Raw genomic sequence first — 72089 nt, forward strand, 5'->3', positions numbered from 1 at the left:
TTCCCTAGGTGCCGTCGCCGGACTCCACTGTGAGCCGTAAATCCTCTTCCAGGCTCCACACAGATTCTCCAGAGGTCCTCAGCATACCCCAGCCAGACACATACTCTCTGTCACTTCCTGCTCTGCACTGGAACTCCTCCCCTTCCCAGGGAGTTTGTGATGCAGTAAGTCATTTCCTAATTGCAGCCTCATACCTGCATTTACAGTTCACTATGACCCTTCTGAGGGTCCTACTGGGACCCTAAATTAGCATTAATTAAACTTTATAAGGTAAATAAGCATTAGTTTTGTCCTAGTTAACTTCAATGCAAAATCGATTCTTGTACTTTGCTGCCATCTACTGACCAAAGAGCATATTGCAGTTTAACATTGCACATCAGTATTTATCCATGCCCCACACCCTTACACCTGCACACATGTGAACCTAGCCTTAATGACCAGGCCTCTTTTTGCTATTCAGCGCTGCACTATTTCAACTGATAATTGTGCGGTCATGCAATGCTGTACCTAAACAAAATTTACGTCCTTTTTTTCACACAAATAGAACTTTCAGTGGTATTTGATCACTTGTGCGCTTTTTATTTTTCGTGCTATAAACAAAAAAGTACAGAAAATTATGAATAAAAACAATATTTTTTTACTTTTGGCTATAAAAATATATAGTAAACTCAAAGTTAGTCATAAATTTAGGCCAAAATGTATTCTGCTACATGTTTTTGGTAAAAAAAAATCCCAATAAGTGTATATTGATTGCTTTGTGTGAAAGTTATAGTGTCTACAAACTATGGTATAGATACTGCAATTTACACAATTGTTTAATATACAGCGTTGCGCTAGTTGAACTGACAATTGTGCAGTCATGCAATGCTGTACATAAATTAAATTTATGTCCTTTTTTCACACAAATAGAGCTTTCTTTTGGTGGTATTTGATCACCTCTGGGGGGGTTTTTTTGCACTATAAACAAATTGTGAAAAAAAATATATTTTCTCATTTCTATTATCCAAAAAACTCAAATTTCGTTATAAATTTAGGCCAAAAAGTATTTTGCTACATGTCTTTGGTAAAAAAAAAATCCCAATAACTGCATATTAATCGGTTTGTGTGAAAGTTATAGCATCTACAAACTATGGTATAGATAATGGAATTTACACAGCTTTTGCTTTCTGACTGCCTATCACATTTCTTGAGGTGCTAAAATACCAGGACAGTACAAACAACCCCACATGACCCCTTTTCGGAAAGTAGACAACCTAAGCTATCTGTTCAGAGACAAGTTGAGTCCATAGAAGATTTATTTTTTTCCACAAGTTGATGGAAAATGACAAAAACATTTTTTTTAAAAACATAGTTGTCACATAAATTATATATTGCTCACACAAGACATGGGTATATGTGGAATTACACCCCAAAATACATTCTGCTACTTCTACCGAGTATGGGGATACCACATGTGTCAGACTTTTTGGGAGCCTAGCCACATACAGGAGCCTGAAATCCAATGACCACTTTGAAAGCCTGAAGGTGCGTAATGTCCTCATTTCACTTCCTCACTACCTATCACAGTTTTGAATGCCCTGAAATGCCAGGATAGCACCAAGCCACCCCCGACCCCCCAAATGGCCCCTTTTTAGAAAGTAGACACCCTAAGGAATTTAAAAAGTGGCATGGTGAGTTTTTTGCTGATCTCATTTTTTCTCACAAGGTTTTTAAATAAAGAAAAGAAGAAACATATTTTTGTTTTCTTTCTTCATTTTCCAAAAACCTGTGGCAGCAAATGAGATCTGCAAAGTACTCATCATGCTTCTTATCATATTTCAAAAACGGGTCATTTGGGGGGGGGTGCTATCCTGGCATTTCAGGGCATCCGAAACTGTCACAGACAATCAGGAAGTGTAATGAGGAAATAAAGGCCTTTAAAAACTTGAAGGTGCTTTTTGGATTTTGGGGTCCTGTACTTGGCTAGACTGACAAAACGTCTCTCACATGTGGTACCCCTATACATGGGAGAAGTAGCAGAATGTATTTTGGGGAGTAATTCCACATATACCCATGGCATGTGTGAGCAATAAATCATTTAAGTGACAATTTTGTGTACATTTTCCCAAAACTTGTGGTATAAAAATAAATTCATCTATTGACTCAACATGCCTCTCAGCAAATATGTTTTTGGGGGTGGGGGCATTTTATGCCCAGAATTAGAGGTTTATGCTACACATCACTTACTCTTCTAATCACCTGAAGACACTTTTCTTCTAACCACCTGAAGATATGCCTTTCCTGATACTTTTTGTTCACATGAATAAAATCTGTATTTTTTGCTAGGAAATTACTTTGAACCCCAAAACATTATATATTTTTTTAAAGCAGACACCCTAGTGAATAAACTGGTGGGTGCTGCAATATATTATGTAACATAGTACTTGCACAGCGATTTTTCAAAAGCAAATTTTTTGAAAAAATACCTTTTTTTTACTTTTCCAATCCAATCACTGTCTGAAAAAAACAATACCAGGATGATGCCCGCAGCTGCAGGCATCATCCTGGTATAACCACTCAAAGTCCAGTGATGTACCAGTACGTCGCTGGTCCTTGTTGGGTGTATATGCTATGTTCTTTTTTTTATGCAGCCTGTGGGCTGAATAAAAAAAAGAGACAAAATCTCTGCCAGAAAAAGTGAGTGGTATGCCCACCATTAGAATATACCTCCCTGCATCCACCCACTTCTAATGGTGGGCACACATGAAATGTGCCAACAAATTATATAAAATATATATGCTGAAGCATAGGGGCCATCCACCCGCTGGCCACCCCAGGCCCCCATGCTTCGGCATATATGCTCTTTTTTTAACTGCGGATGAAAAATCTCATCCAACAGAGCTACACACACCTACTTATGTATATTCTGAGAGCAAGACCCTGTTGCTGTCAGAATAAACAGTTCGGTGCTGCAGCTGTATGGTGTTCTTCGAAAGCAAACAATGGTTAACAGAAAAACAAAGTAACAATAGAACTCAACTAAATAAAACTCGATAAAAACTTTTAAACTTTTTTTGTAACAACCTCTGAGTTTCAGGTCTCTCAAAATGTGATGGACAGTTTCCTGACTATCTAACATCTTTTGAGAACATCTTTTGTGAAAATTATGAATATGTGCCCTGAACTGTGCCATGTTGTACCCTATACTAATACTCCACAAGTGTATGTAGCGACGGCAGCAGTCCTTGAGGCAGACCAGGTTGGCCAGCACAGGAGGGACAAAAAAAGCGGGTGTCGCGTTTTATTCCATGTTTGCTAAAGACACAACATCTTCTTTGGGGTGACCTTTGGGCTGGGGTAACAGAGAGGATATTCGGAAAATGCCTCTCATGCAGCCGGCTAACTGCATCTGGATTTGAGGGTTAGGCCACAGCATCTTCTGGATACAAAAGGGCCGTGATGATGTCTTATTGAAATTTTAGGAAGGATCCACTTCGTCCAGTTGCTTTGTAAATTACAAAAGCTTTATATATAGCCAATTGAAATAAAAAAATAGACACCTTTTTGTAGCAGTGTCAAGCTTCAGGGAAACCATGGTACGGATTATTCATTTAGTCATTGAAGTCCACTCCTCCCATGTTGAGGTTATAGTTGTGGACACAGATGGGTTTCTCAACAACGCCAGATACCATGTTAATTTGGACTGTCGCGTCTGCGTGAATGAAAGACAGGACGAAAACATCCTGTTTGTCCTTCTACTTCTGGTCTGGCAAGGTTTGAATTTGGGTTTGCGGCGTCATATTGTAGAGCGTATAAATTGCTTTGTCCCACAATCAAATTCTGTGAAAAACAGCTCCAAAAAATCAGGGGAGTATTTAAATTTGCTGTTTCCACCTGAATTCTGGGTTGGGCATTGAATGGGGGAAGTACAGGTGCTGCAGAATCTGTGGGTCCCCATTTAGGATCTGCAAGTACGTCCGGAAGGACACTATGGGCTCTATGGGCCTGTGTACAAATTCTTGGTGGCTGCGGGACACTACTTGTGCTTGCCACCGCACCAGCTTGTACTGTACTTATGGGACTTGCCACGTCACCAAGTGATACTGCAGTGCTGGTATGGGAAAAGCCCAAGATATACTAGGTCACTGGTGCTCGCCAGTTCATCAAAAGGTAGTGCGGCACTAGTACTGGCACTCTGCTGCATATGAGACAAGTCATGCGAGCCTAGCACTTAAGCTTCATGGGGTTGGGTATGCTTGATCTTAACATGGACCTCTTCTCCATCGTTCGAGCTACCTGTCAGGGTACCTGCTGTCTACAGGTTCATATTCTGAGGTGGATTTTGTCAGGGAATCTTCCCCTTCGCTCTTACCTGCAGGGGCGGACTGACAACTCATGGGGCTCCCGGGCAATAGGGGATCATGGGGCCCCTGTTTCCTTGCCCATACTCAAAAAAGCCTATGAAAAAGGTACCAGGGGCATCTCATGGGGCCCCGTACTGAGCCAGGGCCCTTGGGCAGTGCCCGAGTTTCCAAATGGTCAGTCCGCCCCTGCTTACCTGACATGCCCATATCCTGTAGGCCTCTTCACTAGTGTACCTTAGGTTGGACATTTTGGACTCTAAATTTATAGGTACCTAGTGTAACTCACAGGAAAAAGAGCACCTGGCTGTCAGGGACTGCTTGAACCACTACCAATAAAATTCACCTGCTAATGCTGGCGGAGATCAGGCCTGATTCTGTGAACACTGTGGTTCTGTGTGCATTGTATTACAGGTGAGAGTGATCAGACATTATACTGACACTGCATTTCTTATTAGGGGTGGGGGGGAGCGTTGGGGCTAAATGCTAGTGCTGGCAGTGAACGGGAATGATCCTGCTAACACTGCGTTTTTGGTGACACTAATACTAAGGGGCACTGGTTTTGTTCGTGATCAATATATTGATTAAATAGATACCCAACATGTCACTCTTTATAATTGTGTACATCCGTGGAACGGCACCATACTAGTAATGCTGGTGATCAGCGACCTATAGCGTGAGTGCGAAAATGTGTGGGCAATCTAACGCTAGCTGACCCTAGCTGGGAGGGAAGCTAACTGACCCGGAAGCTATCTGACGTCACTAGTGGCACTAATACAATGATCGATGAAAAATACTGTACTAATGGCACTGGCAGGGGGAAATCAAAGGGTTAAATGTGGCAATCAAGGGGTTAAAATGTCTCTATCTAACGTGTGGGGGTGCAGTGTGCTGCTTTTACTCACATGTGATGTATTTCTTCTCTCTCTTGAACAAAATGGTTCCAGGGAAAGAAGTTTTTTGCCTTCTCACTACCTTGTTTAAACTCATATCAAAGTCCCAGCACCTCTTGCATGCCTTTTTTTCATTGGACTTTAACCACTTCCCGTCTGGGCCAATTCTGACATTCCTCTCCTACACATAAAAAACATCTTTTTTTGCTGTAAAACTACTTAGACCACCCAAACATAAGAAAAAAATGGTGGGAATTACATATTTTGTCATACTATATTTGTGTAGCGGTTTTTCAAACACACACAACATAAAATAATACCCAATAATAATAAAAGATGATACTAAGCTGAGTAAATAGATACCCAACATGTCACGCTTTATAATTGTGTACATCCGTGGAACGGTACCAAACTATGGTACCTAAAAATCCCCATAGGTAACACTTTAAAAGCCTTTACAGGTTGCCAGTTTAGAGTTACAGAGGAGCTCTAGAGCTAGAATTATTGGTTTCACTCTGATGTTCACTGCGATACCTCACATGTATGGTGTGATCGACGTTTACATATGTGTGCAGGAACAAAACGAGCATTTGCATTTGCACATGAGCACAGGTGACGGGAGCACTTTACATTTTTTTTTTATTTGTATTATTTATTTTATTTTAAAAAAACATTTTTTTACACTGTCTCTTTAGTTCAACTTTATTGCTATCACAAGGAATGAAAAACACCCCTTGTGAAAGCATGGGCCGTGATAGGTCCTCTTTATATCTATTAGACTCCAGATCTCTCCTCTGTCCTGAAATGCAATTAATCAGACACAGATCAGTCTGATCTGCTGCTTCACTGGCTAGTAACAGCCATGTAATCAAAGATCTGAAATCCTTACCGGGCTCCCCGGTTGCTCAGTAAAGCCCGGTAAAGGCTGCAGGAAAGGGGGGGGACCCCCTTCTGCCTTCTGTAAAAGTAACCCAATGGCTCCATAGCTGCTGGGATTACTTTTACCTTGTAAAAAGTTGACGCTGAAAAAAATATCTTGGTCAACACTGCAGCTGCAGCGATTACTGAGATATCCCCCTTCCTATCCAGCGATGTACCAGTACATCGCTGGATGGCAAGCACATAGACATGTTTGGGTTCCCGTAGCTTGCCACCATTTCACAGGCATGAACACTTTTAAATCTTGACAAACTTAGTATCTATTTATGCAACATAACATTGTCTTTTACATTTTAACAAAAAAATAGGTATTACGGTACATTGTGTTTGTGTGCACTGCAATTAAATTAAGTGTATTTTTTCCTGAAAATTTGTATTTGATAAATGGCTGCACAAATGTTGTGGCTTTTGGGGACAAACATACGTTTTCTTTTTTAAAATTTTGACCAGTGTTAGTAAAAAAAAACCTATGCACATAAGCAGTACATCTTGTAACCTCCCAGAGGCCATCTTTACTGTGGACAATAGTATTGCGCATGAGCATTGCAATCAGAACACATGGTGGCCATTTTGGATAAGGGCAAGTGCCTGAATTCTGACCGCAGGATCAAATCAGCAAGGAGGCAGGGTGGAGATGGGCTGGGATATTGTAATGGCTCCCTGTTTAAACTCCCTGGGGGTTCAGGGAGATTACCAGTCAGCCGTAGTCTTTGAAGGGGGAAGAAGCCTTAACCTGCTCATTCTGTTTCCCATGCTAGTGTCGCCACAGGTGGGCCGCACAGGGGTCTATGTCATTATTTTTTTTTTTTCCATAATCGATGACACATATTCTGGTCTTTTCTTTATTAATCTCCTTTTCTGCTTTCTTTCATATGCAGTTTCCTGACACCTCACTCCGTCATTAGTCTTCTGCCATGGGATCAAGAACTCATTGTGCTAAGGAAAGGACCACTTGGCAGAAATTAAGAAGACTGTGCGGAAAAAGAGTTCTGATTTTTCATGAGTTTCTGTCTTTCAGTCTGCCCTGCTCTCTCTTTTACTCAAGAAAGTCCAAGAGATTGCCAGATCAGCTTTTCAGATTGATGGAGGACAGTGACTCATCCAGTCCAAGCAAGTCCTGCTTGAGAAACCACAAAACATCTTGTAAACACAAGTACTTATACCCTCTTGAGTGCTCACAGCAACCCATAGCGAAAAAGTGCTGAGCCTGCTGTGTGGACCCCATGCCAGACAAACGTGTCTGTGAGAATCGCCTACTGGGACCTCTCTAGGGGCAGGGACTTTGACAGCCAGCAGGTCTCTGCTCAGACAAGTAGTACAAAACTCACTGTCTGAATCCGCTAGCCATTTTTGCAGGGGGAGCGGGGATGCGGTGTTAAAGACACAACCCGGTTAGCAACAGCAAGGCAGCACAATCAATCCTCCCTAACTAGGGAGGTTTCAGGCACCTCTAAGTCATATGTGAAACCAGCACAAAGGGCTAATTGGGCCAAGTCATCTACTACCAGCCTGCGCCCAGCCTTGCTAGAATCGGAAGAAAGTCACTCATCAGGCTTCTAATTCAGCATGATCTTGCTATTTATTTAATCAGTGATAATGGCCAAGAAATCTAAAACTTAATTTCCTTTTCTTGAAGAACAACCAGCCTTTTTTCCTCTGGTGGGAGCAATTACAATTCTGTTCCAAAAGGAATGGCAGAAGGTGCACCAAAGATCATCTGCAATTAATCATTTACAAAAATGTTATTCCTTAGCAGAAGAGGATGCTGCCACTTTAGATAATCTTCCAGCACTGAATGCAACAGTAATGAGGTTAACCAGAAATGTCACCCCTCCATGGAAGATTCTGCCTCACTCAAGGATATTTTGGATACGCATAAAGACATGGATCTACATAAGTCCTATATGGCGGCAGGTGGTGCCTGTAAAATGGCAATCACATTGACCAAAATGGCAAGGTCCAGATAAGTCCTTATGACACAAGGCCTGCCCAGGTGGGGGCCAGGTTTGTACACTTCTGGGTAGCACAGTGTCAAGATCTGGGGCTAGGTTTGTGCACGTCTGGGAAGCAGTAAAGCGCGGCCACTTCTGGGTCACTTGGGGATCTTCCGGATCACTCTTTAACCCGCACCAGGGCAATACAGTCTGTACAAAAGTTAGCCGTGCTTTTTCAGTACATCAACATCTTAAGGCTCCAGGGGGAAATCATCCCGGTCCTCACTCACAAAAGTTTACAGGCTTTTACTCTCCTCTATTTTTAGTTCAGATTAAAAATGAAGACTTCTCTTTACTGGAAATGGCCCAGTGCATACCCCAGTTTCTTTGAGGGACAGGCCAATTTCAAGTTTGCCGTGGATAACCATACCTTATCTCTTGGTTTTAGATCCAGTTTTCCCCTCTTTTTCATATTCAAAAATATCTTGTAGATCACTTGCGCCTTAGTGATAGCTTTCTGTAGGAACTGGTTATTGGATTTCAGGAATTCTAGACAATCCTGTACAGCTGGTACCGAAGATTCTAGAGTAATGTCAGGCAGAAAGGAGGGATGAAATATATAATTCACCAACAGAAGAAGAGGCACCCAATTATCTTGTGGAAAAGACAAAAAACATCATAAGTATTGTTCCAGCATCTGATACGTTCTTTCAGTCTGACAATTCGTTTTAAGATGATATGCTGAGGACAGACAATGTTCAATGCCCAAATCTTCACACAAGGATCTCCAGAATGTGAAAGTAAACTGTACGCCATGGTCAGACATAATATTGCTGGGAATACCATTCAATCGTACCACCTCTTTGATAAGTGCAGTTGCAGTCTCAGCAGCAGATGGCCTTTTACAAAGTGGGCTATCATGGATAAATGATCCATGACCACAAAGATAGTGGTAAATCCCTCTAATGGGGGCAACTCCACAATAAAGTCCATGGAAATCATGCTCCATAATTCATTAGGAACATGAATTGGTTCTAATAAACCCCATATTTTGGCTGTAACAGACCCAACTGGGACAAGGGCTTTTGGATGGGATTGCAGGCTAGCCTCTTGCCTACCCGACCATGGCCCTGGCATCTGAGGAGGCTCTATTCTTTGGGAGGTGTGTGCCTTGGGGGGGGGGCCTTTGGAGTAGTTTACTGTGGATTCAAGTCCATGTCTCCCCGAAACACACATACTCTGAGAGCTGGAAGGCAAGGATACAGATTTGGGGTCTCTGTGCCGAAACCAGCATTGACTGTTTCAACACCCCCTTCCTACACTCAGAGATTCTAAGAAGATGTTCATATAAGCAGCTCAAAACAACCTGATCCTAAGGACTCTTGTTCTAATCTGTTTTTTAAGGTGTTATGTGTTTATGGTCTTTCTACTATTGTGTGCCTCCAAGGTGTGCCTTCCCATTGTTAATTGAGCTAATTGAGTCACCTATTGTTTCTGTCTGTCTGCTAGTCCTCCTGGAGATGTGATTAGTATTATGTCCACTTTACCTTGTTACCAAACAATTGTGGGGTGTTTATCCTAAGATATAATATTTGTTTTTACTGTTCACTTTGGGACTGTCCCTATTCCTAAAGTGTATGAAAAATAGTATTTCTGTTCAATAAAGTAGTTCCAGTTGCACCTGAGCTAGTGCCATCTAGTTCTCAGGTTCAATGCCCAGCTATAATACCTTGGTCCTGTGTCCAGCAGTGAGGAAGCAGTTCTCTGACAGAATCACCCAATCAGGGTGACAGGCATTTTGTTACATTGGCTCTGTCAGATTTGTTTAATAAACACAGTACAAAATTAACATAGTCTCTACAATCTTCCACCAAGTCCAGCCACCAGAATGAATGGATAATTAAGTCTGAAGTTTTGTGAGCCCCAAAGTGACTTAACAGCAGAGCCGGATCTAGCCTATCTGATCTGGGGGTGCAGTAAATAAAGTCAGGGGGCATAATGTCAGTATTGTGACAGGAATGCGTGGAACCAGTATTCCCTGTTCACTTGGCACACTTGTGTACCACGGAGTCATAACCCAAAAGTATTGTCTGACAGGTATTACAGAGATGGTGCAGGAGTGAAATGGGAATGCTGTCATTATTTTAGGGTGATTAAACAATCAAAGACAAAGACAATTCTGGCCCCCATGTCCAATATTAATAAATTGTGATTATGCATTATAGCCCTCCCTGCTCAGCTCTTTATTTATCATATGTAAGATGGGATGTTGGTGTCAGGACAGACATTTGTATCAAACATTTACCATAATTTTCCTTTTTTGAGGCCAACCCATGGCAGTATACAGACCTTCCTATACGATCCTGTTATTTTTATGGAGATTGGAGCAGGTCTCACTCTTTTTTTGTCAATAGATTTAAATTGGTCTTGTTGGTGGAGATATGGGCAGAGTTCTATCATATGTATGATACCATGGCATCAGAAAAGAAAAATGACAGTAAGTATTTGATACAGCTTTTTTTTTTTTGTTGTGGTTTTAATACCGCTTTACATGCACTTTATTAAGTGTTCTTGCATGGCAAGACCACTTACTGTTATCTCACATATATATTCTTATTATTATAGCCAAATGTACCACCCTAACTCCTCCCACAGTTTTTACACGACATAGACAGTAATATACCGAAACATGCGGATTGTTCCCGATTAGTGTGCTATTACTTTGTGGAACGTTTCGCCGAATGGTTCACGAAATATCACTGTTTTTGTGGTGAAATTTGTCCCATAGGAATGAATGTCGGAATGTTCAAAACTAGAGTGGGAGCTGACAAAACCTTTTCACAGTTACTCCAGCCACTCCAACCACACAACAGTTACTCAAGCCACTCCACCCACTCCAGTTGTAGACTACTGGTGGAGGCAAGCACACTTCACACAATTTCCCCAGAAATTGTAGCTTTTCTAGTTTTAGATGTCTTCTAGAAATGTTTTCCTATAAAGGTCTGTCATGTTTGATATTGCTCACCAATGCACTGCAAATTGAAACATTTTCACTACATGTCAGCATTTACTATCTGCAACTGCCACAGAAAAATATTGTATGTTGAACAATCAGAGCAAATGTTAGCAAACTGCTTTATATAAATATGCCTTGTATAACACAAAGTTACAAAAAACAGAGAGCTTTTTATACATAAAAGATATAGAATAACAAGTGTCCATTCAACCTTGCCCCATTGAGTTGCTCAATGTCAGATGAATTTAATCAGAAGGCTATTAGATGCCAAGTGTTCATTGATCGTTTTGGAGAAAGTCATTTTGAAAGATTTGTAAAGTGATTGTTTCTCTTTCCCTTTCTCTGGTTAACTCGTATCTTTATTCATGCTTTCCTGTCTCGCCCAGTGAATGGGCTGCTGGGAAATGAAAACAAACCAGAAAAACCAGTCAGATGGTATTTGCTTAGTCTCCTTACTCTTTAACCATTTACAGAAGCTATGGCCACTCCTCAAAACCCTGTAACTGCATCAGCTTTGGGAGCAGACTAAAGTATTTCCGGATATCTCAGTATGCGTGTAATCTAGGACTCCCTTCCACCATGGAGTCTGAACAGAATAACCACACAACTCAGGCAGAGTCTCTTATAGTAGAAAATCAGGTAAGTCTGTGTGTAGCCTTACATAGAGTGTGTTTTATTTGATTATTGTTTTTTTTGTCTGTGTTTACATTATGTAAAACCATATGAGCTGAAACTACAATCTATCAAATCTACTTAAACTGTACGGAACTCAAGTTGGTCAAACATAGGGAGACCTTTCATTACTTAAGGTCCATACATATGTTTGATAACACTCATCCAATCCCATAATTTATGGTTAGATCCAAGAATATTTGTAGGCCCCACCATGAGCCTTGTACTCCTCTCTTTATAAGCAAGTCTGATGAGAATTTGAATGTCTATTGGTCTTGTATGCATGGCTGGATGTCATCTCTAAGAGCTTTTGGCTAATGTCAGATCACTTCAATTGTGTGGTCAGAGTTGCTCGAGTGAATGCATAGTCATGTCCCAATTAGACAAATGGATATTTTTCCCATTTATGTGCACAAAACCACAGAGTTTACTACAAAATTACTTTTCCCCAGCATTCTTGGGAGTGTGTGAAATGCTAGAAGATACTGCATGCACCCTTGTGGTTTTGATTTTTTTGTTTATTGTAGTATGTATTCTGTTTGCATGCTTATCCAACAAAATTCTAATGCTTTGCCTTGCAACCAATGTAAATACAAATATTACAATTAAAGCAATTCCCATGAGCCTTATGTTAAGGATGCGAAAACCAGCTGTTTTTACAATGATTGCCATTCTTCGGGTCTCACAGATATCACTATGGAAAAACTAAAATTGTCCAGTATCCTGGAAGATACATGTAGCCATTGCTATTGACTTTTATTTCACTCTTTAATTTTTTAAAGGATGCTAACATTTGTTGCACTGCTTCTAACTTCCTTTCTACCTCTGTAGACCACTAGATCATTAGGGATTATGTGATGGTATGTGTGTATATATCCCAGTAGATCAGCAGTTTTTGAAATACTCAGACAAGCCTGTCTGGAACCAACAACCATGCCACGTTCAAATGGCAAAGTGCCATCTGCTGTCAGAACAGAGGATCGAATAAATTAAACTGCCCCCTAAACATACATGCACATTTAACCCTTGCATCCCCACTGCAAGAGAGGCTTTTTTGATTTATTGGAGTTAGCCCTCCATCCAATGCCACTCTCTTCTGCTCCCTGCCTGTCTTCTGCTCCTCACCACCCCCTTTCCCCAATCCAACATTGCTGTCTCCCACTCTTTACCCCTGATCTGATGCTGATATCCCCTATTCCTCATTTTCAGTCTCATGCTGCTGTCATCTACTCTTCTCCCCTGATCTGATCCTGCTTTCAGCACCCCCCTCCCTACCTATACCACGCTGTGCTCCCTAATTTCTCACCCCTGATCTAATGTGCTGTCCCCCACTCTTCTCCCCTAAAGACCTGGCCCTGTTGCCCCCCTCTCCTCATCCTCCCATCCCGCACTGCTCCCCCCTGCCTCTAACACCCCATTCTCCATTAGGTGTCTAGCTAGGGAGGGGAGGAAAAGTATAGCAAAGCCAATGTTGCTGCCATATTGAATGCTGAATCAAGGAAGAGGGTGAGTGTGATTGTTCCACATCACTTCTTTATCAGCACCTCCCACCTCCAAAAGCCTCAGTGCCTCCAACCCACCCATGGGTTACAATGCTTCTCTGCAATCCTTTTCCCAGCCACCTCATCCACAGCACCTCTCTTCCATCCACCAGAGGTCAAATGAGAAGTTCTGTGAGCAACATCACACTGAGGTGCTCACCCCCCCCCCCCCCCCCCCCATCTGACCTCGCTTCACACTTCTCCAAACCTCCTTCCTCACAGCACTGCTTTGCCACCCATCTCATTCCCCAAAACTCATCAATCCCACCCACACATTCACCCCAACTTCCCTCTGGACAAAGTACCTGTCTACTATCCCTTCCTCTTAGGTATATCACTTTCCTTTGCCTATCCCTCACAATTTCACAGTGCCTCCCTGCCAGAACCTTCTTCCTACCAGCCTCACCCCCTGGTCACAAACATTTCTGCCACCCACCTAACCCTCCAGGTAACAGCATGTCTAGACCCCCGCCCTCCTAAAAGCATGTCTAGACCCTCGTCCTCTTATAAGCATGTCTAGACCCCCACCCTCTTAAAACCAACTCACCTCCAAACACAGAATCCATCTTCCTCCCTGCCATCCATCTCACCCAATACAAATACGCAAAAAGAGCTCAACCTCTCCTTCAATATGGTCCATGGAGTGCTGGTTCAAACATTAGGGCTTGTGTACTCTTGCCAAGTCCAACAAACAAGCATAGGTGCTGGTGCCAGTTACAATCCTTAATAGTTTTTATTTTATAGCACTACCCCCTTAGGAGTTGCTGAAGTTTTGGATACCCCTATAGTCCTGCACAGCCAGGCAACATGCATTTTCACATCCACTTGCATCTAGGAGTCAGTAACCAGTCCTTGAGCTTTGTGTTTGTGATTTTATTAAAGGGATTGTAACTTGGATAGGATAAGGGGTGTACCGGATGCCCAATGGAACTGAGAAACCGAGGACAACTTCCTGTAACTTTAAACAGTACAATTGTTTACAAGTGGTTGCAAAACAGTCTCTTTTAGGGAGCTAGCCAGTGTCTCCTGTAGTACCACCCCAGACCCTAGTAACTCTTTATCCAGCTGTTCTGGGTGAATCCCTAGGCAGGGGATCCAATGTCTGCCACGTAAATGCTGAAACAGTCCTGGGAGGCAGGCTAATCCAGTTTCCCACTAGAGTGCCTCCTTCCCCTACCTGACCCAGGGGGTACAGGTCTACTCACTCAGTCTTTCTCCTGTGCTGCTGGTGGGTTGGGGGCTGCTACCAGACCGCTACCAGCTGGGCTGCTCCTTCCATGCCTCAAAGGTGGTCCTCCCTCAGGTGACATCCTGAGCTTTCCTCCTTCCAAGGTCCTCTGCCTGTAGGTGAGCATCTGTCCATCTGGGCCCCCTCACTGGCTCCTGCCTTCTAGCCTCACATCCTCCTCTTCCACCGGATCACTGCTGCTACTAAGCAGACTCTGTCACTCTTAAAGGCTGTCCTGGCCCTTTTCCAAGCTCTCTGTTGGGGATTGGCCAGGATCCACTAAGAGTTACAAAGTTACAAACAGTCCAGCGGGAAGGCACCCAGTTGGATACAGTCACAGTTCTGGGCAAACATGTAGATTGGAGCAGGTTCTGATGCACCAACAGCTTCTGTCTGCAAGGGCAGAATGTGGCCTGGCCAGTCTGAGCCCAATGGGGAGGATTCTGGTTTAGGCTGGCGGGTCCCTAGCCTGTCCCTACTTGTCCGGAACATTTCCCTTACTGTTGTTCACTCCCCCGACACACAGGTGAACTGTTCCTATACTATCCACTCACAAAAAGGGTGCCAAAGCCTTTGGGCAGGCACTTAAAAAAGGTTTTGCTGACCCAAGATGGCCACCAGGGTCACCTGGATGCAGTGTAGCCAATCAGAACCAAGGAAACCATAGAGAAACCCGATTTCTCTTGACTTCCTCTCCAGCTTTAGTACTGCTTCAGCCAAATGCCAGCTACAGTGGAGAACAGAGATTTCACCTGCCTACAAGTATACAGTATGATGCACCTCGAACAGTGCATTGGTAATGCTGTCATTCTATCACACACCAGCGGCTGCGTACTAACACAGACATTGATTAGAACCAGCCCTCTACACTACACTCTGTTCCACTATACAAACTTACCCATTCTGTTCCACTATACAAACTTACCCATTCTGTTCCACTATACAAACCTACCCATTCTGGAATGGGCACAAGAAATGTAAAAAGCCTCTCTTGTAGTGGGGCTGCAAGGGTTAAAAGCACATGTATGTTTAGAGATTAAACATCTGTATTCCATAGAGATAAACATGTGTGAACCATTCTGTATTCTACTGTGATAACTCACAGCCACAGAAGTAGACAGTGACTGACATGTCAAGTGCTATTCCTGGAATTGTTAGAACACCTGCAGCTCACCAATCCTGGATATCATTCAGCTGCTCTACAGAGGATTAAGTGATAAGCTGTTTATATATATATTTTTTGGCTGATACCTCTGCGATTCAAGCGTGAATCTTACAAAGCCATTTAAATTATTTCAATAGCAAAATAATATGACAAATGAAAACTTTTAAGAAGGAAATTCAGATAAAACCTGTTCAAAAGATCAGTAGACGGGTATAAGGTAGAACCATTTTCCTCTTTAGTATATTGTAGGCAGTTAATTGAAAGGGTTGTGCTTGAAAAGGTAATCCAGTGAAGCTCCAGTTTCTTCAGGGGGACAATCCCGCCCAGATTAAAGTTGCAAGCAGGAGCAGAATGACCATTCAGGCATTGCCCGAGGGCCTGGGGTCAGTAGGGGGCCCCCGTGAGAGGCTGACTGTCTGGTGACAGTGTGGGGAGTGGAGGAGAAGGCAGTCTCAGATCCTGGAAGTAGCTCACCTTTCACTTCACGCGGTGGCAGAGTGAGTCAGGGTCCCGGGCAGTGGTAGTGCCTTGTACACACGCTGCTGGTGATGGAGCTGGTGGGAAGATGAGTGGCGTATTATCCATAGGTGCAGGGTGTTCACTGTACATACCCTGCACTCATGGATGACGTGTCAAGGGTGATTGGTGTAGCGGAGGGACAGTTACAAGCACTAATCTCCCTGTATGGCTTTCAATGAAGCAGCTTAAAGCTGTGGGAGGGAGAGGAGGAGATGCATCTTCCAGCGGCTTCATTGAAAGCCATAGAGGGAGATTGGTGCTTATTACTATTATAATAATATAACACCGATTGCATCTGACGTCACATCCACCTAGGCGAATGTGACGTCAGACGCAACCAAAAGTGCCGCTGTGGCCATTTTGGAAATTGGTATAATCAAGCATTCCCAACACATGTAAGCACATTTTTACATTGTTAAATTTGATTTTAAGCAATATTGCACTATGGGAGTATGTTTATCTTGCATAATCACTGAGAATTTGTGAAGAAGTAAGGAGTTGATTGGGCACATTGATATTTGATTGCAAAAAGGCTATTCACAAGACATGCAGGGTAAGGTGCATGACTGAAGGGGAAAGGGATCGAGCAATTTGTTTTTGGCTTTGCACACAGGTGGTGGATGAAGGATGGATACACGTGTTGTGGATTTGATTCTCAGTGTAAGAGTGAAATTCACATTTTCACCCTTAGAGGGTAAGAGCATTTAGGGAAGAGTCTTACACATTCCTTGTTTATTGCACATTATATTACACACAGTTGCACATGCAATCTTTGTGTATAAGAAATACTACACTATATTAGTTTTTTCTTTTGGAGATTTGGATCAGCACACTGGAAGATCACAAAGAGAGAGAGATTGGATGGCATACAACACATTCTGGCTAAGGAGATCTTAATGGGAAGATAGGAAGATTGGCGTATGAAGTGGTTCGCTGGTGCTTGTTACTGTCCCTCTGCTGCACCGAAAATCCCTGACTGTGCATCTGATTTCCCTTCTGCTGCCCCCCCCCCCATGTGCTCCCCAGCCCCTCCCCATAGAAAGGAAAGGGAAAATAAGGGAATGGATGCTGAAAGGAAAGGGAATGGATGGAGAAAGGTAAGGGAATGGATGGAGAAAGGAAAGGGAATGGATGGAGAAAGGGAATGGATGGAGAAAGGAACGGGAATGGAAAAGGAAAGAAGAAAGGAAGGAAAGGAGGGTAGGGAGGAGAGAAGGAAAGGAGGGGAGGGAGGAAAGAAAGAAAAGAGAGGGAATGGAGGAAGGAAAGGGGAAAGGGAAAGAATGGAAGGACTCATGTGGATGTGGATGGTACCTGGCACATTCAGAAGCATTACAGGGCTGCCGGCTGATCTGGATACAATTTTCAGCCCACACATCCTCTTCTCGGAAGCAGCAGGACTGGAGTGTGGGTGAAGGGGAGGCAGAGCAGATCTCTCTCTTCTGCTCTGCCATTGTTGTGGAAGATGGGGGGGCTGGGCACTGTCAGAGAAGCCGAGGCATCAGAGACCTTTCTCCATCCATTTCCTTTCCTTTTCCTTCCCTTCCTTCCCTACTCCTGAATACACAGGTTCTGTTTATTCATCCAAATCTAATGATAGCCCAACATATGCTAGTGCTCCCTGTTCACTCCCTACTGATGCTGCCCACTGCCCCCACAAAATCGTGAAAAAAATTCAAAAATTACATAAATTGTAAAAAATTAAATAATAAAAATTAAAAAATGCTGACACCCACTCCATTGCTCTACTGATGCTATCCACTGGCCATCCAAAAGCATTTTGAAAAAATTATAAACATAATAAAACTTTAAATTGAAAACAAATAAAATAATAAAAATAAAGAACTACTAATACCATCCTGCACATACTACCCACCACCATACACCACGCACTCTTCTCCCTGTACATACTACACTCCACCATACACTCCGCACTCCTCTCTCTGTACATACTACCCACCGCCATACACTCCGCACTCCTCTCTCTGTACATACTACCCACTGTCATACACTCCACACTGTACATTCTCTATTTAACATTACCTCATTCAGCACTATGTAAGTCATCCCAGACACTATTTAACCACACCCCTTTTAAGCCATGCCCAATTTTTTAGCAACTTAAAACACACTCCACTCTCCTCCTCCTCCATTCACTTTATACCAATCTTTGGTTACCCATGGAAACAACTCGCTTCCTCAAAATTTTTATGCCGAGTTTAACCCTGCATAGGCATTTTACTTCTGTACCCCATATGTGCTTTACAGATCCTGTTCTTATATGTCAGAAACCATCATGCACCCCTTTTAGAGTAACTTGGCAGACCAACTATCTAGCTAAACACAACAATCCCTTGTAGGCATCTGCTTACAATCTCCCATAAAGCTGTAGAGCAGCTGCTCAAAATCTTCTGAAGTAGGCTCTGTGGAGTACAAACTTGCTAAAGGATTAATGGCAAGTGTGCATGCATGCATCTGTCCAACTCAGATTTTGAGAAGCTGCTTTGTGGACAGTATTTAGCTGGCTTAGGTACAGGTGAATATAAGAGTGGCAAGGGCAGGGATAGGGTAAACCTAAATATAAGTGTACGAGTTAAATGCCCCCTGCAGCTGCTTACTTAACCCCCCCCCCCCCCTCAAAGTAATTAACTCCAGCTCTGTTTATATCCTATCCAACAAACATGTCTAGCACTGCTACATTTGCACACTGGAGATTAAAGTGTTACTAAACCCACAATAGTAAAATCAGTCTGTGTTTTCAGTAAAGCATGCTTGTTATACTCACTGTGAAACCTAAGGGGTTAATCCTCTGAATTGTGTAAAAAGGGTGTGTAAAAAGGGTGTCTGATCCTTTCTTCTCTGTTCCTCCCCCTTTTCAAGCAACCACCACTTATCTCCAGACTGAATCATAGGCATGCACATGCTCAGTTTGGTGTATATATTGCTAGAGAGGTTTTTTTTTTTTCTTGGGAGAGTGCATGTGATCAGCACAGGGCCAGTAAGCACTGTCCAAACAGAGGTCAGGGGTTTTCCATCCTCTTAGAGCAGAAAGAAGAAACTCCTCCTACAAGCTTTAGCTAGTGCTGGGCTAGACACTGATAGAAGCCACAAGACTGCTCTAACTGCTGAGGAGAAAAAGTATTTAACAGTTTATATTTGCTAAAATAATTGCATTTCCATGTTATGTGTACTGTGGGAGACCAGATATAGTGGATGTAGGGTCCTGGGGTTAGTATCACTTTAAAGAAGGCTAAAACTGTTTTTTTCTTTGCCGCAGTGTGTTGCAACACAATACATTGCATTGCATTGCCACAGCAATGAATAGAACTGAATGAAATATCACTTTGTAACCCTTCAATAAAGTCTGACATTTTACTATAAAACTTTTATAAAAATTTTAAAAATACAGAAAAAGAAATAGATTTTGTTTTATTGGTTATATCTATATTTTTAGTCACGTGACTCATCAAGCAACGTTCAGGAAGAGAACAGCAAGCTATTGAAACAGTGTAGCAGCATTGAAAATGGAGCAGTGGGCCAGCAACCCAGCACAGCACAGGTAAGTGTCATTGCTCAGTTCCACAGTTGGAAAAGTAACTACATTTTTCTTGTATGAGTGCTCTACAATCTCATGCTAGGAGAAATACAATGATTTCCCTACATGGAACTTTGGCAATTTATGGCTTTTAACCATTCCAACACTGGACTGTTTCACCCTCTTCCTGCTCAGGCCATTTTTCAGATTTCAGCTCTATCACAGTTTGAATGACAGTTACTCAGTCGCGCAACACTGCACCCATGTGAAACTGTTATCATTTTTTGAGACAAATAGAGCTTACTTTTGGTGGTATTTTATCACCACTGTTTTTTTGCTATATAAAAGAAAAAAGACTAAACGTTTTTAAAAAAAAAATTTCTTAGTTTCTGTTATAAAATGTTACAAATAAATTAATCTTTCTATATAAATGTAGGTCAATATTTATTTTGCTACATTTCTTTGATTAAAAAAGGTGTATATTATTTAGACTAGTGTGTGCACATAAACTTTATTGGCATCCCAGTCTTAGTCCGTAGGGTTCAGTAGTGAGTTGGCCCATGCTTTTTCAGCTATAACAGCTTCAGCTCTTCTGGGAAGGCTGTCCACAAGGTTTAGGATTGTGTCTATGAGAATGTTTGACCATTCTTCCAGAAGCGTATTTGTGAGGTCAGACACTGATGTCGGACAAGAAAGCCTAGTTTGCAGTCTCCAGTCTAATTCATCCCAAAAGTTTTCTGTCGGGTTGAGGTCCAAACTCTGTGCAGCCCAGTCAAGTTCCTCCACTGCAAACTCACTCATCTATGGCTTTATGGACATTGCTTTGTGCACTAGTGTGCAGTTCTGTTAGAACAGGAAGGGGCCGTCCCCAAACTGTTCCCGCAAAGTTGGGAGCATGAAATTGTCCAAAATGTTTGGTATACTGATGCCTTAAGAGTTCCCTTCACTGGAACTAAGGGGCCAAGTCCAACCCCGAAAAACAACTCCGCACCATAATCCCATCTCCACAAAACTTTGCACTTGGCACAATGCAGTCAAGCAAATACTGTTCTCCTGGCAACCGCCAAACCCAGACACGTCCATCGGATTGCCAGACAGAGAAGCACAATTCGTCACTCCGGAGAACATGTTTTCACTGCTCTAGAGTCCAGTGGCGGCATGCTTTACACCACTGCATCCAACGCTGTGCAATGTACTTGGTGATGTAAGGCTTGGATGCAGCTGCTCTGCCATGGAAACCCATTCCATGAAGCTCTCTATGCACTGTTGTTGTGGTAATCTGAAGGCCACACAAAGTTTGGAGGTCTTTAGCTATTGACTCTTCAGACAGTTGGCAACTTCTGAACACTGTGTGCTTCAGCATGCACTGACCCTGCTCTGTCATTTTACGTATCACTTTGTGGCTGAGTTGCTGTTGTTCCCAGTTGCTTACACATTGTTCTAATACCACTAACAGTTGACTGTAGACTATTTAGTACCAAGGAAATTTCATAGATGCACTTATTGCACAGATGACAACCTATCACGGTATCCTACTTGAAATCACTGAGCTCCTGAAAGCGACCCATTCTTTCACAAAGAAGAAGCAGTCTGTATCCCTAGGTGCTTGATTTTATACACCTGTGGCCATTACGGTGATTGGAACACCTGAATCCAATGATTTGGAGGGTGACTCAATCCTTTTGGCAATATAGTGTGTGTGTGTAAATGTATGTATGTGTGTGTGTGTTCTGTTGTTATTTACACATTTAACCTGGACTGTAGCTGAAAACTGCAATGAAACTTCTTTTGTTGCTTCTGTATAATACTTCTGCAGTTTGGATGGGGTTAAACTGAATATTCATTAACACAGACGTGCAGCAGCCATCTTTAAGGAGACCACTTTGCAATGCTCATCTATAAAGTCCCTAAAGAGCAGGGGGCAGGATTGGGTCTGGACTGAATAATTGACTGATGCAACAGAGCAAGGAAATGGGTGAACTGGGCTGCTGGAAATAGGAGCTCTATTGTCATCAGCCTTGAGAATGCAGGGGAGAAGCCACTGTGGGGACCATGCGTTGCTGCAACCATTTTTTCTGTGCAAAGCAGCTAAGAGAGGTCATTACAAGGTTGCAGTGAAAGGGAAACAATGGTGTGTGGCCAAAGTTTGCTGGAGCTTTCTGATGCTGTGCCTGGGAGAAGAGTGCTGATTAGAGACTGCTGCTGCCATCATAATCTGTGCAATGCTCATGTGAAGGGACCTAGATACTGAGAGCCAGCACTGGGGATTGGTGTTTCACTTGCTAGTCTTGGAAAGTGGCTGTGACCATCAGCAGATCCCTAACCATCAGGAGAGGATCAATGGCTACTACTGCTAGGTGCTAGCTTGCGAGGGAGGACCCTTTTGTAAACCTGCATGGAAATGCCTGGAATTCAGAGTGCCTACTGACACTGGTTCTAAGAAATTGTTCTGCCCCAGTGGGGTTGCCTTTACTCCCCTTTTTTGGGAACAATCCAGTGCCCCTTTGGATTGCAAAGACTGTACAAGAGCGCACTTGTAAGGAAGGAAAAGTGGGACTGTCTCAACAGGATTGAAAGAGAGGATCATCAGCAACTTCTATCCCTATATGACTTGCACTTGACTTACGCTGAATTAGAGCATGTGTCCATAGACTCAGAAGAGGGTGTTCTGGATCTAGTAAGAGACAAACCTCATACAAATGAATCTGTTGTCTGCTTGGAACTGTTGTGCTTTTTTCAAGGGCTCCAACTTTGCCAGCCAACCTTTTTTTTTTTGGGAGGGGAACTGTTCTAGCAAGCTGGGACTGTCTTTATTTGCTGTTGCTAGGCAAATGCAATTCAGTTCTATTAATTACTTTTATTCAGAATACTGCAGGTGTTTAACCATATGTCTCAGAGTAATGTTATTCTCTTATTGCTTGCATAAGTGCAATTGCTATTCCTCTCTTTGTTTAGGCTATGCTTGACCTTAAATAATTTTTTTAAATATCTCAAGGTGTGTCAGTAAGTGCTGGGTAAGTGAGATGTGTCATCTTTAGTTGTTCAGAAAAATCAAACAATTCAGTGGCTCCTCTGGGGATAGCGCTACACACAAATGGTTGTTTTCATACCCAAACCACAACTAATCACAATTTTGATCTATGGGGTCAAGATGGTTTATTATACTACATTCCACTTGCCCTATATTTTCTATAGTAAACAAAAGTCGTCTTCACCAGATATGGAAAACAACTGGAAATTCAGTACTTGTGGCTATGCTTTTGTAGATATTCCTACCACTCTCACACTGTATTCTCAAGACTCCTTACCTACACATACTGTCTGACCTATTGCCTCCCGCACTTCCAAGCTGCATGTATGTAACAAATCATGCATGTACGGAAGTGACAGCAAACCGTCAGCACATAGGTCCACCCCAACTCATTTCGTGCAATAGCATGTCTTCAGAGGACACTACATTTGTGGCTTCATCTAGCAGGGGCAGACGGCAACCTGACCAGCAGAAGAGAAAGGGAAACTGCAACTCCAGAGGGAAGAGAAGCAACCATGGCTGCTACAACACAGGCCTTACTGTTAAAGAACCCAAGGTGACATCATCTGCTTCTACAAAGACCATTTGAGTTCATTTAGTCCACTCACCCAACAGCTAGCTGCCCATGTTTTTGAGGAAGTCACAACAGAAATATAGACACTTTGTATAGTGCTGGCAAGTAGGGTAAATATATTCTCCCAAATGGAGTGTCACCAATGGCAACCACCCTGACAGTTTCCCTAGAAAGGAAAAATCCACTACATTTGTGGCTTTATCTAGCAGGGGCAGACGGCAACCTGACCAGCAGAAGAGAAAGGGAAACTGCAACTCCAGAGGGAAGAGAAGCAACCATGGCTGCTACAACACAGGCCTCACTGTTAAAGAACCCAAGGTGACATCATCTGCTTCTACAAAGCAAAGAGAAAGTGAATATGTTTCTAAAAAAATGATTTGTCCTTTTGTTTAAAAAACAGACTGCAGCTTGCTCCAAATTGGGGGAAAAAAGAGCAAGCAACTACTTCTAGCAGCATGTCCACAGCAGTAACCAGCATTGAGATTGTCATCTTAGACTAATCCTAGCTTTGGTGAATTGCTTTTTTTCTATATAGCAGCCTGCATCCACACATGATCTGTGGTTAGTGCTCCAAGATGTTTGGAACAATCCACCTGCCGTCCTTCAAAAACTGTGTGCAAGTGGAATTGCAGATTTGATGCTGTTATGAAGGGAAAGGGTGGTAACTCCAAATATTGATTTGATTTAGGTTTCTCTTCTGTTCATTTTTAGTTTTTGTTTTATACTCCTATTTTTGTTAATTGATAAAAATAAACTATATTTCTGAGGGGATCTGAGAGGGATTTGGGACATGGATGGTTTAGTATATAAAAAACAAAAAGAGGGCGCACGGGCCTAGTGCATTAGCTTTAAAAATTAGATTTATTTATAAATAGTAAAATATTCACAAGACAAATAAAATCAAATGGAAAGCATGTCACAAAGGATGCAATGTGGTCCAAAAACCCCTGGAGGTGGTCTGGTGGAGGACTGTAGACCTCTGGATAGCTGGTGCTGACGCGTTTCGAGGTTGTACCTCTTCCTCAGAGCCAGTACAACCTCAAAACGTGTCAGCCACCAGCTATCCAGAGGTCTACAGTCCCCCACCAGACCACCTTCAGGGGTTTTTGGACCACATTGCATCCTTTGTGACATGCTTTCCATTTGATTTTATTTCTCTTGTGAGTATTTTACTATTTATAAATAAATCTAATTTTTAAAGGAAATGCACTAGGCCCTCTCTTTTTGTTTCTTATATACAGTTCTCTTTGGATTTCCCTGGTCTGTTGAGGGCAGCAAGGTTTGCATTCCTTTCTTACTCATGTGGGGTTATTGAGATTGTGAAGTCCACTGTCCAGCGCAGGATTACATGCATTTGGTTGCTTTATTCTTCTTTCCACATGGATGATTTTGCCTGGGACTTTAAGGCAATAGAGTTTGGTAAGCCTAGGTTCACAACTTTGTGGGTTCGCAGTAATTTGAATGGGCTGCCACGCGTGCATTTTCTGCAAAAATAGGCGCTTGCACCTTTCTCAAACGCGGCTGCAGGGAAATCACTGGTGGTTTTGTACTATGTGATTTCCCTGTGGTTCCTGCAAAACATTGGGGTTTATTTACTAAAGCTGGTTCACTCAGAATCTAATGCACCTGTGCATGATTGCCAATCAGCTTTTAACCTCAGCTTGTTCAACTAAGCTTTAGCAATAAAACCTGAAAGCTGATTGGTTTCTTTGCAGAAGTGCACAAGGTTTTGAGTGAATTAGCTTTAGTAAATAAACCCCACTGTGGGGTTGAGATGTGTAAAGGTGCCATTATGAATAAATGGCAGCCCCACATGTCTCTGCAGAGTAGCTTGTTTTGGCTGTGACCACAGTGTGAACCTAGCCTTAGAATATATTGGCTTGTGATTTAAAGCACTTGGTAAATGTGAGCACAGTCACTTATAAGTACCTTGTGGTTTGCTTTAGAACATATTACACTATATGGTTTTGTTTTTTTCTCCTTTTTTTTTTTTTAACTTCTGGAGGGAATGACCACAATGTGAAAGGAAGGAAACAGACACCTGGATTGCAATAAAAATAAAAATTTGACCCTCACGTGTACTAACGATCAAAAGATTTGGAATAATATAGAAAAACTCACTAAAGGAGGAATCTGACTAATGATATGGAAATGTTTTATTGAATTAATATCGACATGCTGGTTTACCTATACTTACTGTTTAAAATACTGGCCTGGGGTGGGAAGAAGGGTTCCAGGTGCTGGGGTAATTGTACAGTTTCACCTTAGTGTTACATATCAGTCTAATATTTATTCTACATGTATGGTGGCAGCTATCAAAATGGAGGTAGGAGATGCCACCCGTGGGTTTGAAGTTGTTTCTGGTAAAGATGGAGCTACTTTCATGGGTCAGCTCCAGATCTAGGAAGGCCAGAATCGTTGGGTCCACCACAGATGTGAAGGTTAGGCTAAATCCATTTTTGTTACAATGCTGCTGGAACGGGCTTAAAGTACTAGTATTCCAATCGCAGATGATGATTATGTCATCAGTAATAGAATATGTGTCTATTGTGAGGGTTATTGTACCAAAGCTGCACAGATATTGAAGCTGCTCTTCTGAACTACTTTCCAGCGTTCTTTGTACAGACCAGGGGTGGACTGACCGTTTGGGCACTCGGGCACTGCCCGAGGGCCCAGGGTCAGTAGGGGGCCCCAAGAAACGCCCCTGGTACCTTTTCATAGGCTTTTTTGGGTGTGGTTTGAGTGTAGATGAGAACACGGGCCCCATGATTTCCTATTGCCCGGGAGCCCCTTGAGTTGTCAGTCCACCCCTGGTACAGACTATACAGGCTCTTTTGGGACTTTCCTGTTTTTTTTTAACCCCTACATTCTGTATGCTTGATGATTTGTAGTACATCCTCTTTCTTTTAAAATGTACATCTATTTAGATATAATGTAATATTTGTATTTGATTACAGGTAGCTTATTGCGCTTTAGGGTTTAAACTAAGCTATATATAGTGACTAAACATGCCAGTTAAGTCACTAAATATTGCAGTGATGTAAACATCTCTTTTTATGATTTGACCACACATCTTAGACCACAACCATAAGGCCTCTTTTTGCAGGTCATGGCCACTTTTGCAGCAGTGCATTGTGCGCCCTGCGTACTGTACAGTACATTTGTTCTTCTAATTGTAACTTATTGTCAAGTTAAAAAAATTGGGAGGTATCAAATGATCAAACTATATTGCACATACTTATCTGCTTGGTTTCCAGAGATATTGTCCAGCAATATTAACATATCTTGTACAAAATCCTTCTCCAAAAAAATGTTCTTAGATTGTAAGCTCCAAGGAGCAGGGCCCTCCTAACCCTCTTGTATTGAACTGTATTGTTGCTGTATTGTCTCCCATTATATTGTAAAGTGCTGAGAAAACTGATGGCGCTATGCAAATCCTGTATAATAATAATAATAATTATGAACATAGAATTTCTATATATGATGGTGGTGTTATTATTATTTATTATTATTACTAATATATAAAAAAAAGTGATGATGTATTTATATTGCTTTTTTAGTTTTCCATAAACCTCAAATAATTCTGGATGGTCTGTTTTTTTTTTTTTCAGAGAAGTGCTCCAAAAAGGAGCAGAAAGAAATTTTTCAAGAAACCTAGATTCTGGATACCCGTCATATTCGTACTGTTTGTGCTTGTAACAATTATCAGTCTTGTACTTTATTCAAGTAAGTAAAAGTTAACATTCAATAATTTTTTACACTATAAGTCTTTCTTACACTGGCCACACACCAATTAGATTTTCCTTAGGTTTAGTCTTTTTCTTTCTTTTCTCAGGAAAATTTACTATTACCTAGCTATTTATCGATTTATCCTGCCGGGTAGTATCTCACACTACCTATTGGTCAATTTAGCTGAGCTGCTAATGTGAAAAAAAAATCTGTTTTAAGGTAGAGACATGTTACAGTTTATTTGTTCAACTCTCTGTAGAATCTCATTTAGAGTCATCACATGTAATGGAAGGATCAACTTAAAGAACTCATTCAATTTATATCCTGTTAGGCAGTCCCATACACTATGTAGCGGTTGATCAATATATTGAGCTTTGTCCATCCTCACAATAATTACTTTGGGCCACTATTAAACAAGACTGGTGACTGTTAAGTTGGCTATACAATAGTATAATTTTTTTTTTTTTAAGTTTTTTTTCTTTTTAAGAACATTCGTTAATTTTTCTAATCAATAGTGCAGTCAAATAAATGTTTGCTTTTTTTTACCACAGTGACAAGAAATTTTGAATGAGCAGGATGGAAAAGTTTTCTCCTTTTTGAACAAAAAGTCATTGAATTTACAAATAATTTTTGTACAAATGTTCAAACAAATATCCATACAAACATTTCTTCAAAGATCTACTAGTGTATAGCCAGCTTTACTCTTTCTTTATAATTCAATTTTAGTCTTGTTTATTATAAAACATATTTTTTTCTGTCAGCTTTTTATTAAAGCTTTTTCATACAGTACAACAACTTGTATAACAGACAACGAAAAATAGTATAAAAGGCCATTACAAGACAGAAGTGTAATAATGCAAAACGCCTTTAATTTACAAAGATTGTACTGAGGCAAATGAGAGGAATGAAGAGTAAGTAACCTAGGTTAAGAAAAGGCAAGAAAGGGCTGATTTACTAAAGCATCATTCACACTTGTGCGATTCCAAAGTTGTGCGATTTGCATTGCAACTTTACATTGCGACTTTGATGCAAGCTTGGATGGGTGCGACTTTGGCTTTAACTGTTGCACAACTGTCGCATTGATAACAAAGAGAGAGTTTACATTGCAGTCTATGGCACTCAAGTTGCATGAAAGTCACATCAAAGTAGCCTTTAAGTGGCATAGATTTGAACAGCTTCCATTGGAATACATGGGCTGCAACTTGTCATGCAACTTTGTGTCCGGAGTCGCATGACAAGTCGTACAAATGTCAATGGAACCTAAAGAAGTATACAATGTTCACCTAGCAAAGTAAACATTTTGAAAAATGTATTCATACTCTGCAAAGTGAATGTCAGTAAATAAGAAGAACCGGTTTGATGTGAATACCCAATTATGTATAAAGGGGGAAAAATACATCAGAATTCTTTTTCTAGTTCATGACTAGGTGTTTAAAATGAACACCAATTCATCCTTGTTGTGGCATGTGGTGGTGGTGGTGTTGTTTGTGTTTATCTTTAGCCACTTGTCCTCCAGAGAATTTACTCCTCACCCCCCCCTCCTGACGAGGCCATACGGCTCTGCACTACTTTAACTGGCAATTGTGGTGTCATGCAACGCTGTACACATGCACTATAAACAAAAAAAGACTGACAATTTTGAAGAAAAGAGCAATATGTTTTGACTTTTTGCTATAAAACATATCGAGGAAAAAAATTTAAAAAAATCTAATTTCTTTATAAATTTAGGCCTAAATGTATTCTGCTACATGTCTTTGGTAAAAAAAGAATCCCAATATGTGTAAATTAACTGATTTATGTGAAAGTTATAGCCGTCTACAAGTGGTGCTGTATATACTGGAATTTTTAGTTTTTAATTTTTTTATACTAGTAATGGTGGCGATCAGAGACTTACAGCGGGACTGCGGCAGGCATTCTGCCACTGTGTGGGAACTGACTAATTGCCACTTGCATCCCAATGACACAAATACAGTGATCCATGCTAATAAAAAAGCACTGACATTGTACTAATGACACTGGGCAGGAAGGGGTTAACATCTGGGGCAATCAATGGGTTAGCTGTGTGCTGTTTTACATTATGCCCTATGCTGTGTGTGTTTTACTAGGAAGACATGCTGCTTTGTATATTCAATACAAAGCAGCATGTCCTTGCTGGCAGAAGAGAGACCAGTGTTTTTTACACACAGGTCTCTCCCCTGTAAGCTTTCCCCGACGATTGCCGGGTGCCGGTGATTGACATCCCTGTGCTCTTTATTAATTGGTTATCTTTTAATTGCAAACATATTTTATGTACATAGCAGAAAAGAAAATAAGAAAGCAAACTGAACAAAAACAAACTTTTGATATTGGAATAAAATCCTTAAAATGCACTTGCAAAACATGACTTTGCTTGCAAGCAGCTAACAAGTTAAAATATTAGGCATATCTGTCCAGTGACATATTAAAAATGTGTGCAGAATTTCCACTTGATAAACTATTTCTTCTAATTCACTGTATAAGCCTTTTTACTTTTTTCTACATTTAGTAATCATTTTTTAAATCAATTACAGTACTAGTTTTAATATGACTAAAGTTTAGAGTATTTTGGCAACTGTATATAATTCTGCATTATCTCCTCTTACTTTTAATAGGTTGCTGATGTTTCGCCCTCTAGTGTACATAGTTTAAGTGTATATCACAGTAATAGGTGCAGCGCTAATAAATATATGGATATATTATATATACTGTATAATACAATATCAGCAAGTGCAAAATGAATATCACTTAATGGTGATTATTAGTGACTGAACAGTTCAAAGTGATAAAATCGTGTGGATCCTGAGGGATCACAATTTCAGGTGCACGGGTGTCTTGGTCCAAAAGTGATAGGTGATGTGACTCAAATGAATGAAATACGCACTCACCAGAAGTGCGTTTAAAATACGCAATATGAAATCCTGCGTCAAGCAATAAGAAGGTCATCTGTTTCCAGGTCAGATCACATCATAAATCACCATCCAGGTACATCAGCGTGTAGGATTCCCTGGTCCGTTAGCATGTATCACCATCTAGGATCATCTTTTGTTGTATGGGCACTGCGAATGAAGGCACTCACACGGAGAGCCCAATAAGAGACCACATAGCGTGATACTGTATAAAGTACCTTTATTCCAAATAGTGGGTACAATCAATATGATAAAAAGAAAGGTACTGACCATGTGTTCCAGATTGCCACCTGTGGTGGTCAGATGTCCAGTTGCTGTAGCCCCCCTGACGCGTTTCGTGCGATGCACATAGTCATAGGGAGAAAGGGCTTACAGCAGGGACATCCATTGCAGTGCTATTTATATATTTGAATGGCGATTATGCTTAGTGCGGCCGCCATTTTGCCGGCTATCGGCGCATGCCGATGGTCATGATTGTAAACGTACAAACGTTTATTATTCTTTCTGACCATGTATTGTATCATACAGTCATGGCCGAAATTGTTGGCACCCTTGATATTTCTCCAGGAAATCATGTATTTCTCACGAAACGTATTGCATTAACACATGTTTTGCTATACACATGTTTATTCCCTTTGTGTGTATTGGGACAAAACAAAAAAAGGGAGGAAAGAAAGCAAATTCGACATAATGTCACACAAACCTCCAAAAATGGGCTGGACAAAAGTATTGGCACCCTTTCACAACTGCGGATAAATAAGAATGTTACAAGCATGTGATGCTCCTGTAAACTCACCTGGGGCAAGTAACAGGTGTGGGCAATATAGAAATCACACCTGAAAGCAGATAAAAAGGAGAGACGTTCACTTAACCTTTGCATTGTGTGTCTGTCTGTGCCACACTAAGCATGGACAACAGAAAGAGGAGACGAGAACTGTCTGAGGACCTGAGAACCAAAATTGTGGCAAAATATCAACAATCTCAAGGTTACAAGTCCATCTCCAGAGAACTAGATTTGCCTTTGTCCACAGTGCGCAACATTATCAAGAAGTTTGCAACCCATGGCACTGTAGCTAATCTCCCTGGTCGTGGACGGATGAGGAAAATTGATGAAAGATTGCAACGCAGAATAGTCCGGATGGTGGATAAGCAGCCCCAAACATGTTCCAAAGACATTCAAGCTGTCCTGCAGGCTCAGGGAGCATCAGTGTCAGCGCGAACTATCCGTCGACATTTAAATGAAATGAAACGCTATGGCAGGAGACCCAGGAGGACCCCACTGCTGACACAGAGACATAAAAAAGCAAGACTACAGTTTGCCAAAATGTACTTGAGTAAGCCAAAAGCCTTCTGGGAAAACGTCTTGTGGACAGATGAGACCAAGATAGAGCTTTTCGGTAAAGCACATCATTCTACTGTTTACCGAAAACGGAATGAGGCCTACAAAGAACAAAACACAGTACCTACGGTAAAATATGGTGGAGGTTCAATGATGTTTTGGGGTTGTTTTGCTGCCTCTGGCACTGGGTGCCTTGACTGTGTGCAAGGCATCATGAAATCTGAGGATTACCAAAGGATTTTGGGTCGCACTGTAGGGCCCAGTGTCAGAAAGCTGGGTTTGCGTCCAAGATCCTGGGTCTTCCAGCAGGACAATGACCCCAAACATACGTCAAAAAGCACTCAGAAATGGATGGCAAAGAAGCGCTGGAGAGTTCTGAAGTGGCCAGCAATGAGCCCAGATCTAAATCCCATTGAACACCTGTGGAGAGATCTTAAAATTGCTGTTGGGAAAAGGTGTCCTTCCAATAAGAGAGACCTGGAGCTGTTTGCAAAGGAAGAGTGGTCCAAAATTCCGGGTGAGAGGTGTCAGAAGCTTATTGATGGTTATAGGAAGCGACTGATTTCAGTTATGTTTTCCAAAGGGTGTGCAACCAAATATTAAGTTAAGGGTGCCAATACTTTTGTCCAGCCCATTTTTGGGGTTTTGTGTGACATTATGTCATATTTGCTTTTCTGCCTCTGTTTTATATTTGTTCCAATACATACAAAGGGAATAAACATGTGTATAGCAAAACATGTGTTAATGCAATACCTTTTTTGTGTGAAATACTTGATTTTCAGGAAAAATATCAAGGGTGCCAACAATTTCGGCCATGACTGTATATATTTTTGCTATTTATATTATATTGCACTATTTAACATCCTGTGATGTTTTCACTGGGCAGCATAATTTGTTTATGCATCTGATTTTATATGGTCTTGCACATATAGATATTGTTATCATGTATATGTGCATACTAGGTGGGCTTTGCATATAGATTATAATATGCTTATACAATATACCAATTTCCTTTAAGGGTCATAATGGATCCCATATATATCAAGGAATTGATAATTGATAATAGCCGGCAAAATGGCGGCCGCACTAAGCATAATCGCCATTCAAATATATAAATAGCACTGCAATGGATGTCCCTGCTGTAAGCCCTTTCTCCCTATGACTATGTGCATCGCACGAAACGCGTCAGAGGGGCTACAGCAACTGGACATCTGACCACCACAGGTGGCAATCTGGAACACATGGTCAGTACCTTTCTTTTTATCATATTGATTGTACCCACTATTTGGAATAAAGGTACTTTATACAGTATCACGCTATGTGGTCTCTTATTGGGCTCTCCGTGTGAGTGCCTTCATTCGCAGTGCCCATACAACAAAAGATGATCCTAGATGGTGATACATGCTAACGGACCAGGGAATCCTACACGCTGATGTACCTGGATGGTGATTTATGATGTGATCTGACCTGGAAACAGATGACCTTCTTATTGCTTGACGCAGGATTTCATATTGCGTATTTTAAACGCACTTCTGGTGAGTGCGTATTTTATTCATTTGAGTCACATCACCTATCACTTTTGGACCAAGACACCCGTGCACCTGAAATTGTGATCCCTCAGGATCCACACGATTTTATCACTTTGAACTGTTCAGTCACTAATAATCACCATTAAGTGATATTCATTTTGCACTTGCTGATATTGTATTATACAGTATATATAATATATCCATATATTTATTAGCGCTGCACCTATTACTGTGATACATATTTTATTGGAGGTTTTTATGGTTACCTTTTTTGGTGTTCCAGCAGCTTGATTTCTATTCTCTATAGCTAAAGGTGGCGCTCGCTTAGCACCTTTTTACTATAGTTTAAGTGTAGTTAGAGGCTTGCTAGAACCCTGGGTGCGAATAAGATGGTTACTTCAGGTCAGTCCTCTGATACCTTCTCCTGCTCTAAAAGCTTGGAGAAGCTTCTAGAAGTCAGTAGGTGGAGGCAAGGAGGAGCTAATCTGCACATTTATGGGAGTCTGACTAATCCCAGGCAGAAGGACTGGCAGTGTGCCAGACTGGCCCATAAATATGACAGAGCCTGGCCAGCAGGGGAGTCAGGTGGAAGATGGATGTTTGATGTGCTGCTCTGTAGCCTGTGAGGGGGCCACAGAGAAAGGGGGTTCTGCCTCCAGGCTGGGGCTTAGAGGAAGTTGAATGAGGGAGATCCACTGCCCTGCAGTCCACTGGGGAAGGACAGCCTGCATAGCATGGAAAAGCACCAGCCCAGGGGAAGGCCTGAAAGCAGTTCTATCTATAGTTTCAGGACAAGGACAGTATGAGTACCTCTACACCCCCATGGCCTATAAGTGAGAAGTCCACTAGATGCAAGCTCTTGGCAAGTCTTCAGGGGATAGTTTAGTGCTTACCTAATCCCTTGCCTTGGGATCGGATACCGTGGCCAGGTGGGCCGGTATTTTTTCACTAAGGGGACTGAGAGCTCCTGCAAGTTGGGACTTTGCTAAAACTCTGGGATGCACCAGACTCCTAGGAGGGTATTACTTTTCTAAAGACTGTTACTGTTCCAGAGGGAATACAGTCAAATGTCTATTGCTGCAGTATGCCAGAGAAGAAAATGGTCCCTATTTTCGTCGTTCTTCAAATTGGGCATCCCATTTTCCTTATCCAAATAGAAATCACAAATAAGTACAAAAAACAAGCCCATGGACTGTTTATTTGTGTGTGGATACAAGATGGAAATACATGTTGCCTGGCTGTGCAGGAAATAAGGGGACCCAAAACCAATGGCTCTCAAGGGGGTAGTGCTACACTATGATAGTTCCTATAGTAATGGAGCTGCCATGGGTACAAAGACTGCTTCCACCTCCAAACAAACACACGGATTTAATTTAATGATTTATTAAAGTGACACTAAACGATATCTTTATTCTCTTTATTGATATTCCATACATTTCCACTACTTAATGGTCCTGTAGTCTATTTTTCATGAAACTGTTTTTTACTGTGCTTTCTTGTAATGTCCTCCACTAGCTCCTGCATCTCTCCTTTTCCCATTCACTTCTGTTTGCTTGGAATGAGCAGAGCACTTTAGTTGCAGTCTTGTACACTGCTCTCTGCATGCTACAAATCCCTCAAAGCCCATCGTCCCTGGTCCATCTTGGAAGTGAGTAAGAGATGTTGGCTACCTTCCTACATACAGTGAGACCATGGACAGTGAACAAAGTCACCCTGGGGAAGGCAGATCACAGCAGGGCACTTTAGTTGCAGTCTTGTACACTGCTCTCTGCACGCTACAAATCCCTCAAAGCCCATCGTCCATGGTCCATCTTGGAAGTGAGTAAGAGATGTTGGCTACCTTCCTACATACAGTGAGACCATGGACAGTGAACAAAGTCACCCTTGGGAAGGCAGATCACAAGAGAAAAAAGGGCGTTTTTGGGTTGGATAGGTGGTTTTTTGTTTTTGTTTTTTTTTTTACTAGTGTCATTTTTATAGTTTACAGAGCTGCCTGAAATTGTCCCTTTACATCTTCCTGATGTTCAGCTTTACTTTCCTGCATCATTGATAACAGAAGATATTCATTCCTGAGATGGAATCAGTTTCAGCCAATGAAAAGTCTGAAGGAATAATGGTCTCTTAAAGCAAAACTAAACCCTCCTATCCTTTTACATTTTTCAAAGCAGCCACTGTGACAGTTAGTATTCACGGCATGCATTGAATGTAACTGTTCTGGGAAACCAGTAAATTAAAGTAAAACAATACTCGCCTGTGGCACCCCCAAGCTCCCCGCCTTGTCCATGGCCGGGCAGTAATCACGTCACTCCGAAGCATGCGCGGGAGTTCAATCAGATTCGGTGTTGCCAAATTTGTACAGTGAGCTGCATGCGTGTGGCTAACTGTACATGGGCAGACAGGCAAGTAACTAGCTTTAATGCATAAGTGGCAAAGCATGTCTCTTCTACTTTAAAATCCTGCCTCTCTGCTAAGTTTAATTCTTAATGCGGAGCTCCACTGAAAAAGGGACGTTCCGCTTTAAAGCTTTGTCCCCCACACCCTGTTAAGTATTGGCACCTTTGGGGGAATGGGTGGGTACCCAAATTTGACAGGTACCCACTCCAACTTTCAGTGCGACGGACACAGAAGTTGTTCTCCCCCCTTCCTCCCCGTAGTCTTCTGGGACACATGACAGGTCCCAGAAGACTACGGGACCATTTACAACGTGCATCATTACTCGCACATGCGCAATGGGCACCCAATTGTGAAGCTGCAAGCTGTCACAGCCGGGTGCCCACACTGAAGATGGCGGGGAGAGAAGATGGCTGGTGAAACCAGCCGTGGTGAGCACACCGCTGGACCGAGGCACAAGTGTCTGTATTTTAAAAGTCAGCAGCTACAGTTTTTGTAGCTGCTGACTTTTATTTTTTTTGATATTTTTAATGTGTTAGATTCTGCTTCAATTTGGGGGCATATGTTCACGCAACTTAGGTCACCTGTACACATTCTTTCTTTGCTAAAGGAGGCTTCTGCTAATTCCAGCTGTCAGTTCCTTTTATACATAAGTAAATACAACATATATAGTAGTCTAATGTATGGAAGAAATGGTAGTTTTGCAGATACACGGAATGCATGCATTGCACCTGCAATGTCAGTCCTGATAAAAGTGTAATGGTAATATGACTTTTTTTTTTTAGATGTCTATGAAGACGAGGATGAAAAGCATTTCAAAAATTCACCAACAAATAAAACCTGTACCTTCACAGGATTCCTGAATCTAACTGATCCCTGTCTGTGGGATTTATGGATAAAAGATGAAGAAACATTTCAGGACAGGGTATGAGTTGTTAAGCGATAATTTTAAAATAAATGCCCTGCTGTACGTGTTTCCTAGGGCGAGTAAATACGTAAACCCAACACTGCGAATAATTGTCAAAAGTAAAAGCACAGCTTTAAAGTTGCACTAAAATAAGGACATATTACTCATGCGCTGCCAAAAATAAATGATAAGCTGCTGCAAGCACCTGTATGTGTTCCCACATCAATAAAATTCCCCAAGAATAGTGCTGACCCAAAATATAAACTAATAAATAAACATTCTCCTGAGCATCAAACCCAATAGCTGCACATGTGATTTCCAAATCCCCCCACAGGTTTCCTTGCAGGGGAACCTTTGTAAAGCATGTAAATAGCAGGCCCCACCTTTTGGCATCTGTGTAGTAAACCATTATCTTCTGCACAGATGCCAAAAGGTGGTGCCTGCTATATACATTCTTTACAAAGGTTCCCCAGAAAGGAAACCTGTGGAGGGGATTTGGAAATCACATGCACCAGTTCAAAGGTAAATATTAAAAAAAAATACATCTAAAGCGGTATTAAACCCAAAGCCAAACATTTAACATATTGCTGCTTACCAATTCTTAGATGAAGTGGCTGCATTCATTTCTTTAGGCTTTTTTTAGGCTGTTTTCACATGATGATATGATTAGTAACATACCTCCTGTATAAGTCCTCATGCACACTGAACATTATTACAGCTGCTGTTTTGGGCTTTTCACGTTTTTTTCTACAGCTAGTAAACCCCCCAGCATGTTATCCTATGGGCCTATGGGTCCATGCATACATAGACTGTAATCAACCTTTTTTAGGCTGGGACATTTTTTTGGCTGGAAAAAAAACCCAGGACTAGTGGGTTTCTAGAGGAGTTTTTTAGCTCTAAAAATGCTCTAATGCTGAAAAACACGATAAAACACTACAAACTGGTGTTTTTGGATTTTTTTTTACCATGAAAAAAATATTGGGGGAAAAAAAACTGCTAAAAATCGCATGCGTGGAAAAATGTGGGAAAACGTTGCTAATCGCGGCAAAACACTGCTAAATGCTTATGCAAAAACGCTAAAAAAAGCTGAAAAACTCACATTTTTAATGTGACTTTACACAGCTAACGTTACCAGTGTTATCAAAACGTCCCCCCAATGTGCATGAGGGCTTAGAGTGCCCCCATTCTGGATGAAGGAGCAACAGAGACCCCCTTGAACAACAGCATTATCAATGGGAGTGTTAGCATCAGCAGATTTAGATACACTAATAAAGTGAAGCCAAACTCCAGCTAACACTTTTTAAACCATTACAGCCAACAGTTTTTTTGCTTTTGGGATACAGGTTTTACATAAATGGATAAAAGCTGATCTTTGTAAGCACCCTTGTCAGTGGCAAATGGTTTTGTCTCAACATCTCTAACTGTTACATCTGCTGGACAGCTTATTTTATTGAAAAACAACAGATTTACTGGCTAAATCACCAGGTGAAAAAAATTAATAAAGACCCTGAAGAAGAATACTAATGCAGCCATCACATCTAGTAATTGCTATGCTGTGATATAATATTGCTTTTGGGCTAAACACCTCTTTTAATTTTACTTCAAATTTATCAGGTAGCCACTTGCCAGGGCCATCCTGAGAAAGGGCAGGCAATTCATGTAGCATTTACTTCCTGGAATCCATCTGTCATTAGCTTAGGCATGCAGACAGGATGGTGTGTTTAGCTGAGAAAACCCCACCTTCTCTCCTCCAGATGAAATAAAAAAATGCCTATAAAGACTTCTGGGATGTATGACATTGATACAAAAAGGTTAAAACAAATATAATATACCTTCCTCTCCTATACCTTCCTTGGTGAAGTTTTGTCATAACTATATTGCTGGGTAATAATTAACCCCCTACACCACACCTCCCTTGAAAATAACTTAACAAGTCTTTATTTTCCAATAACTGTCATGCTTTTCTGATAATCTGTACATTTTTGTTTTGCAGATCACCAGTTTGTATGAAAAATCTCCTTCACTTCAATACCATTTCATTAATGCCAGCATAGATGATAATTCAATGTAAGCCAGCATTTTATTTTGTTGTATGTTGGCAGCTGTGAAAAAATAATTACATACATCTTTTATATGGAGCCATATGGAGAGAGACATGATGTCATAAATGCTAATAATAACAGATGTTCAGGCTCTTTCATGTTTTCAAATTAGGATATTTATTCTGTATAAATGATGAATAAATAATATATAATCTTATCAGAACAGCAGACACAGTCGCATGCATGAGAGCTCAGGATCAATAGAGGAAAGGGAATATTTACTAAATGAGGGAGTTATGTAAAAAGAAGGCTCTTGTTTATATTTGCAGCATCAATTTGTCTGTGCCAGGTATAGTATCCAAAGCTTTTCATATTTCTGTTGTGTGGACCTGAGATCGCAGGTGTTTGCTTTCCGCAAGCACAAATGAAAACACGCTTGTCGTAAGAAAAGTATAGCTGGCCCCCCTTCTGATAATGTTAGTTCCCTGGCTGTGCATGGCTTTTGTACTTTTAAAGCATCAACATGACAGCCAAGGCAGTAACAATGGCAAGCTACACAATTTTCTCATGGCAGGTAATTGAAATCCATAATATGTGCCCATAAGCTTTGTGTTACTAAACCCAGGACCCTGCATTCACTATATCTGGTCTCCCACAGTACACGGAACATGGAAGTGCAATTATTTTAGTAAATATAAACTGCTAAATACCTTTTCTCATCAGCAGTTAGAGCAGTCTTGTGACTTCTATCAGTGTTCAGCCGAGCACTGGTTAAAGCTTGTAGGAGGAGTTTTCTTTCTGCTCTAGGAGGATGCAAAACCCCTGACCTCTGTCTGAACGGTGCTGATTGGCCCTGTGCTGATTACGTGCACTCTCCTAAATAAAAAAAAGCCTCTCTGGCAATACACACCAAACTGAGCATGTGCCGGGTGACTCCACATGATATGTCTTATAAGGAGATAAGAAGGAGACACTAGAAAAATGGGAGGATCAGAGAAGTCAGGATTAAACATCATTTTTACACAATGCAAAGGATTAACCCGTTAGGTTCCACAGGGAATAAGCATGTTTTACTGCATATGAAGACTGATTTTACTGTTGTGGGTTTCAGTGGCATCCCTAGGAGGGTGTGGGGGGTGCACGCCGCACCAGGTGGCACCTATCGCACGGGGTGACACCGGACCCTCTCCACGAGCTCCACGAAAAGGAAAGTTTTAAAGCAAGCCGACGATCCCCACAAGATGGGATTGAGCATAATGGATCGGAATCAGATCCATTATGCTCCCCAATCTGCAGATCCGATCCATCTTGCGGGGATCGTCGGCTTGCACCCTTTATAGGGTTATTTGTTCTAGGTAAGGCTGTGCAAGATCCTGTAACCAGGAAATGCAGTCACGATAGCAGGAACCTCCTTTATCTAACATCACTTCTCATGTAAGTGCAGACCGGACCAGTGTGGAAAGATCAGTTAACCCCATATAGGTTGCAAGCCAATGATCCCAGCAAGATGGATCGGATCTGCGGATTGGGGAGCATAATGGATCAAATTCCGATCCATTATGCTCAATCCGCAGATCCGTTCCATCCTGTGAGGATCATCGGAGGGGTGACATCAAGTGTTACCGCACCGGGTGACATCAACCCTAGGGACGCCCCTGGTGGGTTTAGTAACACTTTATGGATTTCATAGATGATTCCAGTTTCAGCTGATTCCTGTTGAACTGGACAAAATTCCAGCTGTGGCATTGTTCTACACAACATTGTTCAATCTAAAAATCAAAGCAGCTGGGTGGCAAATTGTCTGCAGAACAGTGATTGCATTCAGTCAGATGTAAGCACTGTGTAGGTATTCTGACAGCCACAGGTGCTGGCTGTCAGACAATAGCCAGCAGGGTACATTCTTCCATTCATGCTGTTTAGCATGCATGGAGGAATCTATTAGATTTCTTTTGTCCCATGGGCTGAGGGAGAAAAATGTGTACATCTATAAGTAGCCTTAGGTTACCACCCACAAATACATCTGGAATTTAGTTGGAGAAGGTAAAGGAACCATGTAAAATCCATTTCCAAGAACTTCCTCATGTCTTTTACCATAGCTCTAATGTCTTGGGTCATTTGTATACCTTTCCTCCAAAAAAATCATCCTTCAATGGTAGACAATGTCACTATTTAGAGGAACAGTCCTCTTCTTTTAAATCAAATCCCTTTGTCTCCTTTTCTCCTTAGTTGTCCCTCTTTTTTGTCTTCTACATAGGCCTTTTTTTAAAATGCATTGACTACTACTAACAATTTACCCAACCTCTAAATTTATGCATTTGTTATTTTGAAAAGTCAGTGTACTAGAAAAAATTAAAACTGATTAACTCTAAATGGCACCCCAATGCACCTTGACGACTAACAGGCATTGTGATGCACTGCCGGAAAAGGAACAAGTCAGTTTTCTGTGATCTTGAGATGCATTAATAAGTGTTAGAAATGCATATTAACTTGTGTGCATTAATAAGTGGCAAAATGTGAACCTAACCCAACTAAACTTTTTTTTGCCAAATTAGATGCCATAAATGGATCAAAATTTTGCCAGTCCCTGCTAAACCTGTCAAATTTCAACCTGTCTATGGCCAGCTTTAGAATTGATAAATTCATTCTAAAGCTGGCTATAAATGGATCAAAATCTGTCTGGTTCAGAAGGGACTGGCTAAATTTCCATCCATCTATGGCAGTTCCTGCTCAGCAGAAGTTGATGTAATGTGTTAAATGTGAATGCTGGGATAGTTGGAAGTTTTTCTATGGATCAATGGCTGCAACCAATTGGTTGCAGCGCTGATCAGTGTATTCTGACTGGCTGATTGAAAAAAAAATATATATATAGGCAGACTTGGTGTCCATGTAAAGGGAGGCATGGCAAGGATGTGCCCTTAGCCTGCATACTTTAGGGTTTCCCTCTCCTCTTCTCAGAAAGTTGGGACGTATGCCAAATGTCCCATGAGGACAGCAGTCATGAGAGGCAGGAGTGAGAGGGGTATGTTTCACATTATTTCACACCGCAGATAATGGACTTTGAGGCAGGAAGTTTACTGCTAGATTTAACAAGGAATTCCAGGCAAAAGATAAACTTTTCAGGGCACTGCTTGGCCACAGTCAAAGTGGAACTTAACCCATTACAACAACGTTTTCTCTTTTGGTTCTTCATACTTTCTATTGCAAAACTGGGAGGGGGGGAAGAGGGGATCACAGTGATCTGCAAACTACAGTTTTCTTTTTGGGCTGCAAAGCAGTACTTCCTACTTTCTGGCCTAGGTAAGGCCCTGTGGGGAATGTCCACTGATGCCATGGGTCACTACAATGCCCTTATACCAGGAATTAGCAGAGTTTTTGTTCATGTGCAAATTTCCTCTGCAGATGCACCGAAGGTTGTCACCAGTTTCCAAATACCTTGCAGAGACTTGCACATGTGCTGGATTTTTGAAGATGGTGACACAGAAGAGAACTGTATTTATGCAGGGTGAATTTCCGCTTTAATTTTTTTAGATGGTTATAAAATAGCAAATTTTATTTATTTATTTATTTGTTTGTTTTGCCAGTGGAAAGTCCAATGAGCCTTTGGTAGAGTAATATAATATAACTAGACCTGTTGAAATGATGTTGGTTTTTCCATACAGGATACATTTATGCATTAGAAATACAAGCTATTTATTTATTTATTTTTACAGCAGTGAGAACAAATCCGCAGTTATTAAACTGGAGTTTAAAAGTCCCTCAAAAACGTCAGAATACTTCATCAGTACAGAATTGGTGGAGGGTATACTGAGACAAGAAATGCATGATTTATATAATTCTACATGTCAGCATTCTAATGTATTGTTGGATGCATTTCAAGTCACTTCTCTGAGTAAGTATATTCTGTAAGAAATATAGCTAAGATGTTTCATATAGAATTACCTTAACATAAAGGTACAAGGTTTTGTGCATGTCTTCTATGTGTTACAATAATAAAAAAAAAAACCTTTGCATGCAGTTCCCCTCCCAGCCCCCCAAAATACTTACCTGAGCTTTATCTTGATCCAGCAATGTACATGAGAACATCAGCTCTCTCAACGCTATCTCTCTCCCCTTATTGGACAGTGAGGGAGCACTGGGAGCCATCGGCTCTTGCTGCTGTCAATCACAGCTAGTAAAGGGAGAGCAGGGGAAGCAGTGGACACACACAGCTTAGGAATGAGCATGCACAAATGTCCCGATAGCAAGCTGCTTGCTGTGGGGCATTCGGCAGGCTGAGGGTCCAGGAGCACACCAGAAAAGGAGAGTTGGGCCTGCTCTGTATAAAACCATTGCCCAAAGCAGGTACGTATAACATGTTTGTTATTCTAAAAAAAAAAGTTCATTTAGAATCATTAAACACATGGATGTTGGTATGCAGAACCCTAAATAATCACTACAGGGTCACATTTGTATATGTCTGTCAGATGCACCCTTTTAGCCATGCTTGTATGAATTTCTGTTTCTGGAAGAAGGGGATAGATTGGAGTTGTGATCGTAAATTGGGACTTTCTTGTAAAAATAGTGCTAATTGTGTGTATGAGTTTGTAGATCTCTTTACTCAGAACCCAATGAAACACTCACAGCTCTTACTAACTGCTCAAGTGTGTAATTTTTTGTTTTTTTCTTTTTCTCCATTCATACGAGTTCTCAGCCTACCCATGAATCATTTTGCTACTTATAGTACATATCTTTGCAAGGTTCCATACCAAATTTCTCACAAATAGCTTTTTCTTTGTTTCAATTATTGAAGACTGAAGCGCAGAAGGTGATCAATGTCTGAACAATGGAGAATGTGAGCAAATGTGCTGTTATCCAATACCTGCTGGAAAAGGGAATGAGTGGACAGGACATCCACAAGGACATGATGGAAACATTAGGGAAGGATGCCCCTTCCTATTCAACCTTTAAAAAGTGGGTGGTGGAATTCAAGAGGGGGAACCCCTCTGTCCAAGATGCCCCTCGCCGTGGAAGGCCAGCAACTTCCTGTATGGACAAAAATATCACAGCAATCCAGGATCTCGTAATGGCAGACAGGCGTGTGACAGAACGTTTCATCGCAGAGAAAGTGGGCATATCCCAGCAACGTGTTGAACAAATTTTAACAGTAGTGCTGGACATACACAAGGTGTCAAGTGGGTGGATCCCGAGAATGTTGACTGTTGAAAACAAACACGGAAGACAGCAGGTATTGGATAACAGCACATTTGCTCACTTTTTCCATCTTTCAGACGATGATGACCTTCTGAGCTTCAGTCTTCAATAACTGAAACAAAGAAAAAGCTATTTATGAGAAATTTTGGTATGGAACCTTGCAAAGATATGTACTATGAGTAGCAAAAATAAAATTGGACTAAGACAAATTCTTCATGGGTAGGACTTTTCAATCGCCCCTCGTATATCACATGCGATACTGTTATTAATTTATATACACCTATCAGCCATAAAATTATGTCGAGGCATGGACTCCTCTAGACCTCTGAAGGTATGCTGTGGTATATGACACCAAGTTGTCAGTAGCAGAATTTTTAAGTCCTGTAAGTTGCAAGGTGGGACCTCAATGGATTGGATTTGTTTTTCCAGCACATCCCACAGATGCTCCATTAGACTGAGATCTGGAGAATTTGGAGGCCAACAATGCAACACCTCGCTGTTGTGTTCATCTAACCATTCTTGAATTCATCAGACCATGCTGCCTTCTTCCATTGCTCTGTGGTACAGTTCTGATTCTTAGGTGGCCACTGTAGGTACTTTTGGCTGTGGGCACCCTGAGCAGTCTATGTCTACACAGCCCCATACATACATATACAAATTTCTATCAGAACCAGTGCAAGGATTCAACCTATGTCTGTAGCCCTTTAAATGTCCTCAGATATTCCCAGCCTCCGAGCTCAGGAGAAATAAAATTCCTTGCAACCAGCATTAACTTTTTCAGCAATTTGAGGTACAGTAGCTCTTTTATTAGATCAGACTACACCTGTGAGCCATGGCCACCCATGACCTGTGGCCAGTTCACTAATTTTGCTTCCTTGGACCAGTGTTAGTAGTTCCTGACCACTGCAGACCAGTAACATCCCACAAGCGCTGCAGTTTTAGAGATGCTCTCACTTTCTTTTGTCCCTCGTCAAAGTTGCTTAAATTGTTACGCTTGCCCATTTTTTTTTTCTGCTTTCAACACATCAAGGACAATATGTTTGCTTACTTCCTAATACATCCCAACCACTTCAGTTGACATTTGTAATGCGATAATCAATGTTATTCAATATACCTGTCAGTGGTCATAATGTTGAGAAAAAAGAATATATTTTGTTTTGTTTTTTTCCCAAACCTATATCATGTGTGATAAAGTATTAATTATAACAGTATTTATATAACGGCCTTTACAATCTGTTACAGGTTTGTGAGCAGCACTCTCTGACTACATCAGTTCAAATGCCACCACAGTTCAGACATTTCAGCAGTGATGATGCTTCAGTACTGTCATTTGCCTGTTGTGGTTTCAGTGGACATATCAAACTTTTCTATGTCAAGTGTCACCTTTCATACTGTACAGAAAATACCCCTAGCTACTGCATACATAATTGGCCTCTGTTGGCACATGACTGAATATAAATCTCATGGTACTGCGCCCCTTCCAGCTATGCCCCTTCAGCCCGATGAACATACTTCTTTGGTATGTCTATGAAGACCATGATAATAATGTGATACTGCATACTGTTTAGTGAGTGAACAGATTCATCCATAATGTTGATCAGTATAATTTAACCTATAATTTCATGTCTCTTTTTGTACGTTTCTATGAATATTTTATAGACTAATGGAAAAAAGTCTCCTAATATCTCTGCTTTGTGTAATCCAGAATATGATGTAGTGACTGTGATTTCAATGTGACAAAGTATTTTTTCTCCAATGTCGTATAACTTAAACAAGAATGGTATAACTATATCTGTCAAATAAATTAGTTTATATTTTTTTACAATCATGGAGTTTGTTTTATGTTTTCTGGTAATCAAATTTTGCTACTATACAGTATATCAGTAGTACACATGGGGGGGGGGGATTTACTAAAACTCTTAATCTGGTGCTGCTGTGCATGATAGCCAATCAGCTTCTAAAATCAGCTTGTTTATTTAATGTTTGATGATAAAACCTGGAATCTGATTGGTTTCTATGCAGAGCTTCACCAGATTTTGCACTTTCCAGTGGGTAGAAGGGTGTTCAATGAAAGTACAAACTATACTTGGGAAAACCCTCCCATGGGGTTGAATTAAAACAATTCTGCAAAGAAGAGTAGGCCAAAATTCCTCCACAGCGATGTAAAAGACTCATTGCCGATGATCACAAACACACAACCATTTATTAGATTTAGGGGCAATTACTTTTTTACATAGGGTCAGGCAGGTTTGGACAGCTTTTTTCACAGTGAAGTGGCACATCGCATTTGATTTGCACAGGAACCGCAAATCACATGCAATTTCTGTGCTGTGCAATTTGAGCCATACATTTTATATGGCTCAAATCACACTGCATCCCCACCAAAAATGCAGGACCCTTTTTTTTTCCACACCTGAATCGGATCGTATGGGTGTGATCTGATTCTGCATATCGCACCGTGTATTCCAAACTGATTTTGGGGTGTCGTTAACGTAAAATACACACCCACAGTGGTTCATATGAATGGGGTATGAATATGATGCAGTGCAGAAATCACACAGAAATGATGTGAATTCCGCAACGCATCAGTGTGAACCCGGGTTTAATAAATTAAATAATCATTTATAAACTATGTTTTGTATTTTCTTGGGTTATGTTTGTGTTATATTAAAAATTTGTTTGATCTGAATTATTGAAGTGTGACAAATATGCAAAAAAAGAAAAAATCAGGAGCAGGGCAAATACTGTACATGTCCTGTTTCAAGACTACAGTGGACTAGATTGCTGTTTAAAGCAGAACTCAATGAAAAAAACATTTTTCCCATGCAGTGGGGCATTGCATGGGTTAATTGCTCATTTTGCCCAGGGGGCGCACCGAAAGGCTAAACTTGCCTTGGGCTTGGAGGATTGGTGGATTAGGTAAGTATATATCATCCCTAGACAAAAAGGAGCAGTTAATCCATGCAGTGCAGACACAGCCCCACTGCATGGGGAACAAAAAATTTCTGGAATTCTTCTTAAAATATATATCTAATGTCAAATGTTATATATAATAAATTATATGCTGTATCTTTAAAAACAGTACCTCTATTGTTCACTGCAAAAACACATAAAAGCATATGCAAAACCCCAATTTAAATTATCCCATGTCCCCTACAACTGTCATCAAAAATAGCTAGTGAATGTCCATCACTATGAATAGTATATCACCCTATTGGACTCTCAATGTACAGAACATTTATATGTTCAGTAATGAATTGTAAATACTGGAGCATAAGGGCTCAAAGGATTTCAAAACTTTAAAGCTTTCTATAATTCCCCATTGCATATGTGTCACAGTTTAGCCTGCAGTTTCCTACCTGTGACATTCTTAGCTCCTTGCTGTAGTGCTTCTGCTAGACCTGTGATTTTATTCACGTGTGCTGCTCACTTGTGTTAACCTGTGATCAGTAATGTATTTAGGTTTTGTGCTGTCCTAGGCAACACAAAAAAAATAATCAGACTCAGACCAAAACTACCCCCTCCTTCCCCCTTCCGCAGATAGAGCCTGATTTTGCTGACATTGACCAACAACAGCCCTGCCCCCCACCTGGCAGAGCCTTCTCCTACCCCCCCCCCCTCCCAGCGATAGAGAAAAAGACACTCATCGTCACAGCTCCTGACATCCCCAGGAACAAGAGTCAGGCTCTACATACACCATCAAGCAGCTCACAGCCTCTCTCGGATCCCACCTGGTTCCCATAGCACGCGTGTCCCTTCTTTTATCCCTTCTTCTGGGGGGAGGTGCTGCCCCCCCTGAAAACTGCTGCCCAAGGCAAGTGCCTTGTTTGCCTTGTGGTAAATATGCCCCTGCCTGTGATCAACCGCCTCCCAGTCTGCTTCCCTATGTAAGACATGCTCAGAGCATCTGTGCTGCCTGAGTAACTTTCCAGTTTTTCTGAGCTCCTGGTTTACCTTGCATTACTTGTATCCTGTGTCAGACTTACTGTGTACTGACCCTGGCTTTGTCTATCATTTTGGCTTGCCTGCCATCCGCTCTGATATCGGCTGGGGCTGGGGCTGGCTGCTCCGATATAAAGTTCATCAGGACCCTTTGTCAGTAGTGTATTTAGATTTTGTGCTGCCCTAGTTAACACAAAACTTTGGAACCCCCCCACCTCCCCAGTGAGAGAGCAAGAGAGTTCAAGAAGTGTGTGTATCTATATATGATTCTCTTTCTCCCATTTTCTCTCTCTCTTCCCTCTCTCTTTCTCCCTCTCTCCCCCCTCTCTCTTTTCTCTCTCTCTCCCTCTCTCTTCCCTTCCTCTCTCTCTCCCACCTCTCTCTCTCTATCTCTCTCTTTCCCTCTCTACCCCCCTCTCTCTTTCTCTCGCCCCTCTCTCTTTCTCTCTCTCTCTCTCTCTTTCTCTCTCTCTTCCCTCTCTCTCTTCCCTCTCTCTTTCTCCCTCTCCCTCTCCCCCTCTCTCTCCTCTCTACCCCCCCTCTCTTTCTTTCGGCCCTCTCTCTTTCTCCCCCTGTCTCTCTCTCTTCCCTCTCCATTTCTTCCCTCACCCTTTATCCCTCTCTCTTCCTCCCTCTCTCTCCCTTTCTTCTCTCCCTCCCTCCCTCTCTTTCTTTCTTTCTTCCCTCCCTCTCTCTTCTCTCTTTCTTTCTGCCCTCCCCCTCTCTCTCTTACCTCTCTCTTTCTCCCAATCTCTCTTCCCTCCCCTCTTTCTCCCTCTCTCTCGTCTCTCTCTTTCTCCCTCTCTCTTTCTCCCCCTCTCTTCCTCTCTCTCTCTCTCTCTCTCTCTCTCTTCTGTCTCATTTTCTTCATCTCTATCTCTCCCCTCCCTCTCTCCCCCCTCCCTCTCTCGTTTTCCCTCTCCATCCCCCCTCTCACTCTTTCTCCCTCTCTCTCTCCACTCTTTCTCTCTTCTCTCTCTCTCCCCCTTCCCTCTCTCTCTTTCTCCCTCTCTTTCTTCACTCTCTCTTTCTCCCTCTCTCTCTTCCTCCATCTCTCTCTTTCTCTCTTCCCTCCCTCTCTCCCTCCCTCTCTCTCTTCCCCCCTCTCTCCCACCCCCTCTCTCTTCCCTCCCTCTCTCTTCCCTCTCTTTTTCTCCCTATCTCTCTTTCTTCCTCCCTCTCTATCTCTCGTCCCTCTCTCTCTTTCTCCCTCTCTCTTCCCTCTATCTCCCCCTCTCTCTTCCCTCTCTCTCTCTCTTCCCTCTCACTCTTCCCTCTCTCTCCCCCTCTCTCTTCCCTCTCTCTCTCACTCTTCCCTCTCTCTTTCTCCCTCTCTCTCTCTTCCCCCTCCTCTCTCTTTCTCCCTCTCTTTCTCTCCTCTCTCTTTCTCCCTCTCTCTCTCTTCCCTCCCTCTCCCCCCTCTCTCTCCTCTCTCCCTCCCCCCTCTCTCTCTCCCTCTCCCTCTTTGTCTATTCACTCTCTCTCTCCTATCATCTCTCTTCCCTCTCTCTTTCCCCCTCTCTCTTTCTCTCAACCCTCTCTCTCTCTCTCTCTCTTCCCTCTCTCTTTCTCCATCTCTTTCTTCTCTCTTTCTCTCAACCCTCTCTCTCGTCCCTCTCTCTTTCTCCCCCTCTCTCTTTCTCTCATCCCTCTATCTCTTTCGCTCTCTCTTTCTCCCTCTCTCTTCCCTCTCTCTCTCCCTTCCCCCTCTCTCTCTCTTCCCTCTCTCCCTCTCTCTTCCCTCTCTCTCTTCTCTCCCTCTCTCTTCCCTATCTCTCTCTCTTCCATCTCTCTTTCTCTCTCTCTCTCCTTCTCTCCCCCCTCTCATCCCTCTATCTTTCTCCCTCTCTTTCTCCCTCCCTCTTCCCTCTCTCCCTCTCTCTTCCCTCTCTCTTCCCTCTCTCTCTTCTCTCCCTCTCTCTTCCCTCTCTCTCTTCTCTCCCTCTCTCTTCCCTCCCCCCCCCCTCTCTCTCTCTTCCATCTCCCCCCCCTCTCTCCTCTCTCTCCCTCTCTTCCCTCTCTCCACCCTCTCTTTTTATCTTGTCCCCCTCTCTCTCTCTTTCTCTCTCTTCCCTCTTTCTCTCTTCCCTCACTCTCTTTCTCCCTCTCTATCTGTCTCCCTCTCTATCTCTTTCTCCCTCTATCTCTTCCCTCTTTCTCTCTTCCGTCACTCTCTTTCACCCTCTCTATCTCTTTCTCCCTCTATCTCTTTCTCCCTCTCTCCCCCCTCTTCCTCCAATTGTATGGGACCACCCCTCCCCCCTCTCCAAGGGCTGCTGATCTCCATGCAGCAGGAAGGGGGAGGGGAGGTGTGTGCAGTCCCATAGGATCTGTCAGTGATCAGTGTCAGTGTAATCTGCTGGATGGATGACAGGAGGGAGAGCCCACAGAAGACAACACAGCTCACCTCCTCCAGGCTCGTTCCTCTCTTCCTCTTCTCTCCCTGCTCCAGGCTGGCCCCTGGTCCTGGCTCGTCAGCTCCTGGAGGGAGAGATACATCACCATCACTCTGCAACTGCCCTCCCCCATGCCCCACCACATCGATCCTCCCGCTGTCTGCCGCTGCTCAAAAGGTCCCTTCTTGGGGGGGGCAGTGCCGCCCCCCTAAAAATTGCCACCCTAGGCAAATGCCTTGTTTGCCTCGTGGCAGATACACCCCTGCCCTTTGTTCCTTTTTGTATATGTCCCTTGCATCTATTCTGCATAATATATTCAGAATCATCGCAAATTTGCCTCTCCAATATTGTGATGGAATGTGGTATAAAATCCAGGGGTTTATTTACCACAAGGCAAACAAGGCATTTGCCTAGCGTGGCATTTTTCAGGGGGGCAGTGCTGTCCTCTGAAAGAAGGATAGGAAGAAGGGACACACACAGCATGGGGATCAGGTGGGATCTGAGAGAGGATGCAGGCTGCTTGATGGTGTATGCAGAGCCTGACTCTTGTTCCCGGGGATGTTCAGAGCTGTGAAGGTGAGTGTCTTATTTCTTGTTGGGGGGGAGGTTGCCAATGTATGGGGGGTGGTGGTAGTGGAAGGCTCTCTTGGGTGGGGATGGGGGGTGCTGGGGTGCTGTTGACCAATGGGGGGAGCCAATTTTTGTGTTGCCTAGGGCAGCACGAATCCTAAATACACCACTGATAATATTGCATTTGATCCCAGCAAGTGACTATTCTTAATTCTGAACCAATCCACTGTTGAGCACAGCACTTTCCAACTAGGAACTGCCCTTTAGACTACTGTATGTATTAGAGTGTTGTATCCATACAACAGATGCATCAACAGTATCACTCCTAGCAAATGTCTAATTTCTTATGTACATACTGTACCTTGACTAGATTTTCAGGCTAGTCACGGTCCTTAACCTCTTTAGCTCTTTTTGCATCTTTAAAATGTGAGTCCATAATGCAATGGTGACATCCTCTCAGGGGGAAGGTCCACAATACCCTACTCTCACATTATGTCCTCAGTCTCCTGGCTGGAAGTATGTTGGACAACATACACCCCAGAAAAATTTGGATATCTAGTGGCCATCTAGAAGTACGCTCACAGATCAATTTCAATAAACATGTATCAGCAGTAAAAATCTCTTTTAAATAGGCTATAAGAAGAGCTGTTAATTTTGTTAAGTCCAGGAATGTATCACTGCCTGACTGGGGCCCATATTGACTGACATCATTGCAAATCCAGCATGGTGGCATAACTACAAAATGCATTGAACCTTCTTCTCTAATTGTGTCAATTCAGGAGCAACATTGGTGTAGCACCCTCCTAAGGAGCTAGGGGGAGCTAGTTGATTGTTTGTTTTTTTTTGGTAGGAGGCTGAATTGCAGCCTGGTGAAAAAGTCAGAGGGTGTCACATTTCAGTCAGGTCTGAGAGGCCCTGCAGGCCAGCTCTCTGGAACTTCCTCCTAATCCAGAAACTTGGAGAACTCTCTAGAATTCAGTGGGTGGTGGTGAGGAGTGGCTGGTCTGCTCTCTCAAGGGATCCTGGCCAATCCTCAAGCAGGAGACTTGACTTGGGGTTCGGGACAGCCCTTAAGAGTGACTTAGCCTGCTCAGCAGCAGGAGAATTTGGGTGAAAGATGGACCGAGCAGGATGATGTGTGGAGCCTGGGAGGTGTCCTATAGGTAGAGGAGCTAAAAGGGAGGATCTCTCAGCCTCATCATCTCCTGAGAGAGGACAACCTGGGAAGCAGCCAGCCCAGTGTAAGGCCTGAAGGCAGTCACCAACCCACAAGCTTGCAGGGGAGATTGAGTGAGTAACCCAACACCCCCTGGGCCAGATAAGGGGAAAGGACATTCGGATGGGAAACCTGACTAGCCCCTATCTGGGACTGCTTTTATTAAAGGTGGCAGCTTCTGGGACCTCTTGGCCAGGGATTCCTTTGAGCAGCTGGGTAAATAGGAGATTTAATCTGGGGCCTGAGGAGGTACACAAGGAGAAACTGGCTTGCTCTCCAAGAAGAGAAGAGAAAACCCTTCTGACTACTTGTACATAGTTCCAGGACATTGTCCTCAGTTTTACAGTTCCGTTGGCATCCCATGTATACTTCATCCCCATTCAAGTTATCATACTCTAAAGAAATCCAAAAAAACAAGTTCAAGGAATGTTTACTGTCTCTGGAGTGCAAGTCTTGAAGGAACTGTGTGTTGCCTGGCTGTGCAGGACTATAGGAGGACCCAAACCTTTAGCAACTCCTAAAAGGGTAGTGCTATATTAGTGAATAGCAGGTGAAAGGCCATGTTTCCCTAAGGCAGCCTCTCCGGATGTGGTGTTCTTCATGCACATGCACATACCTATGGAAGATTCACACCATATAGTGACACATCAAATATATGCACTTAAGCTGTTAAAGTAAGACACATTTCATCTCTTTAATCACATACAGGTCAAGTTGATTACTGCATTCCAAGATTCTGAAGATTTTATTAGAGGGAACATTAATGTGCAATGGATTCAGAAGCTAATAAAATTAAAGTTATATTCACATAACACACGTGTTAATAAATCACACATCCCAAACAATCATTTATATAATTGATAAAAATCACAACTTATGATGCTCTCATTTAGAAATGAAAAGCACAGTTGTTTGCTTATTTACTGAGCTGACAAAATGTCATCTGTTCATTGCTGTATTTCTCAAAATCCCATGGCTTTAAAGGATAAGTTCACCTTAGGAACATGTTACATGTTCCACCTGTTTTTATAGTGAAACATGTAACATGTTCCCAAAGGTGCAGCCACTGCCTGCCGTCCGCCACTTCTCTCCCCCCCGACACATAGTACTGAGAGAAGTTTCCGCCCACACGGCCACATCATTCATTCATGGACTTCAGTGAATGAATGAACTGCAAGTCCTGTCAGCCTTAGCGGCTGTGGGCTCCCATATGGTAGAAAAATATATTTGATATATATTTTAAAAATATTCTTCACAAATATATTGCCATATATTTGAAATGCTACGATTTTGGCCATATTCAATATATTTCAAAATATATTTATATATATATTATACTGCATGTTGAAATGTGTTTTTATTACAAAATATATGAAAAAAATTTTTAAAAATATATTCTTCAGATTTTTTTTAATATATAAAAAAAGTCATTTTAACATATATTTTTATATATATTTGTAAATGCATTCCAAAAATGTAGATTTATATTTTTAAAGACGTACAGTATATTTGAAATGCATTTTTAAAAATATTTTTCATATATTTTGTAATAAAACACATTTCAACATGCAGTATATATATATATATATATATATATATATATATATATATATATATATATACAGTGGGGCAAAAAAGTATTTAGTCAGCCACCAATTGTGCAAGTTCTCCCACTTAAAAAAATGAGAGAGGCCTGTAATTGGCGTCATCGGTAGACCTCAATTATGAGAGACAAAATGAAAAAAAAAAATCCAGACAATCACATTGGCTGATTTGGAAAGAATTTTTTTCCAAATTATGGTGGAAAATAAGTATTTGGTCACCTACAAACAAGCAAGATTTCTGTCTCTCACAGACCTGTAACTTCCTCTTTAAGAGGCTCCTCTGTCCTGCACTCATTACCTGTATCAATGTCACCTGTTTGAACGTGTTATCAGTATAAAAGACACCTGTCCACAACCTCAAACAGTCACACTCCAAACTCCACTATGGTGAAGACGAAAGAGCTGTCGAAGGACACCAGAAACAAAATTGTAGACCTGAAACTGCAATAGGCAAGCAGCTTGGTGTGAACAAATCAACTGTGGGAGCAATAATTAGAAAATGGAAGACATACAAGACCACTGATAATCTCCCTCGATCTGGGGCTCCACGCAAGATCTCACCCCATGGGGTCAAAATGATCACAAGAACGGTGTGCAAAAATCCCAGGACCACACGGGGGGACCTAGTGAATGACCTGCAGAGAGCTGGGACCAACATAACAAAGGCTACCATCAGTAACACACTACGCCGCCAGGGACTCCGATCCTGCAGTGCCAGACGTGTCCCCCTGCTTAAGCCAGTACATGTCCGGGCCCGTCTGAAGTTTGCTAGAGAGCATTTGGATGATCCAGAAGAGGATTGGGAGAATGTCATATGGTCAGATGAAACCAAAATAGAACTGTTTGGTAGAAACACAACTTGTCGTGTTTGGAGGAGAGAGAATGCTGAGTTCCATCCAAAGAACACCATACCTACTGTGAAGCATGGGGGTGGCAACATCATGCTTTGGGGCTGTTTCTCCGCAAAGGGACAAGGACGACTGATCCATGTACAGGACAGAATGAATGGGGCCATGTATCGTGAGATTTTGAGTGCAAACCTCCTTCCATCAGCAAGGGCATTGAAGATGAAACGTGGCTGGGTCTTCCAACATGACAATGATCCCAAACATACCGCCCGGGCAACGAAGGAGTGGCTTCGTAAGAAGCATTTCAAGGTCCTGGAGCGGCCTAGCAAGTCTCCAGATCTCAACCCCATAGAAAACCTTTGGAGGGAGTTGAAAGTCCGTGTTGCCCAGCGACAGCCCCAAAACATCACTGCTCTAGAGGAGATCTGCATGGAGGAATGGGCCAACATACCAGCAACAGTGTGTGCCAACCTTGTGAAGACTTACAGGAAACGTTTGACCTCTGTCATTGCCAACAAAGGATATATAACAAAGTATTGAGATGAACTTTTGATATTGACCAAATACTTATTTTCCACCATAATTTGCAAATAAATTCTTTCCAAATCAGCCAATGTGATTGTCTGGATTTTTTTTCTCATTTTGTCTCTCATAGTTGAGGTCTACCTATGATGCCAATTACAGGCCTCTCTCATCTTTTTAAGTGGGAGAACTTGCACAATTGGTGGCTGACTAAATACTTTTTTGCCTCGCTGTATATTGCCATATATTTGAAATGCTACAATTTTGGCCATATTCAATATATTTTAAAAAATATATATATATATATACTGCATGTTGAAATGTGTTTTTATTACAAAATATACGAAAAAAATTCTTAAAAATATTTTTTTTTTAAATATGATCTTCAGATTTTTTTTAACATATAAAAAAAGTCATTTTAACATATATTTTTATATGTATTTGTAAATGCATTCCAAAAATGTAGATATATATTTTTAAGGACCTACAGTATATTTGAAATGCATTTTTAAAAAAAAATTTCATATATTTTGTAATAGAACGCATTTCAACATGCAGTATATATATATATATATATATATATATATATATTAGTTATTTATTTATTGAAATAACTAATATTAAAATTAGTATCTGGATAATAGAACCAGAGATTATAATCTACGCAGTTAAAGGTCAAATGTAAAAGGTACAAATCTGTACACACCCTGGAGAGAAAAGCATGTACTGTAAATTTACTTTGCCTGATAATATTAGAAACAATTGAGTACTGTCCGTGATACTTTTTTTATTTGCACTAACATACAATTTTGAGGACAAGCTTTCGGGGTTTCCTCAACCACTATCCGACAGCTTTATGACTATCTATTAGCTAAAACTTGACCCCCTCTGTGTGAGTGTTGTATCCCCCCTCCCCCCCTCACTTTTGATGTATCTTATCTGTAGCCCTTTTTTTTTTTTTCTCTCTCAATCCATTCTAACATTCTGCTTAAACTTTGTGATTTTTAATAGTACTGCTTAGACCTTGAAGAAGGGGACATACCCCGAAAGCTTGTCCTCAAAATTGTATGTTAGTGCAAATAAAAAAAGTATCACGGACAGTACTCAATTGTTTCTGTCGCAAATGCACTAATACGGCTACAATCACCTCAAGCAAAATGGAAGATACCTGATAATATTACAAATTTCCAGTAGATGGCGATATAGCCCTATTAAAAAATAAACTACTAGCTGAAAAAAGAATCAGAAAGGACACACACACAGTAGGCCTAATATTCTAAAAGCTGATGAACAGAAGAAGAGAGAAATTGCTGTGATGATGATCATGTTGAAGGTTTGGACTTCAACAAACACAATGCTTTAAATCATCTGGCAAAACATATATTCTTGTTCATATGTTGCAATCTGCACTGAACGTCCAAATGAGGCTGTTTTTGCGCCTTACCTGCAGATATGTTGCAGTAAAATACAAGTTATAATTTCTCTAACCTATCCAAACCCCACAAATACTGGAGAAAATTCCATATGAATTCTAGGTATGCCACCATTTAACTGGCATAGAGTAGTAGTATTATTATTATTATTATTATTATTATTATTATTACATTTCAGTGCTGAAGTGTGGCATTGTATACAGGTGTACCTTGGTTTACGGTTTAATTCATTCTGTGGGGCTTTTCGTATTGCAAAAAATTTGTAAACTGAAACACGGTTTCCCATAGGAATATACTAAAAACCAATGAATCTATTCCTGAGGTCAGAAAAAAAGTAAAAAAAAAGTCTTTTATCTGTTCAAAACTCTTTATAAAGTGCACTTTAAAGGCATAAATACTGTACAGGGATATGATTAAAAATTAATTAGTAAATGCACTGAAAACCAATTAACCTCCCTGGCGGTATTCCTGAGTGTAGCTCAGGGTTAACTTTCAGTACCAAAAGCGGTAACCCCGAGCTACACTCGAGATTACTCTGTGATTGCTCTGTGATTCCCTCTTGCACTTACCTTGTCCTTCGCTCCCACGATGTCCCCCCCAGGGGCAGACTGACCATTTGGAAACTTGGGCATTGCCCGAGGGCCCGGGGTCAGTAGGGAGTCCCTTGAGATGCCCCTGGTACCTTTTTCATAGGCTTTTTTGAGTTTGGGCAAGGACACAGGGGCCCCATTATCCCCTATTGCCCGGTGGCCCCATGAGTTGTCAGTCCGCCCCTGGTCCCCCCTGCAGCGTCCCCGGCCATCTTCTCCGGCCAATGCCGGCATCCATCTTCCGTGTTCTGTTTCCTTTGAGTGTCGGGATGTACGGGATATACCGAACCGGCAGGAAATTCAAAAATGTTAAAATGTGACATTCACTAAATACACTAAAATCTTATAGTATTACATTACTGTTTTAGGGTCATGTGACCATTGTGATTCGCTGTTGCTGTCACGGCGGTCACATGATCGGGAAAGGTCCCGATTGCAAGAGGAGAACGGGACCTTTCCATGAGTACCGGACATGTGTGCTGGGGGTGCGCACTTTCACACATATGTTTTTCTTAATTGCACACAAATGTGCGGCTCCTCGGCATCAAGGCCCAGACGCCGGGAGGCCGCACATTTGTGTGCTGCCGGCGCCAAGAGGTTAAAGGCATAAATACTGTATAGGGACATGATTAAAAATTAATTCGTAAATGCATTGAAAACCAATTAATTCGTTCTGGAGGTCAGAAAAAAGTCAAAAAAAGTTTTATCTGTTCAAAACTCTTTATAAAGTGCTCTTTAAAGGCATAGTACTGTACAGGGACATGATTAAAAAAAAATTTGTAAATGCATTGAAAACCAAATAATCCGTTCTGGAGGTCAGAAAAAAGTAAAAAAAAGTCTTATCTGTTCAAAACTCTTTGTAAAGGGCACTTTAAAGGCATAGTACTGTACAGGGACATGTTTAAAAAAAAAATCATAATGCATTGAAAACAAATGAATCTGTTCATATTGCAAAATAAATTTGTAAACAGAGCCATTATTTTCAATGGATTTTCATTTGTAAACCGAAAATGACGTTAACCGAGGCATTTGTAAACCAAGGTACGCCTGTACACTGTTACGTTTTGTATATTGTCATCATGCGAATGCAGTAAATACAGTAAGTTCCCTACATATCAACATTCAAGTTGCGAATGTTCGAAGATGCAAACGTGTTTGTATATCCAATTATGTAAAGTTGGGTACTCAAAGTTTTTGTTTTGTTCAACCCAGTGGGCTGAACACAAAAAAAACCTGAGAGATCCCCACACTAACACAAGCAATGTTAAGCCGGCTATACACGGGTGGAATTCCGAAATAATTTTCTTTGAAAATCTTCTCTAAGAATTTTCATTCGAATCTGGCACCACTAGTTGGCCACAGCAACGGATGGTTTTCGAGTGACCATCAAATTTGAGTGATCGGGCATGTTGGAAATTTTTTGAAAAACAAACAAATTTCTAATCAATGAAAATTGATCTCGAAAATTCTTTCCTGTAGCAACATGAGTTGAAATTAGGCTTGGTTGGTCGAAATTCGAAATCAGTGGCGGCACCATCGGAGTACAAAATGCACAAAATGTCCGATTTTCTAAAGAAAATTAGTTCGGAATTCAACCCATGTATGGGCTGCATTAGTGAGGGGACCTCATCTCACCACCTTCAGTGGTTTGGCCTGATTTGCAGATACCTCAATGTGATGTGGAGACCAGGGTGCCCAGGGTGCAGATGTCGAACTATGTCCCCTCCCCAGCCTCACATCATCTATGCATAATTTAGATGGGAATATTGCCCCCATATGCTGAGGTGCATCGATTCTCCTCCCCCTGTGCTTCAGTTGCCCATAGTTGGCATGGAGAGTGTACTGCACATATGTGGCCATTTGGCTGCTGTCTGGCAGCAGGGCGTGGGTGGGCAGTTGCGCATGTGTGCAGTGCCTGGACAAGGTCACCTAGAGCTCAGGGTGGGCATGCCAAACTCCCCCCCCCCCAAGATGTATGAGCATTATATGTCATCAAAAATCCCCCCCAAAAAAAAAATTGGTATGATCTGCATGCTTGGCACTAAGCATAAATCCCCCCTCCTCCCAGTACAAATCTACCCCCCTGGTGAAATCCCCTCTCCCAGCCCAAATCTTTGCCCTCCATCCCCCAATTCCCCCAGCACGAACCCCCCCCCCAAAAAGCACCCCTCCTAGCATAAATCCTCTACCCCTCAAGTACACCCCCCCTCCAAATCCCCCCTCCCAGCACAAATTCCCCCTCATCCCCCCACCTAGCACAAATCCTTCCCCACCCCCCAAATTTCCCCTGCTAGCACAAATACCCCCCAATCAACCCTACAGCCCAACCTCCCCTCCAAAAAAATATTAATTTCCCCTCCTAGCACAATTCTCCTCCCCCCTCTACCATATCACCTCTTCTAATGCAAATCCCTTGTCCTAGCACAAATCCCTTTTCAATCACCAAACTTAGCCCCCCAACAAAAAAAATCCTCTCCTGGAACAATTCTTACCACCTGCCTCCCCTCTTCCCCCTCCCAACACAAATCCCCTCTCCCCCACCAATCTCCTCGCAGAGCCCAGGCAGCCGCCCCTCCTGCCCACCCCTTGTCCCGGCCCTGCATGTATGAATGTTTTTTATGGTTGGTGAAGTTGAAAAAAGACACTTGTCCATCCAGTTCAACCAGCTGTGTTGGGGCAAAGAGGGCGAAGTGTGACAAGGCCACTGTCTACTAGTTGCCCACCGCATGGTGCCCTGGGCAAGCAACTGCTGTTCCTGCTCCTTCTGTCCCAGCCCTGTCCCAGACACACATTCCTTAGGAAAGCAGATAAACTGCAGATATGTACATGCCAGAAGTTTTCATTTAGTTTCAGATGAATGTCTTCATTGAAGGATTTTGTTTCATCATATTCGTTATTCATTTTTGGGATTAGTTTCCTTATATTCGACATTCATTTCGAATGTTCGTTGGTCTGGGTGGATTCAAAAAATTTTGCAGCTCTTTCGGAAGATTGCTATACATTTGGGGTGCATTACATCTTCATATATCGAAACTACTCGGAAGGATTCAATATTTTTGGACGCCACAGAATAAATAATGCAAAATTCGTCAGCCTGAATTTTTCAAACCTAAGAATTGCCTTAGACTATGGAACTGAATTGACTGACTATGACAATTACAAATTCAATTTAAATCACTAATTTACTCAAATTTGAATTGTCTAAGGAATACAAAAATGTAATTAATTTCCCCATAGGCCCAAACTACTTTCGCATATATGTAAAGCGCTTTGTAAATTGACGGCGCTATACAAGTACCTGAAAAAAATCATATATAGTCACACAAATTAAACAAATACATTCATTAATTTTGTTATGACTTTTATTTATATTCGTTACTATGTTCACTTGGAGATCCGTATGCATCCAAATCTCCAAAAATCACATTTTTGTCCTACAATCGATTCTTTATTAAATGAATTTCACATGTCTAATACGCTGTATATGTTACCATTAAGATAACAATTGCAAGTATTTATTTATTGGAAATAATTGAAAAATACATAAAGTGTATACATTTGTAACCCCCCCCCCCAAAAAAAAATTTTCTTTTATTGTTGTCCATATGTTCTTCATTAGGGTCTAACACCTAAATATAGTATTTAGAATAAATCAGCACCAAATACTGGGAAATGAAGCAAATTATTCATGAGGTTAACTTCACATAGGCATTACATTTTAAAGCAGCCTTTAATGAGCATTAATGTGTCTATAGCATTAATGAGCGTGTCTGACACATTGCACAGGCGTTTAAGTCTCCTCAAGCAATGCTCCTCAAATGGGAAATGATCACTTTTGACACATTGCAGCTCTGCCTTGGGCCCCATTCACACCAGAGCGTTTTGTAGCTTGAACTTCCAAAGCGCTTGAGGAGCAAAAATTCATTATTATCAATTGAGATGATTCACATCTCCATTCCAAGTCACCTGAAGCCAAACGCCTAAAGCTCAAACAAGTTCTGGAGCGCTTTTTTGCAGCTCAAATTAGGCAGATTTGTGTGATTTTCTGCTCAAATGAAAATTGTTATTAAATATATATCGTAATAGTATATGAATAAATTAATGTAAACTAAATCGATTCTTGTACCAAATTGTATTGTACCTGTAATGTCTACCTTCATTTTGTAAAGCGCTGTGCAAACTGTTGGCGCTATACAAATCCTATATTATAATAATATTAATAAATAATATAAAATAAAAATCATCATAAATAATAAATAGATTAATAATATGTCATAATAAATAAATGATAATTAATCCCTAACCTTAACCCCCTAACCCTAACAAATATGAAATAAATAATAATAATTATTATTATTTATAATAATAATCATTATATTGTATACTATTTATTGTTATAATTATTATTATTGTCAATAATAATAATAATTTATTTTGTGTTAGGGTGTTTATTAATACAATTATTATTATTATTATCATCATTATCATTAATATTATTATTGGGGGTTTTTAAGGGTTAGGGGGTTAAGATTAGGGGTTAATTAATATTTATTTATTATTACATAGTATTCAATTATTGTATTTATTGATTATTTACTTATGATTTTTTTTTTACATTTTTGCATTTATGTTACATTTATTTATTTTTTGTATTATTATTATTATTAGTAGTAGTAGTAGTAGTAGTAGTAGTATTAACACCCTAGCCCTAACAAGACAAACAAAGAATATATACATAATGAAAAGACAATAAATAAAATATTAACCCCTACCCTAAACCCTAACCCCTAATCCTAACCTTAACCCCAACCCCTAATCCTAACCCTAACATTAACTCTAACCCCTTACCCTAATAGAAAAAAAATTTAAATAATCATAAAAAGAGAAAAAAAGCTGATGGAAAAGCTGAAAAAACTAGCAACAAATGATCCAGCAGATGATATTTTTCTATTTTGGTTCCTAAAAAATGGCGAAAAAATATGAAAACTTGCAAAATCATGCAAAAACACATGAAAAATGCCCAAGGGTTGCAGGAAAAAAATCGCTCAATTCCCTCATCAACACAGCCAGTGTTGATGGGCCTCCCATGGGGGTACTGTGTTCTCCAGGCGGAGGGGATTGGGAGCACAATGGATTTTGCTAGTGGTTATAGCTGCTGGCAATAATTGCATGACTAATTTGACAGGTTGGTTGTATCAAAGTTGTACAGCAATCGAATTGTGTACAGACAGTCTTCCCATAGATGGCTCAACTCTCAGCCAGTCCCTATAACTAAACTATACACAGGATTGCCTATTTTGTACAGACATCTGTCCCTAAAGTTACTGTAACTAAGAAATTATATTAGCAGCCTAATTCATTTACAATTATTAAAGCAGTTTAACCACTTGCCTCCCGGGCACTTTTACCCCCTTTGTGCCCAGGCCAATTTTCAGCTTTCAGCGCTGTTGCACTTTGAACGACAATTACGCGTCCACACAAATAGAGCTTTCTTTTGGTGATATTTAATTGCCACTGGGGTTTTTATTTTTTACACTATAAACAAAAAAAGAGCAAAAAATTAAAAACAAAAAAATTTTTTCTTTATTTCTATTATAACATTTTGCAAACAGGTAATTTTTCTCCTTCACTGATGTGCGTTGATGAGGATGCACTGATAGGCAGCACTGATGGGCACTACTATACATGTGATCACTCCCAGGAAGTGGTTAAAGTGCAACTGCATCCAAAACTTTTTTTTAGTTATAGGATTAGAACACCTGTCAGCTTTTTATTCCATCTGTGTGTCCCCATTAGAGAGACTCTTTCTGTTTGTCCTGTTTACTATTTTTGCCAAAATCCCCAGTTGTTGACAGAAGAAGAGTAAAGGAGAAATCTTAATTTGATGACAACCAGGGATTTCCCTCACCTTGGAGGGATTTCATCTCACTTTCTGACTATGGGACAGGAAGTGAAGAGAAATTTCCCTGATATCACAGAGATAGGTTATGTAACTCTCCATCACTCTATCCAAAATTTAAAAAAAAAATTTTAGGGTTTCTATTTTATTCCACATCATCTGAGCCTAATTTGTCTTGGACCCACCCCAGCCTGTGAAAGTTGAAGCAGCAAAGTAATGAACCGATCTCTGTTTGGCTACTTCTATTATGTCTTCATGTCACAATCCAGGTCTACTGTACAGAGATTGCAAAAAGCTGATGCCAAAAATCAAATTCAGATACTTACACTGCTTGTATAATAGACTTATTATGTGATAATTCTGCATTAGTTTGTGTCTTTTAAATATTCATCGTATTCAGCTTTAGCTCATGACATAAGGATGTAGAGATCTGTTGCCCTCTACTGTCCCAATTTGTAAATGCCTTTTAATATATCATACATGCACTTCCTGTCCCTGGTTGTCAACTTGGAAGCCCCAGAAGGAGAAAGTGGAGAGAGAGAGAAAGACTCAGCCACATGTCCTGTCCATGCTTCTAAATCCTGGATCACGAGAGAATATTATACTTTACTAGGGAAGGACTAAAATGCAAACTAGATAGGCTAACTCTGAATTCCAGTGTCACACCACAGTTCCTGCCAATGAGAAGTTCACTTCCAGGCTGGTCAGACAACAGCTGGAGGACAGTTGATCTTGACTGAAGACTAGATCAAAATGACTGTTGGTCTTGTCTTCAGGTCTCTGGCACAAAGACAAATGCTGAATCATCCTCAAGGGCCCTGCAACTGGACTTTGCTGCAACATTCATCTGGAAGTATCTCTATTAATAAACATATACACCCGGATATAGGTGCATAATTCCACCAGGACTCCTACTGGGCCCTTTTCTGATAATACCTGTTTGTATATTGGATGTACAGTATGTACTGTTATTAACCTCTTAAGGACTGCCCTATAGCAGATATACTGCTACCGGGACAGCACCTGTGTGCAGAATCACGTATATATACGTGACTTTGTATTTCCGGGTAGGTGGCTCACACACGCCCTACCTGCGCTGCCATTTGCGGCCATGGATGTCAATCACCGGGTGTTTCTGTTAATTCGGCTCTGGAAGAAAAATATATTTGAAATATGTTTTAAAAGTATTATTCCGAAATATATTGACATATATTTTAAATGCTACAATTTATATTCAATATATTTCAAAATATATTTCAAATATATACAGTATATATATATACTGTATGTTGAAATGCATTTTCATTACAAAATATATAAAAAATATTTTTTAAAATACATTTCAAATTTCAAATACACCGTGTGTCTTTAAAAGTACAAATCTAAATTTTTGAAATGCATTTACAACTATATGTAAAAATATGTGTCAAAATGACTTTTTATACGTTATATATATTTTTAAAAATATACATTTTTTTAAAATATATTTTTCTGATTTTTTTGTAACATATAAAACATATATTTGTAAATGTGTTCCAAAAATGTAGATTTGTATTTTTAAAGACAGTATATTTATATACAGTGTATTTGAAATGTATTTTTAAAAATATTTTGCATATATTTTGTAATAAAAATGCTTTTCAACATACAGTATATATATATATATATATATATATATATATAGACTCATGTTTTGCATTGTATTGGTATTGTTCTGTCACATGTTCTGTCCCCCTCTGTAATGTACAGCGCTGAGCGAACTATTTGCGCTTTATAAATACTGTATAATAATAATAATAATAATAATATGGCCAAAATTGTAGCATTTCAAATATATGTCAATATATTTGGGAAACATATTTTTTAAAAATATTTCAAATATATTTTTCTTCCATATGCGCATCCTGTACTGTCCATCCAGGACTGTAGAGTGATAGAAGAAGCAGCATACTGATGAGCTCATATCTCTGTTTTTCTGCTCTGTCCTCCTATCAGAATGTTCCTTGTACTGCAGCAGAACTGATTGCTACTTTTCTATCCCCTAGTCTGAGCTCTGGTATCTTGCAAGATGTTGATGCCAAGTTAAATTTAGGCACCTACATTGCTTGTGTGACACTCCCCAATGTATTAATGAATGCAGAACTGAATTAATTTGTGAACTTTATAGCTGCCTGTGAATTCAGTTTAGAAACTGGACATTTTTTCCTTTTGTAACATTAATAAAGGACGTCACTACTTCCACTGTCTTGTCATGATGATTAAGAGCGACATGAACTTGAATATTCTTAGACCTCATTCCCACTGGTCATTCCAAACTACATTTATAAGTGTTTAGAAGACATTTGTAAAAGCATATAAATCCATGTAAGGATTTTTCAATCCTGCCGTTCACATTCTGTGCATTTACCTGCATTTAAGTTTGGTCAGTTTAATTGCATTTAGGGAAAATAAAATTGTTTGCATCTAGGATGTAAATAGACACTCTAAATGCATGTAAATGCATATAAAAATGTCTAACAGGTCATGCCTAAACACAGCTATACTTTCTTCAAAAGCTAAAACATTTGAATGCAAGAAAAACTGATGTTGTTTACACTGAGATTACTTCTCCTACTTTTAGTAAAGGTAAATGTAGGAGTGCCAGTGTGAATGAGACCCAAAAAACAAATAAAAGATTTATGCAGGTTATAAGAAACATTTAATATCAAAAACATAAAATACATATAAAAATGTGCCAGGTAGAGACAAAGGGGTCATTATAAAGAAATGGCCAAAAAGATCTCTCATTAAAAAAAAAAAAATTGGACAACCTAACAACAGTTTTCCACTAGTTAGGATTACATGCCATTGTAGAATAACACTTCATTCTATAAATAGTAATTGGAATAGATGACTATTGAAGGATCATTTATTTATTTATTTATTACAGGTACTTATATAGCGCTGTCAATTTACGCAGCGCTTTACATATATATTTTACATTCACATCAGTCCCTAACCCTCAAGGGGTGTACAGTCTGAGGTCTCTAACTCATTAATTAATTTCAATGGCCAGATTAAATTATTATTCTGGCCAATGACATGAGTTAACACCTAAATGCTTGATGCTTGTAAACGCTCCTAAACACTTGTAAAAGCAGTGGATACTTTTACAAGAGTAAGGCGTTTTTTATGCAAAAACGCTGCCACCAGGAAGGGTGTACAATCTAAAGTCCCTAACTTACATTCGTACATACACATACTAGGGTCAATTTAGACAGGAACCAATTAACCTACCAGCATGTCTTTGGAGTGTGGGAGGAAACTGGAGTACCTGGAGGAAACCTATGCAGGCACAGGGAGAACATGCAAACTCCAGGCATGTGGTGCCGTAGTTGGGATTGGAGCTGATGACCCTAGTACTGCCAGGTGGATGTGCTAACCATTTAGCCACTGTGCTGCCCTCTATTATATATTATATATAATGCATGAGCTATATATTATCTTTTTATATACATATAATGTTTACTATAATTTGATTTTTTTTCTCTCTCTCTCTTCCCTCTGTCTCTCTCTGCCTTCTCTCTCTTCTCATCTCTCTCTCCCCCATCTCTCTCTCTGCCCTCTCTCTCTCTCTCTCTGCCTTCTCTCTCTTCTTATCTCTCTCTCTCTCCCATCTCTCTCTGCCCTCTTTCTCCCCCCCCCCCTCTCTCTGCCTTCTCTCTCTTCTCTCTCTCTCCCCCCTCTCTGCCCTCTTTCTCCCCCCCCTCTCGCTCTGCCCTCTCTCTCTGCCTTCTCTCTCTCCTCTTCTCATCTCTCTCTCTGTCCTCTTTCTTCCCTCTCTCTCTGCCCTTTCTCTCTCTCTCTTCTCATCTCTCTCTTCCCCCTCTCTGCCCTCTGTCTCTCTCTGCCCTCCCCCCTCTCTTTCTCTGCCCTCTCTCTCTCTCACTGCCTTCTCTCTCTTCTCATCTCTCTCCCCCCATCTCTCTGCCCTCTTTCTCCCTCTCTCTCTTTCCTCTCTCTCTCTGCCCTCTTCCCCCCCCCCCTCTTTCTCTGCCCTCTCTCTCTCTCTGCCTTCTCTCTCTTCTCATCTCCCTCTGCCCTCTTTCTCCCCCTCTCTCTCTTTCTGCCCTCTCTCTCTCTGCCTTCCCTCTCTTCTCATCTCTCTCTGCCCTCTTTCTCCCCCCTCTTCTCTCTCTCTCTGCTTTCTCTCTCTCCTCTCTCTCTCCCCCCTCTCTCTGCCCTCTTTCTCCCCCTCTCTTTCTCTGCCCTCTCTCTCACTCTCTCTCTGCCTTCTCTCTCTCCTCATCTCTCTCCCCATCTCTCTCTCTGCCCTCTTTCTCCCCCCTCTCTCTGCTCTCTCTCTCTGCCCTCTCTCTCTGCCCTCTCTCTCTCTGCCCTCTTTCTTCCCCCTCTCTCTGCCCTCTTTCTCCCCCCCATCTCTCTCTGCCCTCCCTCCCTCCCCCTCTCTCTCTCTGCCCTCCCTCCCCCCTCTCTCTCTCTGCCCTCTCCCCCCCCCTCTCTCCCCCCTACCTACTACATGAAGTTGCAGTGCTGTCACCAGGGTCGGGGGATTACACACGGAACTGTTGCATACTCTGCCTGTCCCTCCAGCTCTCCAACTTCAGCACCCGTGGGAGGGATGTGGACCCGCCCCTCTGCTGAAAATCCGAGGAGGAGAGGTGTCTGAAGTGCCTGCCTCACTGTCCGTCCCCTCAATGCTTGCTTATTTCAGCAGCGGCACATACAGGGATGGACTGAGCCTCTCATGGGGCCCTGCAGTGACCCCGGGCCCTCGGCTAGTGCCCGAATGGTCAGTCCGCCTCTGGTGGAGCGGGTCTGGTGTCACCTCATGGAAAAGATGTCACCCGGTACAGCGCACACCCCCTGCACCTGCCTAGGGACGCCCCTGTTCTGGTATCAAGTGTACCGAATGCATAGTTTAAAATCAGGGATCCCCAAACTATGAACTGAGGGCTACATCTGACCCCCTAAAAGATTTTGCCCAGCCTGCAGAAACTCTGATGTGATGGGGGACTTCTGATGTGATGGGGGCTTCTGATCTGAAAGGGAGATCTGATGTGAAAGGGAGTCTGTGATGGAAAGGGGGCTCTGATGTGATATGAGCTTCTGACGTGAAAGGGGACTTTACTGTGATGGGGAGGGGGGTTCTGATGTGAAAAGGGGGACTTCTTATGTGAAGTTTTTTCTTGGAGCGTGTTTGTTCATTCATTTAAATTTTAAACATTCATTTATAAAACTGATTTTTTTTCAGCCCACAAATATTTGTAAGAGATGTGGCCTTTTTACTGAAAAGATTTGGGACCCCTGATTTAGATGAAAGATTAACTTCCAGACATACAAAAAAAGGATAGATCAGATACAATATTCTCAGACAGACCATAACATGTATATGTGTGCATTCATTTTTCTTTCTCAGATTATCGTTTGTTCTGGAATGATGTGTACTGAATGCATAGTTTTAAATCAGTGGTCCCTTAACTATGAACTGAGGGCCACATCTGACCCCCTAAAAGATTTTGCCCAGCCTGCAGCAACTCTGATGTGATGGGGGACTTCTGATGTGATGGAGGCTTCTGATATGAAAGGCAGATCTGATGTGAAAGGGGGTGTGTGATGGAAGGGGGGCTCTGATGTGATAGGAGCTTCTGACGTGAAAGGAGACTTTACTGTGATGTGATGGGGACTTCTGATTTGAAAGGGAGATCTGATGAGAAAGGGGGTCTGTGATGGAAGGGAGGCTCTGATGTGATAGGAGCTTCTGACATGAAAGGGGACTTTACTGTGATGGGGAGGGGGGTTCTGATGCAAAAAGGGGACTTCTTATGTGAAGTTTTTTCTTGGAGCGTATTTGTTCTTTCATTTCAATTTTAATCATTTATATATAAAACTGATTTTTTTTTAACCCACAAATATTTGTAAGAGATGTGGCCTTTTTACTGAAAAGATTTGGGACCCCTGATTTAGATGAAAGATTAACTTCCAGACATAAAAAAAAGGATAGATCAGATACAATATTCTCAGACAGACCATAACATGTATATGTGTGCATTCATTTTTCTTTCTCAGATTATCGTTTGTTCTGGAATGATGTGTACTGAATGCATAGTTTTTAATCAGTGGCCCCTTAACTATGAACTGAGGGCCACATCTGACCCCCTAAAAGATTTTGCCCAGCCTGCAGCAACTCTGATGTGATGGGGGACTTCTGATGTGATGGAGGCTTCTGATATGAAAGGCAGATCTGATGTGAAAGGGGGTGTGTGATGGAAGGGGGGCTCTGATGTGATAGGAGCTTCTGACGTGAAAGGAGACTTTACTGTGATGTGATGGGGACTTCTGATTTGAAAGGGAGATCTGATGAGAAAGGGGGTCTGTGATGGAAGGGAGGCTCTGATGTGATAGGAGCTTCTGACATGAAAGGGGACTTTACTGTGATGGGGAGGGGGGTTCTGATGCAAAAAGGGGACTTCTTATGTGAAGTTTTTTCTTGGAGCGTATTTGTTCTTTCATTTCAATTTTAATCATTTATATATAAAACTGATTTTTTTTTAACCTACAAATATTTGTAAGAGATGTGGCCTTTTTACTGAACAGATTTGAGACCCCTGATTTAAATGAACGATTAACTTCCAGATATAAAAAAAGGACAGATCAGATACAATATCCTCAGACAGAACATAACATGCGCATTGTTGCATGTTGGTAATAGGTTTTACATGTGATCAGGGGAAAGGGGAAGCAGCAGTAACATAAGAAAATAGAATCAAAAGAACTCCAAATAGGAGTTTATGTTTATGTGGCTGATCTATGACATCAACAACTTTTGAGAAGTGTTAAGTTTGCCATAGATGGGTCGAAATTCAGGGACCGAATGAATTTCGATCCATCTATAGCTGTTCACGATAGAGAGAAGCCAATCTAAAGATCGTCTTCTCTTGAACGGGAATTTTGGAAAGTTCTTGTTCAGTCAGCATTTGCAGCCAATCAGCTGCAGCGCTGCTCAGTGTTTTCCTAAAGTGGAGGAGTCCTGCTATCAAAATACAAAAGAGCAGCGAGAGGATTCCCCCATCCACCTTGATTGTGTGGATGGGGAATTCTGTTCTGCTTTTATTTTTATCAGCTGGCTGGCTGATCTAAAAAAAAAAAAAAAAAAATCAATTCATCTATGGCCAGCTGTATTGTAGTGGTTCATTTTTCATGCCTCTAAGGGCAAATTGCCACATCTATGCCGACGACACCCAAATTTACCTCTCCACCCCCCACCTCACCCCCTCACTCTCTGCCCGCATCGCCCACCTCCTAAACGATATATCAGACTGGATGTCGCTCCATTTATTCAAACTTAACCTATCCAAAACCGACTAACATCACTACTAACAACGCCACCATCTCTCCCACCCCACACGCCAAAGTCCTGGGTGTCACCCTGGACTCCCACCTCTCCTTCCTACCCCACATCCAACTGCTATCTAGATCTTGCAGGCTCCACCTCCGCAACATCTCCAAGATACGCACATTCCTCACCCCAGACACCACCAAACAACTCGTACGCTCCCTCATCATCTCACGCCTGGACTATTGCAATGCCCTTCTCACTGGCCTACCCAAATGAACGCTATCCCCACTCCAGTTGATCCTAAACTCAGCGGCCAGACTCATCCACCTCACCAAGCGCTCCACATCTGCCTCCCCCATCTGCCAATCCCTTCATTGGCTCCCGATTGCCTAACGCATAAAGTTCAAGCTGCTAACCCTGACCTACAAGGCCACTCACAATGCTGCCCCGAACTACATAACTGACCTGATACCCAGATACTACCCTACCCGTGCCCTCCGCTCCTCACAGGACCTCCTGCTCTCTAGCTCCCTGGTCTCCTCCTTCCACGCCCGATTACAGGACTTCTCTAGGACTTCCCCCATCCTCTGGAACTCCCTACCCCAATCCATCAGTCTGTCACCTACCCTCCTCACCTTTAGGCGCACCCTGAAAACCCTCCTCTTCAGGGAAGCCTACCCCAACCTCACCTAACACCCGACCTCACCTAACAACTAACCTCCTCCACTCCACCCACCACTCCATCCCCCACAGCCATCTCCTCCTGTACCACCTTCCCCTCCCTCCTAGATTGTAAGCTCGAAAGAGCAGGGCCCTCGAACCCCTCGTGTAGTGTATTGTTACTGTCTTGTCTCATGTTCTGTCACCCTGCTACTGTACAGCGCTGAGCATACCCTTTGGCGCTATATAAATACTGTATAATAATAATAATAATGTTAACACTTTTGCTGCCACCACCCTAACTGATAAGGCAGTGGCAGTATTTATTTAGAAAACGCTTAGCTTAGCACAACACATGTTAGAATAGAACTTGTTCCTGCTGGCTATTTTAATAAAGGAAGAATATTATTTTTCATCTTGATGTGCAGCGTTCCTGTTGCTGATACAAGTGATTTCTTTGGTTGAGACAAGACAATCCAGTACCTGAGATGTGATTGTGAAGCCTGATCTTGCCTGGAGGAGCATGGGAAATATTTGACAAGATTTCCACTTGCCATAAACAAAAAGCCTGCATGTTTCTGTAATTATGTCCTATGATATGTCCTATGTCAAATGATTACGGTAGTTTGTTTAGAACATGATGTAGGGCATAAGTGATAATTGATAGCTATCCCTTAAGATCCCTTTCTTAACATGATTGACTCAAGTGCAATCCCTGACGTTACCAAAGAGCAGCACACAAAATTCGGGGAATATTCAGTCACAGCCACACAATGAGGTATAGTCAAAGACTATGGACATGATACAAGAGAAGGTCAGAGACTGTGAACTTGATGCAAGAGATGAGCAGAGAGTCTAGGCAAAATGCAAGAATGGTTACAGACTGTCAACATGATATAAGAGATGGTCAGAGACAACAGACATGATGCAAGAGAGGGTCAGAGACTGCAGCCATGACACAGAAGATGATCAGTGACTGGAGACTTGATACCAGAGATGGTCATAGACTGCGGACATGATACAAGAGATGGTCAGAGACTTCAGACATGATACAAGAGATGATCCGAGACAGCAGACATGATACAAGAGATGGTCAGAGACTACAGACATGATACAAGAGATGATCAGAGACTGAAGACATGATACAAGAGATGGTCAGAGACTGAAGACATGATACAAGAGATGGTCAGAGACTTTAGACATGATGTAAGAGATGACCAGAAACTGCAAGCTTGATACAAGAGAAGGTCAGAGACTGTGGACTTGTTGCAAGAGATGAGCAGAGAGTCTAGGCAAAATGCAAGAATGGTTACAGACTGTCAACATGATATAAGAAATGGTCAGAGACAGCAGACATGATGCAAGAGAGGGTTAGAGACTGCAGCCATGACACAGGAAATGATCAGAGATTGGATACTTGATGCAAGAGATGGTCATAGACTGCAGACAAGATACAAGAGATGGTCAGTGACTTCAGACATGATACAAGAGATGATCTGAGACAGCAAACATGATACAAGAGATGATCAGAGACTGAAGACATGATACAAGAGATGGTCAGTGGCTGAAGACATGATACAAAAGATGGTCAGAGACTTTAGACATAAAGTGCACAGTGCAAGAGATGACCAG

General features: G+C 41.5%; 1 protein-coding gene across 1 annotated transcript; it reads left to right on the forward strand.

The window, feature by feature from the left end:
* Positions 1-11606: 11606 nt before the first annotated feature.
* On the forward strand, positions 11607-45263 carry LOC149465165 (TPA-induced transmembrane protein homolog). The gene is made up of 7 exons (XM_089673596.1): positions 11607-11761; positions 19702-19806; positions 26999-27113; positions 36085-36224; positions 38200-38273; positions 41959-42137; positions 44681-45263. The coding sequence occupies exons 1-7, from the start codon at positions 11702-11704 to the stop codon at positions 44686-44688; spliced, it is 681 nt and encodes a 226-aa protein (XP_089529722.1). The 5' UTR covers positions 11607-11701; the 3' UTR covers positions 44689-45263.
* Positions 45264-72089: the final 26826 nt, after the last annotated feature.

Source organism: Staurois parvus, unplaced genomic scaffold (genome assembly GCF_062004578.1).
Source record: "Staurois parvus isolate SC_StPar_1 unplaced genomic scaffold, SC_StPar_1.0 ptg000142l, whole genome shotgun sequence".
Classification (NCBI taxonomy): domain Eukaryota; kingdom Metazoa; phylum Chordata; class Amphibia; order Anura; family Ranidae; genus Staurois; species Staurois parvus.

What these genes read in the sequence shown, in the direction of transcription:
- LOC149465165 (XM_089673596.1), top strand. Translation starts at nt 11,702, where the DNA reads ATGGAGTCTGAACAGAATAACCACACAACTCAGGCAGAGTCTCTTATA. An exon ending in CTCTTATAGTAGAAAATCAG is followed by an intron (nt 11,762 to 19,701) that starts GTAAGTCTGTGT and finishes CTATATTTTTAG; the next exon opens with TCACGTGACTCATCAAGCAA. An exon ending in AAGAAACATTTCAGGACAGG is followed by an intron (nt 36,225 to 38,199) that starts GTATGAGTTGTT and finishes TTTGTTTTGCAG; the next exon opens with ATCACCAGTTTGTATGAAAA.